The sequence below is a fragment of the Takifugu flavidus genome, chromosome 12 (genome assembly GCF_003711565.1).
Source record: "Takifugu flavidus isolate HTHZ2018 chromosome 12, ASM371156v2, whole genome shotgun sequence".
NCBI classification, from domain to species: domain Eukaryota; kingdom Metazoa; phylum Chordata; class Actinopteri; order Tetraodontiformes; family Tetraodontidae; genus Takifugu; species Takifugu flavidus.
Window position 1 is genome coordinate 11,697,081 of NC_079531.1, and position 72,089 is coordinate 11,769,169.

General features: G+C 41.9%; 2 long non-coding RNA genes across 4 annotated transcripts in view; one reads left to right on the plus strand and one right to left on the minus strand.

The window, feature by feature from the left end:
• LOC130534923 (uncharacterized) overlaps positions 1–6,975 on the plus strand; it is a 17,438-nt gene extending 10,463 nt beyond the window's left edge. The window contains exons 2-5 of one of the 3 annotated variants that reach the window (XR_008952996.1): positions 1,546–1,651; positions 5,790–5,911; positions 6,110–6,224; positions 6,806–6,975. This is a non-coding gene — a long non-coding RNA (uncharacterized LOC130534923). Of the gene's footprint in view, positions 1–1,545; positions 1,652–5,789; positions 6,225–6,805 lie in introns of all 3 variants that reach the window. The other 2 variants (XR_008952997.1, XR_008952995.1) reach the window with 2 other exon arrangements.
• A 9,030-nt stretch (positions 6,976–16,005) lies between these two features.
• LOC130534924 (uncharacterized) lies at positions 16,006–33,346 on the minus strand. The gene is made up of 4 exons (XR_008952998.1): positions 33,066–33,346; positions 16,844–16,953; positions 16,709–16,759; positions 16,006–16,596 (listed from the first exon to the last, which is right to left on the minus strand). It is a non-coding gene; the product is annotated as an uncharacterized LOC130534924 (long non-coding RNA).
• Positions 33,347–72,089: the final 38,743 nt, after the last annotated feature.

Here is a 72,089-nt window from a genome sequence, read left to right on the forward strand (position 1 = left end):
CAGTCCTGTACATTATTTCATATCTTTCACTGTAGCTTATTAGCCGTGTGATTCCTTATGCTGTTTGGAGAGTCTCTCTGATAGAACATTCGTTTGTGGGTTGGGCCACAAATCACTTTGCCCTGTGGCGTCACCTGGACCCAGGAGTTACCAGAGGATAAATCTTCCTTCTTTCTGTCTTTCTCTCTCTCACACACACACTCTCACTCTGCAGAAATCTCCCCTCAGATGTGGTCTCGGTACCCTTTTGTGTTTCCTTCACCTTTTACACACACACACATGCGCTCACACACACACACACACACACACACACACACCACACACACACACACACACGCACACACAGAATGGCTCATCCATCCTTCCACTACTGATTTCCTGACATTCACATCTCATGGCCGCGCTTGCTTATTGCCTGTTTTTGTTAAAATAAATATTTATAGCTGATTTAATGCCTTTTGTTTGCCACGGCACCAAGCTGGTTGTGTCCTCAGTACATCGCAACAGCCAGTTATTTACGTTTGATATATTTCAGCACAGTTTATGAAATGATGTATTTATTCAGCCTGATCTTATGCGATATAATATCAAAACAGAAAGAGCAGATGCTAATTTTAGTAAACATTTTTGTGAAATGTATTGAATTTTAAAGAAAATTCAGCGGCAGCACTTAAATGTTGTCTGTTTGACGCAATAGAGCAAAACAGAAGAAAAAAAATCAATGACTGAATTTCTCAGTTGGCTAAACCAGCTTTGATTAATGCAGAAATACCCTCCAATATGGACACATTAAAGCTTGGCTAAGAATGCATCTGTAGATTCCTCATCTTGTTTACTTAATGAGCAAAAAAAAAAAAAAAAAAAAAACTAAAAAGAAATCAATCTTTCAGAGGCATCAAAGACACGCTGAACACATACTGTAAAACTAAACAAATGCCACTTTTTGGCACGCAAACATAATGCTTTCACCACTTCCTGTAGAGGAATCCAAGTATTTGAGACAAAAATATGACATTATTGTCAAACCAAGCAGATTAAAAACAAATCCATTGGCACAATATGACCAGAAGCAAAACATACATCAACATTTTCAGTGTAAAGGACCGTGTTAAGATTTCAAACAGTACTCAAACACAGATGAAGGTCCAACTACAGTATAATTAGTGTCATAAACACAAGAAAACCACCTGAGAAATAATGCAAGAACTAAACTCTAGAAATCTGCGTGAGAGAAGACAATCTGTCAAAGGCCCACGGTGGGTTTAAATAGCTGACAGAAGCAGCGGAAACAGTTAGACACAAGTGGAGGACACGAGGGTAATCAGGTCAGGTAGAGTGAGGTATGGTAGAGGGGAGAGAGAGCACACTGAGAGAAACCAACACAAAGATATACTGAGCACAAATCTGTCAGACCATTATGGTCCGGTAAGTTTCTCATTGTAGACTGACTCAGGTTCATTATTTTTATTGACATGATTTCTAGGTACAGCCAGGGGCCGAAAGGGATTCTGGTTCAGGAACTAATGGTTTTCATCACTTCCGCAGATATTGTCACCTTGCTGGCTCCTTCGGGAGGGGACGTACAGCACTCACAGGGGCTGGTAGCCGAGTATGGAGCAGCTGGGATGAGTCCAGGGCCACAATGGATCAGGTGAGAGCTCCTGCCTCAAGTGGAGTTTAAGTACCTTGGGGTCTTGTTCACCAGTGAGGCAAGGATGGAGCATGAGGCCTTGGAATCCTCCCTGAAATGCTCGAGAAAGTGTCCAGAGAGAGGGAAGTCTTGGTGTCCCTGCTTAGACTGCTGCCCCCACCATCTGGGGGCCAGATAAGCTTACGGAGATGATGGATGGGTTTTCATTGACACAATTTTTAAACACTATGCACGTATTATGCGTCAAACTCTTTAGCTACTTCTCTTCTCACTCAAAATGTCAAAATATGAATGATGCGATGTATAGCTTTAGAGATATTTATGTTTGGCACAACTCTGTTAATGATTTAGTTTCTTAGAGGGAAAGCACCATTTATATTGGTAGCAGTTGATATCATCCATCCATCCATCCATCCATCCTCTACCGCTTATCCGGGGTCGGGTCGCGGGGGCAGCAGCCTAAGAAGAGAAGCCCAGACTTCCCTCTCCCCAGCTACTTCTTCCAGCTCATTCGGAAGGATCCCCAGGCGTTCCCAGACCACTCGAGAGACATAGTCTCTCCAACGTGTCCTGGGTCTTCCCGGGGGTCTCCTACTGGAGGGACATGCCCTGAACACCGCACCAGGGAGGCGTCCAGGGGCATCCTAACTAGATGCCCAAGCCACCTCATCTGGCTCCTCTCAACGCGGAGGAGCAGCGGCTCTACTCCGAGCTCCTCCCGGATGGCAGAGCTTCTCACCCTATCTCTAAGGGAGAGCCCAGCCACCCTACGGAGGAAGCTCATTTCGGCCGCTTGTACCCGTGATCTTGTTCTTTTGGTCATTACCCAAAGCTCATGACCATAGGTGAGGGTAGGAACGAAGATCGACCGGTAAATTGAGACCTTTCGGCTCAGCTCTCTCTTCACCACAACGGACCGGTGCAGAGTCCGCATTACTGCGGATGCCGATCCGCCTGTCGATCTCCTGCTCCTCCTTGACCCGGAGAAGGCACTCCACCTTTTTCCGGTTGAGAACCATGGCCTCGGATTTGGAGGTGCTGATTTTCATCCCAGCCGCTTCACATGCGGCGGTGAACCGATATCAGTGTCGGAAAATTAAAAGTTGAACAATATCAGTATATCTGGAAAAAAAAGCCAATATTGAACATCAGTATTTTTTTTAGCCTTATCAACTTCTTTTTGACCTTTTCTTCTTGTCTCTCATGTTTTAAACTTCACTGAAAATACATTCAGGACTTAGATAGTGAGATCATTGATAATAGTAAGTGATTAATAACAGCATAAAAGTCCATTATAGTCCACAAAAGTAGAACTATCTGATGAGGTTTCATGATACTTCTCAAGGAAGCATCTTGTGTGTGGGGAAGCATCTTCATTTCTTTGGCAAGTGGGATTTCAGGGCTTTCAACATCGGGATGGCTACAGATCCTGCCGGGCCTTGTCTATACTGCTCGAACAGCTCCCAAAATTGGACAAGATTCCTCTCGTGGGCTTCTTCCGTGTGATCTTTCCATGTCAAAGTAGTTTGGTGGAATCTGAGAACATGATCAAGTCTGGTCTAGTGTGAATGATGTGATCAGGGACCGTCAGCTGTTTTCCGAGTCTGGAGCGGAGTTTCTCACTGGTCAGAAAGAAGGGGACGATGTCCTCCCTGGCTCAACCAGTCAATACAAGAATGATCATTAAACAAAGTTTAGGAAACAAAAGTTAGGCAGAAGGTGTGGTGGCAGCTTGTCTGGCTGCAAGGATGGAGGCAGGCCATTTAAAGCTTCATAGGTAGTTTTACAGGGCAGGCTGATAATCCTGAAACCGGAAGACATATTGAGTACACGCCATGCATGCTCTTCCTGGGTTTAATGGAGTGAATTGCTGTGGGTACAATTTCAGCAGCTGCCTTGAGCAGCCAAAACTTTGGGGTAGTTGAGGAGATTGCTGCAGCGAGCCTCTTCAAGTGGATCAGGCAGGCAGATTTCTTAGAAGACAGAAGTACGCCATCGAAACATCTCAGATATGTGCAAACCAAATTGCCTATGTGTCCAACACAAAGAATTAAAAGGTAAGGGTGTCTCAGACTTGCCATAAGTAAGGACGTTTGTTGGAAGGGTCGTAGACAGCTTGGACCAGAATGCTAACATGTTAGCTGCCAGCTGACCAGAGATCTCTCCAAGGGATCTTCTGCTGCAGTGTGTCTCCCACCTCATCCAAGCTCCTTGCTGAGTCCCACCATCTTGCTAATGCCTACCTCCCTCATGCCAGCAGGCACGTCTTCCTGGAGACATTTAGAATATAACTGAATAGCAAACTTGGCTGTCTCAGCAACCTGATTCCATACAGCTACATTTGCTCCTATTTAATGTACATTAGGTGAGAGTTATGTGAGTTATTTTTGTTCTCCTATAGAAACAGCAAAAATGTTGTTTCTATAGGAAATCATATAGATTTGATGGTTTACCAAACTAAAAGGTGCTGATGTTCCATTCTATACATATGATAAGCATATATAATCTGAGCAGAACTGTATATGTGCCCATTATATACATGCAAGTTTGTTAACTTGCTGATGTTGAAAATAACTCCGATGGAGAGCTCTGACTAGAAATCTTGGCGTGGCTTCTTTGGCAAATGTTTGGGTAAATAAGTCACTCAAATGCTGGAAATAATGAAAATGCAAGGGATGAATGCATTCAGTTTGGTTCAAACATATGACAAACAATGGAGTTGACGAGAAAGGCTTATTGAAGCGCACAATAGAAGAGTGGATGCATGAAAGAAACTGGGCTCTTTCTGCTAAAGACTGAATGAAGGACAGGCTAAAAAAGAAGCGGGAGGGGGAAACTGAAAGCACAGCAAAACAAGCAACAAAAGAAACAAGCAGATACAATAAGACAAAAGAGAAGCAGCAACAACAGAGAGGAAATGCTTTCAGATATATTTTGCATATTTATGGAGTATTTTCTAAAATCCAAGCATGGAAGTGTCCAAACTTGCCAAATGACAATTACTAAATTTACCCAGATGCTTTATTTAGAGAAATATGTAAGAGGCAGGCATATATTCAATTCCTACCATCATAAAAAGGACCATTTTCAGCACCTCTTCATAATTAATACAGTATGCTAATGTACAACGATATTACACAACTGCACACATTCAAAAAGACCCTTTATGATGTCAGTCATTGTTGGGACATTTATAGCTTGTTCTACTTATTAAAATATAATTTAAATTACAATTCTTATAGATATTGGAATATTGTCACTTGTCTCCATCTAAGTCTGTCCTCTTTATCTTCATCTCTCACATTAACTAACTTCATGTCCTTTTTCCCCTCCATCCATTAATCTCCTTCTAGCATAATCTTACTGATACAGTCATTGTCCCTCCTCTGGACATGTCCAAACCATCTCAGTCTAGCCATTCCTTGCTTTTTTTTTATACCCCAAATCCTCCTGTGTTCCTCTGATGGACTCATTCCTGATCCTATCATCCACATCACTCCCAAAGAGCCCCTCAACATGTTCATCTCTGCGACCTCCAGCTCCACTTCCTGTCCCAGTCCACCTGTGCACTCCTACCACCTCTCTCAAATGTCAGCTTATGTTCTTGTCGCTTCTGAAAGAAATTATTCAGCCATCTGTGCTTCATCTTTCCTTCTCCTGGATAGGAAGCCTTCCCATCACTTCCTGCGTGCACTAACATGTCCATGGAAATCTGCCAGCGAACATAATGGCAAGCCTGTCCACATTTAGGCTGGTTAATAACCAATCATGAGACCCGTTGTGCCTATAAACAACAGAATGATTCTTATTCACTTAGATATTAACTGTATTGAACATCCAAGGATATAGACAAATGTTCTTTTCAAAGCAATGGAGCATTAGAGCAAACACTACAATTGTAGTAGATGGACAATGCCAATCTGTTTGAAGGTCAGTCTGTGAGCTCTGCTTCCCTTCAGGTTGCTCTTCAGCAATCAATGTATAGTTATTTTTTCTGTTACAAACAATAAGAAAAATGGTTGTCATTATTGTTTAAATAAAACAGTAAAAGCATTTGTGACATTCATGTTTTTACCTGAGTTGCTGATGAAAAGCCTGAATATTTTCTAACCACCAGTCTCGAATCCATCTTCTACAGCTTTATCCCTGGACAGTGTCTCAGAGCTAATGTATAGACACAAACACCCATTCACATTTATATGTAAGGTCATTTAAGAGGCACCAACTCATCCACCCCAAATGCATTTGTGACTTGTCAAGGTAAAATCATTCAATTATATTTACTATTATTATTTTTATTATTATCATTGTTGTTGTTATTATTGCTTTCTTTGGTTCTTGTTTTGCTTTTTAATAAAAAATTACAAAAAATGAAAAGGCGAAGAAATGATTAACCTTAATTAAGTCCTATTGTCACAACAACAAACTTGTCCTTCCTTTTTTATTCCATGTTTTGAGACTTTATTTTCCCCCGCCAATGTTCCAAGACCCTGTTTCGTCTCCAAGGATGCGCTCTCGTCCTCACAGTTATCAAGTCACAGCAATCTGTCTCTGTCCATGGTCCTGAACCCTGGTGAGCTAGTCTTCTGGAACACAAATGTGATTTGTTACAAAACATAAGCTTTATATACATTATCTCTCTTCCATCTCTACTTTTAAGATTAGACTTAAAGCCTACCTCTTTGGAAAAGCTTATTATCACTAATTCTGTAGTTCCAGTTATTATCCTAGACAGACAAATTATCATACTTAGGGGGTCGTCTAATTATTAGGTTAACATCTTAGTTATGCTGATATAGGCCGAGGCTGCCTGGGTCCAGAAACATGATCACCTGACAGGCCTCTCCTCTCCTCTCCTCTCCTCTCCTCTCCTCTCCTCTCCTCTCCTCTCCTCTCCTCTCCTCTCCTCTCTTCTCCTCTCCTCCTCACCAAGTAGACTAGTGATGTTATTTCTTGTGTAGTTTTTCTGCCCCCCCTTCTGTATTCATCTACAGGTATCGCCACCTTCAGAGCTGCATACTGACCTCCGACCCCACTGACCCACCCAACCCGACTCTACCGGTAGCTTATTTTAATTAATATAATGTATTTCTATGTTCTACTTATTCTCTCCTCTACCTGTTCTCCCCCTTCTCCTCCCTCTCTACCCAGCAGCCATCAGCAGGAGGGTTCAAGTCCTGCTCAAGGTTTCTTCCTGTTAAAGGGGAGTTTTTCCTTGCCACTGTTGCTTGTTGGGGGTCTGGCCCTGGGATTCTGTGAAGCGCCTAGAAACAAATTTGATTGTAACAGATGCTAAATAAATAAAGATTAATTGATTGATTGATTATCATGTTTTATCTGTTATAGCTTACATATACGTACAATAAATGAATCAGATGGCTTTTTTTAAACGGGAGCTTCATTTTTCTTCCACCTCCGTATGGTGAAAAAAGTAAAACAGAGGGGTGTGAGAAAATGACAAAAGTGAAGAACAAGACTATCCCCTGCTGCCCATTGGTTATTTATGCCTTCCCTGCTCCACGAGGAGCACTGTCACATTTATGCCTAAGAAGGCAAATGCTCCCGCAGCTCCTGCTCTCCTGGGTCTCTCAACCTCATCGCTCCCTTTGAAGATTCTTTTTATTTCTTTTGCAGCATCTGCTTTTTCCCCCACCCCCCCTCCTTGTGCTACATTGCCTTCACTCCTCTTTTCACACTTTGATTGCGTGTATCTCTCACCGGACTCCTTTGGCTAATTGCATCATTCTAATGGTCTTTTTCATAATTGTACACTGTGGCGAGTTGATGTTTCATGCAGCTAATTAATTAGCATTGGTGGCGAATGGGACCAAAAAGTGAACAGAAATAGTGCTGATCAGTAGTTTGAGTGTAGCGTTGGTGTTTGTCTTGGTTTGGGGCACTGTGCCCGCGAGCGGATCTAGAAATGGATCCAAAAAGTTTACATCATTCTGTGGCTAAAGCCGTAATTTTAATTCCACCACAACACTACCCCGCAATGGCTAATCACTCAATGTTCATATCAGTAAACAGCCAAGTGGAGTGGTGCTCTGATGTCTATTGACATTTTATCTCTCTTGGCTGGAGCTGCTATCAGCAGCATCCACACAGCAACAAGACTTGGCCTGTGAGTGGAGTGAGTAGGTGTCTGTACAGACACACACACACACACAAATGTGTGCGGTGGCAGCGGGGCTGGTAGAAGTCTCCTCCTTTAGCTGGAGGCTTACCTCTCCCTCTCTCCTCCTTCTCGGTCTCAGTCACTCCGAGATGCTGCCACGTCAGTGCAATTTAACAGTTCTTTGATCCATGTCCTGAGAGTGAATTGCAACAAATTAAGCAAATTATTTGAACCACCCACGGGCCTAAGGCTGATAGAGGTGGAGGGAGGAGGGATGCCACAGTTGTTAAGGAGGGTCGAGTGTGACTGCCAGAACGTTGATGGAGGGAGTCGAAAAATTGAGTAAATAGAATGTGTATTTAAATGTGTGTGGTAACCAGGGAATGACCTGATTGGGAGAGCTGTGTTCTGCCTCTGTGTTCTGTTCCCACCAGCTGGTGTAGAAGGCTGAATCAGGTTATTTACCTTGGATCCATCATTTTCTTCTTGTAGCGGATTATCAGAAAACATCAGCCCCTCATCTTAATTAAAATAATTCCTCTAACTTTACATTTCAGAGATGAGATAAATCTTTCTTTCTGTCCCCTCACTGTCTTGTAGAGCAGCAGTATTGCTGAATTACAGGATAAATGACGTGGTAAATTCATCCATGAAGCTTGAGTTTTCAACTGACAGAGATTCATATTATGAGGGTAAAATCGTACATATAGTTTGAGCTTTTCCGGCATTTCTGTGCATTGCACCAATATTTATCTGAGGCAGATGATGCAATATAATATCGTTTATCTTCAAATGAAAAGATGTTTCTCATAAATTTAAAAAATAAATCCACCACCGCTCTGCGCCTGGGCTCTCACTCCTGAAATAACTGTGCTCCGCGTGATTCATGATCCTCGCCGTCATGAGTGTCGCTCTCAGCCTCCAATCTCTCAGAGCTTTGTGCCCCACATCCCTCAACTCAGCTGTCAGAATTCACGTTGTACTCATCTATGTCCTCTACTTCAAGAGTTAAGGGGAGGAACTTGGTGGAAAGGATCCCTGGCATCTCTGGCCATAATGGAATTTCAGAGCTCATTACAGTCATGGGAGCATTCCCTTCAGACGGTCTGAAGCTAGCTTGGTGTTAGCCATCTTGCCTTACCTGGCAGATCTGGGTCGTACAGTATTTGCAGAACTTTGTTAGTTCTTCCCTGTCGACTGTCTAAATGTTGCTAAAACCGTAGGAAAAGAGCTAAAACCCGACTAATTAAATTTTAAATAATGGGGTTTGTTTCTGAGGTTTGCTGCTGGCTCTATGCTGCCATAGGCAAACTCACATTATCTCCCCAAATCATCCTGGATTTCAGTAGGAAATCTATCCTTTTTGCTGCTCCGCTTATTAAAATACATTTTGCTCTTGTCTGACAGTATACCTGGCAATCCAAAATGGTAAGCTAATTAATGCTTAATGTTACATCTTATTGTAATGAGCCTTAATGAAGCATTTTCCTCAAGCTATTAAGAAGGACTGAGATGGATTCAGCACACAGGTGTGCTAAGATTTATCTTGAAATCAATGCGTTCCCATCGCTGGAGCTGTAATTAGTCTGTCAGGGTCTGATAGGGGTCATGCCACCACCCGGTTGTGTGTGCTCAGCAACTGCTTACATGGGTAGCTGCATGCATGGCTGCATGGCTCTACATCATGGCTACCCCAGCTCAACCACAGGCCTCAAATAACCTTGTGAGATGAAGAGCCCATTTTAATTTTAGGGAATCACTTTTTCGACTGTACGATAATAGAAAGCTGTCTGTGTAACGGAATGAGACGAGGTGATTGGATGGCTGCAGCTGGTGTATGGTTCCAGAGGACCAGTGACCTCTATGTTCAATGTGCCGCAAGAGAGAAAATTGCAAATTACGGTTGATGGACCTGCGGATCTATTGACAGTGCTTGATTGAGCACTGTGGCAACCAAATGCAGACACTTACTCGGCTGGTGTCAACTTCCTGTTAATGCTGTTGCTCCCAGAGCAACCAGATATCAGATCATGATCATGAATAGGCTGGAAAGTTTGGGAACAAAATCTCGACACTATCAGACAGGACGCTGTGGACATTGGGCCTTGTTTGATCCACACGGGGGCTGTTTCTCTCAAAGCAATCACCAAATGAAAAGGGCAGACAGAGCCAAAAGAGCAGATTAGTTCGATGACGATAACAGTGCCCCTATAAATGTCGAGGAAATTATAAATGCAAAAGTGTTTAGAAAATACAAATAAATAAATGCTCAGGGGTTGGAGTCTATAAACAAAGACTGCATCCAGGAGGTACAAGAAACCTTTGAGATTCTAATGGGGTGAGCTGGTTTGCACTTGAACTCAAAGTTTTTCCCCAATTCTGGAAATCAATTTATGATTATCTCTGCACTCATTCAGCACCCCCCCCCCCCCCCATCCTAAACTCACAGCACAGGGGCCATTTGCTAAGCCAGTATCTCAGGTATGTGATTCAATATTCCCCTCAGGAACTAATCTTGTTAATGCTGTTTTGTACTCTAATGAGCAAGGAGGTCAGTTAAATAAAATGGATGTAGACTGAATTGGTTTCCATTATAAAAAACAAAAAAACCAAACACAAATTGCATCTCAGCACAGTTTTTACGACGCGCTATCTATACCGAGATAAAAAAATGTGACATCTCCAATGAGAAAAACAGAAAACAGATTCCTCACTGAAGGAAAGAGGGACCCACATGTTTTTTCATCAGGAGTTTATTTCCAGTCCATAAACTTTCTGGAGGTTCAGCGAAGGCTCATAAAATAGCCGCATTACCACGGGCAGACTTGGAGCTCATTGAAGTGAAAAGCCAGGAAAAAAAAAAGAAGAAAAAAAAACATAACTCCGCTCTCTTTTGCAGCGGAGCCTTTTATTTTTTTTATTATTTTGGAGAAGTCTAATAACACAGCAGCGCGCTCGCAAGTAAACTACAAAATATGAACACTTGCATTACTTAGTGATCAAAGCATTTAAAGGAATTTTGAACCATTCTATTAATTTGTTTTGGTTGAGGGCAAAACTAATCCAAGCCTTCCGTGCTCCTCCTCCTCCTCACCTCTTCTCACTGAAGCTTAGTCAAGCATCATGGGTAAATGCAGTAATTACATGCAGCCATAATGAAAGTATTGTAAAATATTCATGGGATGCTTTAGAACCACGCTTGTACTCCAGGCAGCAACACACCCATTTCCACACAGAGTTAACCAGCGTGGTTTTGTCTCATGACTGACAGTGGCCACAGGTACAGATGCCTCATGCCTGTGAGGGGGTTCTTGAGTCACAAAGCATTTCTAATTGGTCATGACAGGAGCTTCTGGTTGCCAGATTTGATCTATACAAGCCCCCGGAATATTTGTTGTTCAGCATCTCTCCACAGAGTTCTAAGTTATGCATTATTGAAGGTAGTTGCGGTCTCAACCAGAGGCAGCCGGGGTTCCGTAACAACAGACAAGGGAAGAAAAACAAATAAATGCAACACCAGAAAATGTGTCAATATGTTTGATTTGAAGGGAACAGAGGATGAGTGCTCCTCATCACCGTACCAATGCATGATTGGAAAGATTGGGACTGCTTTGCCGCCATTTTTTGTTTTCCTTGCACATCTTGTCACACTTGATGTTGCTGTTATGCAGTGAAATACAACTGCTGATGCATTTGGTCTTCAATAACAGTAAGAAAAGTAACATCCACAAGAAGCTAAGGAGGTTTGGAAGTATTTCTTCCATTTGGATTTCAACACAAACCCTTTAGAGACATAAATTCAGTGATAACATCTGAAGTCTCACAGACGCTGATACAATGTCCATTAAACGGGTGTCTTTGATGGGGAAGCTGGATGGTCATTATGTGTCCCACCCAGTTAGCTGCAGAGCTAACATTTGGAACATAATAGTCCTTTGAGCTAAAAGTTCGAAACTGTGTTCAATATTAGCATCACTGATGATTTAATGTCACATTTGAAATTCAGATCTTATCCTGAATAATTAGAATATCAATGGTTACGGCAGTTGATGAATAACAATAACTTATGACATCTGGTCCCTCTCTAATTAGTCCTCACACACTATTAGCATGTAAAATTCAAACTAAACACTGACGTTTGAACATGGAAATGTGACATTAGATCACAGAAAAGGTGGCATTTGGAGTCGACAAGACCTGAATGGGAAGTTGGTTCATTAGGCCAGTCAAAGAAAGGGCTGCGTGCAAAAAAAAGCCCTTTTTTGGGGTTGGACGAGTCAGCTCAGCTCACATAATGGGGTGTCAGGGAATCCAAATCATCAGCGGTAAAGTGGTAATTCCCCATCCCCTTTCGTTTCTATCATAGTTTGAATGGCAGAAATGATGTTATATTGGGAGCAAAGTCCTGTTCTCGGTTCACCGCATAGATTCCAGCCTGGAGTTTAATACACTGTGGTATTATAGTTTTTGAGGGACATATTTCAAACTTATTTAATGTTTTTGTGACAGATTTGCATATAGAATACGCATGTGTATAACGTCCATGCACCAGAGAAATCAGACTAAGACATTCCAGTTCATTTGCCTGATGTAAGCATTTTTCCATCTGTGGTGCCCCAGGCATTGCCATGCACACCCAAAGCAAAGATAGGAAATAGCCTCTATCAATTCCCAGGGTGCACTGGGGCAAGGCAGTTTCCAAAGGATGAGCATTCACAAATTGATGACTAGTGAAGATCACTGACGACTTCAAAGCTGTTTGGATCCAGGTTGCTTATGAGAGGGTTTATGCATGAATGTGTCCTGATTAAAGAAGACCTTGCTCTGATCCACAACCACTCACTCAGTCGCCCACCCACCCACCAACATATAATCCATTAAATCATCATGCAGTCATAAACACAGCAACCTGACTAATATTTTACTTGGCAAATATGTACAGCTCAGGCATTTTAGCTATTTTTTTTCCCCTGCTAAGGTTATAATGTAGTTACGATGATTCTTGGCAGGATCTTCACATCAACAGAATCCCGGAGTGTTTTTCTTTTTTCTTTGCCCCCACTTTTTATCTATTATTTTATTGCCTGGAACAAACCAGTGGGGGCACCCCACGTTACATATCAACACTGATCAATGCTAATTCCCGAATATCATTCTATAGCTCCGCCTGCATCTCCCCTTAAGATGATTTTGTTCTCATTCTCATATTGCATCACCAGTGTTTCCTTATTTTAGCGTTAGCATTGATGCAATGTTTTTATTTCAAACACACATGTCAAGCGACTCAAGTCAATTTGAAGTCACTCACACTTTGAAAAAGGACTGTATCAACTGTAAAGGTGGCGCTGTGTCAGTAAAATCAGCTTAACAGAACTTGTAATTGGGATATCTCAGAAAATAATACTGACTTTTGCACTGACTCATCAGGTACTCTCTGCTGCATAGTTTAATTGGTAGTTGTGATTAATTATCATTACAGACACTTGTGTGCAGTAGAGTTTGAAAGTGTGAAGTTTAAAGGTTTGTTTCTTATTTGAGTGGTATAATCAACGAACTCAGCAGGCTCCGCCACGCATGCGTGTCCACCAAATATTAAAGAACTCATCATTAAGTGCGCTCCCATGTCCAAAGACAAGTTGATCTTCAGTAAATTCCCAGCATTTTCTTCTGCCACAACCACTTTATTTTGCATGGGAACAAGTTTATTTTTACTTACTCACTTTAGTCAGTGTTTGGCCTTGAAGCTTTCCAAATGACTTTTCAAAAGATTTTCAGTCATTTATTGTTTGTTAACTGGCACTTTATTGCAATCATGGTTGCAGTGAGTCCCAGCAGTCACCATGGAAGGGTTACCAGGCTGTCCAAGGACACAATCTGCAGCCAATAAGGAGCAAGTGTCAACTCCACGTAGAAGAATCTAACAACTACAAGACTTCAGAATTCTGAAATAAATACTCGGCAAAGCACCAGCAAACACTAATGAAAGCTTCCTTTACGTATGTGCAGCGTTCAGTGACGACTGTTGGCTGGATTAAATCATACTCTCTTCCAGTTATTGCACATGATTGTAGTTTCCAATCCAGGTGAGCAGGAGGGAGCTTCTTTGATTAAAGAGTGGAGGTTATTAAAGAAAAAGAGTTCAGAAACTACAAAACATGCATAAAACAGCATATTGACTTTATTTTTAGATGTAAAATATGAAAACTAAGGAAACAACTACTGACAGAGATCATGCCACACGTTGCGAGAGCTATAACATTTTATACCAACTGTGCAAAAGGGGAGAAAAAGAAAAGGTTTCATTTTCTGTCACATTCAAATTCTTTCTATCCTTCAGAAGACACTTTAATTGTAGTTCAATGGTGGTTTTTAATCGTTCAAGCCTCATTTTGGTTTGTCATTTCTATATTTATTCAGGGCTGAGGGCTTGTCTTGGTAAACCAAAGTAACAAGCTGACACTGGGCTGCCGGGGTGATGCCAAGCCATCTGCTGCTCAGGGGCTTCCAAGCAGGAGGGATATATGAGCAGGACGGATGATGGAGAGCAAGAAATCCCAAGAATAGCTCTGAAAATAGTCTTACTATACAAATAAATAAAGGCAGCATTGGAATAACTGAGGAATTCAGATCATGCTTAGCATGCGACATCTCGAATAATGTGTCTTATTAAAAAAAAATAAAGTAAGGAAAGATTTTTTTAAAAAAACTGGTCAGGGCTCATCCATTTAGTGACATTAGCACGGGAGAAGTTGGCTGTTTGCCGACAGAGGTCTGTTGATCTCTCTCTGTGCCAGAATGCTTTCATTCAGCACAACACGCAAGAGCATTCACCAAAATTCACTGGAAATGAACAATCAGGTCAAAGTTAACTTATTTCCATCTATTTCAATTTGAGCTAGCTAAAGGAGTTTTCAGGTAAAATAATAAACTAGATAGTGAGTAAACATGCTCAGACTCAGCAAACATAAAAAAGACCTTAGAACTTTTTCAATTGTAAATACTTTTGGCAAAGAAAACTTCACCGAGGAACAGCATACTTGCTTTTTCCACAGATACAGAGTTGCTGTTGTTGTTCTATTTCGGTTGCCTTCTTAATGTTTACAAAGACTTACATTTTCTTTCCCTTAATGTTGTCAAAGTTTCCGTCCCCGGCAGTCTAAACCGGGTATCAATTATTTCCCTTGCATTGTTGCAATCGTTCCTTCCTTTCAGTTCTCTGCTGCTCAGGAGGAACAAACAGTGACTTCCAGACTTCTGACATCTTGCTTCACTGATGGAGTGGATTGCACACAAAAACAGGTACAAGACAAATGCAACTGAGTAGAACAATAGCAGACTGGAGCACAGAGAGGAACTTTTCCATAATAATCCTCTGTTCCGCATGCACTCAAGGGGAACTCCCTTGGGAGTTCGTTTATATAAAACGTGGTAAATTTAGCAGCTTCTCAGATTTACATCTGTGTTTTTGAGATTAAAACATGCTGCTAAACACGCCAGAGACCTTCTTTCTATTGGACCTGACTCACTGCAGCTCAAAAGTTAAGGGGTAGATTCTATATTTTCTCTTCTATATTTATTTTTCATCTGACCCAAGTGACCCACAGACCCCTAGGCTTTATTAACACATTTAGGTCAGAACCAGAGACCTTTCTGTAGTCTGTCACCGCCACATTTATCAACCGGCTTCTGCAGATGTAGCAGCATGAATGTGTTAGGGAATCAATAATGTCTTTATTTAGGAGACATCAGTTGCAGCCGACGTTGTGTGAACTTGTCCGATCTATCAGGTATTTGGACTCTGAGACGTGTCCCAATTATAGAAACGTCAATAAATATGTCAGGGGGAAAGAAGAAAGACTTGTGATAGCGAAATTAAACATGTCAACAGAGAAACATCCCACAACTTATTATTCCTGATGATTTGCCATTACGCACATTGTTCTGCAAATTGAGAGAAATATTGAGAGAAACAACAGAGACACGAGTGTTTAAAGTGTAGAAACATGCTAATTGTACAATATGAATGGGCAGATAACGTCAATATTTCAGGAAAGATATATATTTTTTTATATTAGTAATAAGGACGTGACCTTGACCACTTGTGGCATTTGTACTTATTGACATTTTTGTAATTAAAGGTAAGTAAACGAGGGTAAGCTAAAGTCTAAGGAGTACCCCAGTCTCACCCCATGACAGTCTCATCTCCAAACTGTTGAGCTTATGCCAGAAAGTACAATCCATCCACACCCCAATGCAGACCATAACGATGAAGAGTTTTTCTTTCAAGGGATTTATTAACCAATTCTAGTCCAGCAGAGGAGACAAGGCTGAGCGCGGCAGACCAAGCACAGAAGCCTCAATAATGAATTCCTAGAGTACAGGAGGGAGAGCTGGAGTTAAGGAATGCCGGCCTTGATGAGCCAGTGAGGAAGGAGCAGATCAGGAATGACAAACGAAGATGTCTCCAGTGTGTGGAGGGCAGTCCAGAGGTTTCTGGGCAGAGGGTTGGGGTCATAGCTGTGACACTGAAAGCTCTGTTTCCAAATATTCTGCACCTTCAGGATGACAAATTGCTGCACATGCCTGTTCTTCTCCTCTCTCTGCCTCCCCCCATCTGAGCCTGGTGCTGCTTGAGGTTTCATCATGGAAAACAGGGAGCTGTTGGTAGCTGAGCAGGAGGATCTTATGGATTTTAAGTGATACGCAAGTTGACTTGATGCCAGTGAAGGTTGATGAGGGTTTGGGGAAATGTCCAGCCAGGATCAGAGATTTAGCGCTTTTGCCCAGTTTGGGGTTTCCTCTCCCAGACGTGTAACATCCAGGAATTCTGAAAGCAAAGTTAGATTGGAAAAGACATTTTGCATGAGGTTTCTAATAAGACATCCTACAATAAATTCAGTTACTGTATGTTTTTAGAAAGTGGCATCAAGCATACTGACCTAAACATTAAATTCCAATTATGTGCTCAGTATCTTCAACACATTCTTCTTCTGAGGAAATATAATTTATGGGGTATTGTAGATAAACACAAATGCTGTTCATGCATTGTGTACTCACCCCACCCACCCACATACCTCCATTTTCTCTCAGTCTGTCTCACACAATCCAAACACATTCCAATCCAACTTTGCTTTTAAGTCCTCTGGCTTGACACAAAAGGGAACAGTCCTTCCCCACACATCATCTGGAAAGAGAGAAAATCAAAAAGACTCAGAAAGCCGTCTCACTATGCAGCGGGGAGAAAACTCATTCTGTCACTGCTGCCATTCTGAGTGAGATTACAGCGGGGACCCACGGCCCATCTCGCCTTTGGATCTTCCTTGCATCCAATCATTGATGGGTTTATGTGGTTGCATAATGAATGCACTTCTGTCAGCGGGATCTGCAGAGTTTGTATTACGTCTTGTGCCTATAGACACTGCTGGTTACTGACTGCTGGCTGCTGATGGGGACATGATGAAGTCTTAGCTTTGAGGGCGTACAGAATGTTTCAACTGGTGTTTATGAAAGTTCAGTAAACCTTCAGTCTTAATGATGTTCCTCAGTTGGTGTAAAGCATCGCCAGGAAAGTAGAATGCAAACGTTTTCTCGTGTTCTGGTACATCCTTAAATCAAACTACTCAAAGTCTGGGAATAAAGTTGATGATGAAGTTGCAGTTTTATGGTACATTTTCCTGAGTGAAATAGTTAATTGGTATTCTCCTGAGACAAGTAAAGGTGCCCTAAGCGTTCACACGGACTGTCCAGGTCTGTACAGGGTTTCCAATTGCCCGAGTTGGCTCAAGCACAAAAGAAACACCGTATGACCTCAGAAATGATCAAACACAAGATACAGAATATAAGAGAAGATGGCTGGAAAGATGACCACAAAGAGAGGAGGAAGCAGGTTATTCAACCAGAGGTGGAAAACACTGGGCTAATGAGGCAGGAGTGTCAGGGAAATGTTACCTACAGGAAAAGCAATGAAAGATCAGACAGGATAAAAAAAGATGGAAACTTACCAGGTAAATATATACATAAAAATAGAAAAATAATACATGCAAACTCATGCTACACCTAAAAATAGACAGGAAGAGGATAGACTGATCCTGACAGGTGACAAAAATGACCAGTGAGCTCATACTAGATACGTAATTTGGGCTCTGTCTTTTCTTCTTCCTCTTCGACTTGAAGTTATTAATATTTGAAGGAAATGGAGACTCAATAAGTGACGTTTCCTTCATTTCTCTTGGGTCTTTCATACATCGCACTCACACCTTCCGTATTGAAGTCTTGTTTATCTGTGATATGGAAAAGCCAGTAGCACATTCTATCACGTGCTAATGAGATACATGGTGACAAGACGCAAGATCAAATTGAAGCAGATGAAGCACCTCTATAGAGGTGTGCAACAATGCAGCACTTCATGCCAAAATGAAAACAACCTGATCACAGCAATCAGCGAGTGCATAACAGCAATCAGATATCTGTTGGTCAGAAATGTCTGCATGGTTTCTGTTATTGTCTAACAGGTCACAAATTTCTGTGACACAAGCTATAAACTGTTCTTGTGAGCTGACAAGAAAAAGTCAGAAAAAAGAGGAATGGAAAGAAAACTTTCCCAATTGATTGACATAAGCCAAAACATAATTATAGTCTAATTTTCAACTGTTTGAAAGCTAAACTGATGCATTATATTCCTGTACTTGAGATTCATCAACCTTGCATGGGACCAAATATGTGAAATAAACTATGTAAAATATGTTTTGTGTCAAAATAAATAGAAAAGATAATCCTATGAAAAGCTTTCAGATAAATACTGAACGTGTGACTCAAATAATTTGGTTTAATTTTTCTCTCATAATTGTCTTTGATCCCTGGTCTGCTTTAATGAGACACATCTGTTATCGACCATTTTCTTCTCTTTGACCTTAAGAAGCTGTCAGATATGCCCTGTACATCCCCCTCCATATTTATAGTTGTATTGCAACCCAACTCCAAATATGTTGTTTTATCCTCCCTTTAATTTTTCCTGCAACCTAATAACACACTGCAAGTGGTAGACTGTGAAAATGAGACAATGGGTTTGGTGAGTGTCTCTGATCACCACAGCCGCAGTGACACAAAGCTTTGGACAGAGGAAGTGCATTTAAGGCTGATATCCACACGTTAGCACAGCAATAACACCTTCCCTGTCTATTGTAGCATTAATGTTGGTGGAGTGTAATCCATTTATAAGCCTGTTTACATGTTACACATACCCACCACAATATTGCACTGCTGAAAATGTAGGAAAAGTAATTTCCCAGTGAAATCCTTGACCAGAAACTGAGCAAGGGGATTCACTTTCTAATCCTCTTTCAAAATGCCCATAAATGCTTTGGCTGTGCTGACTGAGGTCATGTATGTCTAATCTATATAAACCTGCTGTGTTTTACAGGGCCGGCCGTCTACACAGCAATGCTTGTGCTCAAGTATTCCGACCGGAGCAGGTTAACCGGTAGTCAGGGCTCAAGGTGGGCCATGTCACACTTACCAATCCTGATCCATGTGACTGGAAGTCTGCCACTTACTTTAGCGTACCAGGAAAAAAGGCATCACATCTCTGCAACATTCACCGACGCTTCTGGAATAATTACACTTCTGTCATCCGATGAATGATGGAACCACTGTTTCTTATCAAATAGCCCAGATGGACGGGTTCCAACACACTAATGGACACTGTCGGTGACATAAAGTGGTGGCTGAAGAACTTTCTTCACTGGAACGACAGCAGAACGGAAGATATTTTCTTTGGCACCTCATCGGTGCTGAATGCTGCTGTAACAGACTTCTCTCGCCTCCTTTCTGAAACCGGAGGATCAGAATCTTGGAGTAATGTTTGACAATGGTTCAAAATTTAATAAGCAGATCAGCTCTGTTGCCGAAAAGAGCTTCTACCAGCTGCGCCTGCCGGCCAAAATCAAGCCTTACTTAAACCGGGAGGACCTTGAGAAGGAAATTCCGGCATTGATCACTTTGTGGTTGGACTATAAAATGCTGTCTTTGTCAGCCTCCTCTAGGCGGCCCTCGCTGGTCTTTGACTTCTACAGGATGCTGCTGCAGTTTCTCCTTTTCCAACAAATGCCCTCAGATGTTTGCCTTTGTCTTATCATCACTCCACTGGCTCTCAGTTTATTTCAGAATTCATTTCAAACTCTTGCCGATTGTTTTTAAAGCTATTAACAACCTGGCTCCTCTCTATTTATATCTATCCATGGCCAGCTTCTTCATTTTGTTAAGAAAAATCTAATTTGTTGTATCTGGTCTGCAGCAGCCTTGTTTGTTTGTTAACTTTGATCATATTATCCATAAGATGCTTATCAGCAGAATGTGAAAGTTGAAGTGAAAATTTAATTGTTATAATGAAATATATTTCATCTCTGACCCACAAAAATACACACACACACACACACAGTTGCACTCCTACTACACATCTGTTAATTTGGGTCACTTTGTCACCTCAGTGGAGACCAAGGCCCTCATTACTGCAGTGATATGAGCTAATGCATCACTGTCTACATACACCACAGGGAAAATACCCTCACACACACACACTGTATATATATATAGATAAATATATATAGTGTGTGCATGTGTGTGTGTGTGTGTGCGCGCGCGTAAGTTTAACCTGGACGGTAGAGCAGAATTGACATATTTTATGACTTTCATTTTGCCTCAGAATTTGACACACAGGAGAAGAGGAAGGCTGTTCTTTGACGTAGTGAGAAGCACCGTCAATGATTTTCATTTCACAGCCCAGTAGGCACATTTACTGTGGTCTTGATAAGGAGACTGGAAAGGGTCAGCTTCACCTCAGGCACCCGATAAGATGATGCTTATCATCAGGTCTGAGCCATTGACCAGTTTTGTCGTTGTGTTAACAATTGCCATTGTGGGATGATTGATTGTTAAGGAGATGAAAAGAATCAATTAATGCTCATCACCATACTGTCAATTCAGTGAACCTTGAATAAATGCTTTGAATATAAGGTGAACATGAAATAGTGTATGTAAAGAGCCATAAGTTCATAATGGAACAGCAAGTACTGGATATCTACAATCTAGTGTTCACAAACACCTGAATCGATTAGGGTTCTCCTACAACCAGGTTCTAAGCTGAGGCTAGGCTTTTATTATACACTGTTTTTTAATCTCACAAGGCTTAATGATAAGATATTTCAAATACAAATAGACATTTTATACCAACCACAGTCTTGTTATAGATAGATGCATCTGAGGATTACACAGCAGAGCCCATTTCAGTAGCAGTCAGCTAATTGACGACCACACTTTAAATATCTCGCAGCCAACCATCAACATGCTGACGGAGATTTAAACTAATAGTAATCATTTTGTAATAATATGGACCATTTTAAATGAAAGGTTTTGGGCGGTTGTGGACCACTTGCTACCATTGAAGATGACCTCGTGCTGAGTTCTGATCTCTCACAACTGACAGACATTATCAGTTTCAGAGGACTATAAATCATTTTTGTTGCATGAGGTGAAATAGTTCTTAAATAGTTTATAATATTTGCCTGTGTATTGCTGCTGTTGGCACATGTCATCCTCCAAAATCAGACACTGTCTGTTGCGTCACTGCAGTAAACACATTCCAATCTTGAAAATCTCAGCCTCAATCATTCATGTTTATGTCAAACTATATCCAAACTGGCTTTGTAAGAGCTGTGGACCAGGCCACAGCTCCATGAATGTGCTTGAATTCAACCAAGTTCATCCAACCTAAATGAGCTCAGGTGAGCTAAACACAGTGGGGGGTCCACAATTGCAAGTGTGCAGGCTTTCCAGACAGAGGGGTGTTTGGAAATGTTCTGCAGCCTGTGAAGTGAAGATTGCTGTGCTGGTGATTTCCTGAAGCCTGTTAACCTTTCTGCACACATGTTGTACGGTTCTGCTGTCAATTATCCACCTCTGATAAGGACAGCAGTGTTCTAACCAGCCACAGTCCAAGGATCATGTCTAGGTCCTTGCAAATCTGTGCCTCGTCCATTTTTCTATGATGTCCACCTCCGTCTTAATTCCCTACCTTTTCACCATTGTTTTCATTGTGTCTGAATCAGTGTGACATTGTTACTGTAACACAAACACCATCCCTATTAGTACAATCTCTTCATAACTTGCTTCCCTCAGGTCAGAAAAGTTAAAAGAAACCAATGTAAAGATAATAAATAAACCACATAAAGATATGACAAAGTAATAAAAAGAAAACAAAGGGTAGATAAATGCTATACTTGGGTGGTATAGCTATGCTCTGTTGCATTTGTGCTCCCACCAGGATCCACTTATCTGGTGTTTACCCTGCCTAATTAACCAAAGTCCCCAGACTTTCTCTCCTCACCAGCCACCTGCACAACACACCTAAGAACAGACGCAAATTATGGTAGCCAGTCTCGAGAGCCGCCCGAATCAGCAGCCTGGAATGCCTCCTCATCTGGGACGCACTGATATTTGCAGTGAAGTTGAGTCAAAAATAACAGGAATGTCAAACCTCATGCAGCGTTGAAATATATATACTGTATGAAAGAGGGAGAGAAAGAAAAATATTCCACTCAAACATGCAAACTATGGACAGCTTTTTACTTTACCTTTTAATAGACATTCAAGTACAAGCACAACTGGCAACAATATGGATAGTATCTATGAAAATAAGTTATACGCTAGCACATGTTGTGTGAGGGATAAGTCGTCCCTGTACTTTCAGAGCTGCAGAGCAACAACAAACATCTGCAACCACAGATTTTTTTTAATTAAAGATAGGGATATAAATAAATAGCAGGCATGGAAGAGTGGCAAACATGTGATAGATAATGCAGCGCTTAGTGCTTGGAAGAGAGGTTGGTGCTCTAATTTAGGAAGATTACTATCTTGTTTATTTGATTTTCCTTACCCTATAAACTGGGGGGAGGCAGAAGCAGATTAAAGAGCAGCTAAGCAGCCTGCACCACATGTCAAGAAGTCCATTAACTGTCACGGAAAAAAGGAGAGCGTGGATATGACGGAGACCATAACCAAAATAACTAAATATTTACTGCCTTCCAATGAATCTATTCACATTAAAGAAGCCATGGTTATGTACATTTTTAACAAGTGAACAAATCTCAAGGCTGATTCTCAAAAACAGCCTCAAGTGCAAATAACCAATTCTTTACTGCGCTAGAAGGAGCAAAATAAACGTCTTTTACCAGCCAGGCCTTTATGGAATTATTGGAGTTAAGTACCATGTGCCGAAATAATTACACATGAAGGGAAAGTCATCATTTAACTGATTATAATTAACTCCTTGCACTTGAAATGCTAAGAGTAGAAGACAAATTAATTGTCCGAAATAGACACTTTTCAAACATGCCTACAGAACCGTTTTAAAGTCATGATTTAAAGATATGTTGATGGACGACAACACCATTATTCTCAAATGCCACCATAATTTCAGGAGCTTTAATTGACTTTTGAAATTGTGTGATTTCAGAAGTTGTATTAATCCCTACAATTTGTTTTGAATCATTACAGTTATTAAATGATAACATTTATCCCTGTGAATACATATTTCTGATTTCATGCTCTAAATTTGAGCGTTCCATCCACCCATTGACCCCTGACCTGATTGTTATCTGACATTGAGTCAAGTACGCACGTTTGTGTAAATGTTTTTCCATGTCTTTGTGTCATTTTCCATTTCTTGATCTGGCCTGTGCAGTGTAGCATGAAATTCAGAAAATTGCTTGCCGTGCCAGAGCGAGCCTAGCAAAATTTAATTTGCTGCCTTTAAATGACCATGCAAATAATATTTTCTCAGAACTCATCATTGCATGTTTTGGCCTACTCTAACAGTACTTCCTGCTCTCTGAATGAACGATCACCTTTAACCTTTCCGGATGTTGGTGGGTATATTTATTTGAAAGATTTGCTCTTAGTGTGGTTAATATGACTACCTGCACTGGTGCATTTATTTTCACACCAATGATCCAGTGCATATAAATCTATTCTCGGATTAACCCTGGGACAGATCTTCTTATATTTCGGGTCAGGGTTAGTTTTTCCCAACAATAATTAATGTTCCCCATCATTTCTTCCCAGTCAAAGTCCTGTGCCCACAGTTTGATGTATTTTCCTCCCATCAGACCTTGGCAGTAAACCCTGAACAGGGGACAGAGCAGAGTTACAGCCAACTGCTGGCCTAACGATGCAGGCAGAGTTTGTCTGGTACAGACCACATACAACAAGTGCCAGCAAGACATTTGTTCCTTTTGCCATCTAATCAATGGTCCCTGAGCCAAAAACAAAACTCTGGGTTCCTCACAAAAAGGTCATAAAAGTCTTTTCAGGATGAATTTAGTGTGCAAACCTATTTTTCAAACATGAAGTACATGGAATGTGCCTGTAAAACATGAACATTCACAGAATATAAATTCAATCTTTTCAGCAAAAGGTTTAATAATGATTAGGAAATTATTGATAGATGGTTGCAAATGTGCTGTCAGTGTATAAATGCATATAGACCCACCTTGATGTGCAGAATTATGTAGTATTATATGGTATTATGTGTAAATGTCAAACAAGGTTTTCTTGCAAACTTGCCTCTGAGGTGATGCATTGATATCTGACTGTACGCAGCAGGAAGAGAAGACAGTAAAACATGATTTTGCAGACGGTATTTCTCACAGCAAAGACTTGTCTTTTGTAGATTTGTCTAGAGCGTAATTAGATGTAATGACCTTGTTCTCTGTATGTAGATGTATAAGATATGAGGGGTCGTTAATGCGGCACTGAAAATCATCCACTTTTTAACAACTATAACATATGAGGGTATTCTAAAAGTCTGGGATCAGAAGGATACCAGCTTTGGAACATTGCTTCATTATCACTAACTCTACCCCACATGATTGTCTTCAGAGACAAACTGGGCAACGGAGATGTCCATCTGATGTTGGACGGATTTACCAAGCTCTTACGATCTGGGTGCTTCGTTATATCATCCATTTAGTCGCTCCTAGCATTGCATTTGCTAATGTGCAGAATCTCTTTTGACCTTATAACATTGTTTAAATTAAATAAAGGTGTCACCTGCAATTAGCATTTGTCAACATAATATTCGTCACAAATCACAAAGAATCTATTACGATATAGAGATTGTTAATTCCCCCTCTGGAAAAAAGGTCTGTGGTTGGGCACGATGGCATTCACCTGGCGGTCAGATCCGTACACTGGGAGCCATTTGGGTTACAAGAAATGAGGTTGGTCTTCCTCTACCAGGCTTCCAGATAAGCTTCCTGAAGCTAGCTCTGGGGACATGGAATGTCACTTCTCTGGTACAGAAAATGCCTGAGCTGGTTCCCAAGGCCAAAAGGATTTTGGACTGGTTCTGCCGCACAGATAGTTTGAGAAGCTCAGCCATCCGGGAGGGACTAAGAGTAGAGCCGCTACTCTTTTAGATCAGGAGGAGCCATGTGAGGTGGTCTGAGCATCTAAGAAGGATACCTCCTAGACACCTCTCTGTGAGGTCTGTGAGACCACATGAAGGAAGCCCTGGGGAACAGTCCTGGACGGACTATGCCTCTCACCTGACCTAGGAGTGCAGCATTGACACCCCACCCCCCCCACCCCCAGAAATCCTGCACAAAGTGACCAGGGAGGGGAAAACTGGGCCTTTATTTAGGCTCCTGCGACCGGACTCTTGATAGGCAGTAGAAGATGGATGGATGGAGATCCTTACTTTATTAATGATCTGTCAGCCTGTAATAGATTACTTGTTATATGATGTTGACTGCTGAAGCAATTGTTATTTTCAGTTCATGATCAATCCCAACGTTCAGAGTGATCCTAACGGCTGGGATGGAGCCAGTAGACCAACACTGGGTCCCGGCACATTTAGGGCAGCTGTGCCTGTTGGGTGATTACTGACAATCTCTAGACGCTAATGCTGGAATCAATATTTAGAAAGACCTATAGATTGTTTCTGCTCCCCAGGCTGAATGGTCATCCAAGACGTGTTTTTGCCTTATTGACCGCCGATGCACAGTTTGAATTGATTTCTTCTTCCCGATTGCTTGTCTCGGAATGTGATGCTATTTTTGTGAGTCCTTCCCTCCAGGACTTTGCAATGTTAGAATCACAATAGTCAAGTCTGAGAAAGAAATATATCTATCTTGCACAATTCATCAGGGCACACATGAATAAGAGGTCACGTCAGTCAAATAGGTTACTCTAAGCAATGAAATAGGAGGAACTTGGAGCAATATGGTGGAACATGAACCTGGCAGGAGAACAGTCCAGACCTTATTTTAAGAGTTTGGGCACTCCAAAAGTTCAGTTCCTCCTCTTCTCTCTTCTTGTCTTCTAAACTACCGTTCTAAGTCACGGGCGAGGCTACACAATGGGCGAAGGCAGGGTCCACACCTAAATGAGTCGCCAGTTCATCGCAAGGCCCTATATGAGCATTTGTGAGGTCCGTGCCTTGCTCAAGGGTACTATGGGCAGTGCTCTGAAGGGGTTCTGGAACCTTTCCCTACTACCAGAACACGTTCCATGTTCGGTCTGCACTGGGGTTCAAACCAAGAACCCTCTGCTTCTTAGACCAGTTCTCAACAGAATGAGCTACCACCACCCATGTTCAGCTCCTTTGTGCAGGTACGTAATCTCCAACTCTTCCCAATGTCATTATAACGCAACGTGGAAAACTCGACGAAAACAGCATGCAAAGATCAGATCTGAGAGGGACCTCCCAACAGAACAATTAGAAATAAGGCGTCCATCAAACACAGCTCTTGAGGTGCAATTAGTCAGAGTAATGAAAGGTGAGTTCTGGGACAATAAGCACTAATAGAAGAATCCATCTTTTAAATGGCATCTAATTTTTCTGCTGCCTCTCATTTTTGTGATCCTCTCACCAGCAAAGCTAAATGTAATCTCCCACACCCGTGTGGATGTGGGGAGTAAATCAGCACAGCTGGATCACCGGAATCAATCTCTGCCCACCCTCATGATGGGCTACTTGTAAGCCCACAGGGAGGCATTTCCTCTTCATTTCAGGAGAAAGACAAATGTTGCAGGGAGAAAATGGCCCCGGTGCAGTGATGGGCCGAGCAGGGAGCGAGGGGACGGTGGCGGCGGCGGCGGCGGCGGCACCGGGCAGGCAGCACAGGTGTAAGATTGGCAGAGTCTGTAAGTGCTGACGAGCGCTGAAAGGCGACATGTGGGAGCAATGAGCAGTCGGCGCTAAAATCTTTAATTGCAAAGTGATGAAGAAAGTGTCATTGGAGTGAGAAGTGATTTTCAGGTTTAAGCTCCAAGATTTAAGTGACTGGAAATCAGCTCTCAGTTTAGAACACAGAAACTGAAAAGTGTTTCCTGTGGCTAAGGAGGGAGAGGGAGCATGTTTCCAATGTGAAATGGGTATACTTTAAATAAAGGTCTCGAACCATGAGAGAGTTTGTGTTTTTCAATCTAATTTGATTCGCTATTTTATCTTTTAAGGCTTCTGCTCTGGAACTACAAAACACTTCTACTCAAAATGTTTATTTTTATCAGTGCACCTCATCCTTGTCTGTTTGGCTCTGATGGTTAGACCTGGGATTTGATTGGTGACCTGCTGAGAAAACATACTGTATCAACCAACCTGCAGTATTTCTCACATATTTTTAGTCTTCTTGATTACTCACATTGCTGGCAGACTGCAGACTCAGAACAAGCTGCTGTCAGCAGGGCTGAGCTAAATAACCTGCTCCTCTCCTGAATTCTGCACCTATGGAGATTTAGAAAAGGGAATAACGCATAAACATATGCTACAATTTAATGCGTCCAATCGTTCTTGTTCATTTTAAACTGCAGTTGCAATGAATATATTTAAAGAAATTACCAGAATGTTGGATATAATCTGATAATTATTGCTTGATTGGTTTCCGTGTGCTTATTTGTTTCATGCCTTATTACAGTTGCTGTTGATTTCTGCAGCCTCAAAAGTTCTCATCTAGGGGAAGATGAGGTGTGAGCCAGTGGGAGTTCCTTCTAAAAAACTTTATTTGCAAAAACATTTGGGGATTTGCCAACATCTGCACAGTTGATAAAAGAATTATAGGATGCTAAATCTAATTTATTCTTTGCACAGTTGTCCAAACATTTGGGTCATGGATTATTTCTGTTATTAGGTTATGGAAGCTCTGCTTTTATTTCCCAGTTGACTTCTCAAAATGAGTCCATATTCCAAGTTTCATATTTAGTATATGCAATATTATTTTCATACAAATCAAATTTGTGTTCCTATATAGAACTACAAATAATATACTGGTTGTGTTTCTGTCCTCATTAAAGGGCTCAAGTCCTCGTATCACACGGCCTGGGTTTCAGCCTGGCCCTTTTGTCTCTCGACTGGTTCCAATAAAGGCTAAAACTGTGAAAGCAGCAAATGCAACAAAAAAGCAAAAATGGAGCAAGAATCATATTTCAAGGATAATTCACAGACAAAAAGAAACACGTGAGCATGAATTCCCAACAATGTCCACCTGTATTCAGTCACATCAGCGTACCAGTGAGAGGAGCTGCATCCAGGACAAAACATGATGTGACTAGTTCAGAACTGCCTTTCAATCCACTTTTCCTTTTGGACCATTTTTTAATGGAAAATATAAGTTGCAGTACTTCTGGTGGAATGTAAAAATAAACTAATCACTTTTTAACTTGAATATGTATATATTATATATGTGTACTAGAATTCTTTTTTTTGCAAATCCCAGAATAAGCAGCTGTGGGGGCCCTGATGATGTAAATCTACAGATTTATTTATTCCTCATAGAGTGTGTTCGAGATTTTCACAGGGACATCTCTCACTCCTCTGGACTTTTTGTGAACAAGTTCCTTTTGTGCAGTTTAGACAAACCCCAGAAGAACCGGTACGGTCAGAACGAGGATGTGTTGACAAATCCCAGCATGCATCTACCTGGATGGCAGCAATTAGGCTTCACACACTGAGCAGACACCAGAAGCCTCACAGGAAGTAGAAATGTTATTTTTCACTTTTTTCATTTTGGTGTATTGGGAGACTAATGAGAGAATATTTGATTTCCCCTCCTTTTTATGAATGTTTTTGAACGAAAAAAGGGGGCAAGGCTCTGAAAATGTTGCAGCTCTATTTAGTAACTTTAGTTACTAGTTTAATTCTACATGACTCACATCATTCGAGATTGTCGATAGGAGAAATAAAGGCAGTGTTGTCAGGAACTCAATTACAATTCATGTAGCAAAATTTGTGCTGGATGTTTTGTGAGTTTTTCCAGTATAAAAGCGTACATGTGGATTGGGCATCATGTGACAAAAGCCCTCAAGGATGGAACGGCAACTAGGATGCTGCAGGCTGTACAACAGTGCCTTCATCAGCAGGTGTTATCTATGAATGAGGGCTGATCTTTCTCTTCATAATAAGAAACATCAGCACTTCAGGGTTCTCTCAGTTTTCCTCACTAGACCCTCCTTAAAACCAGATAAAACATTACTCTTTAGGAGAGATATTAAGATATGTCAAGCAATTATTTTCTAGCGATGCTGTCGACACGCCCTGCACACACCCACGTACCCACAAATATGGTGGTGGAGGTTGTTAGATTGCCTGACTTTACACGGGAACCTTTGCATCGGATACAACAGCTGTGGAATGAGCAGTTCCCTTCATTAGCAGTCCTACCAAAGAGTCCCAGCAGCTTCTCACCAAAAGCCAAGAGCTGCGGTGGAAAAGGCTCTAATCTTACAGCTAGGAATGATGGGAGGGAGAAAGAAAACAGAAGATTTGGAAAGGATTTAGGCACCGAATAGATTAGATTCCCATATCGGCCTTATCGTGCAGCCTCCACACTGGGGAGTTGAATGAAGCAGCTGTCAAATTTGAAACATACAATAGTGGTAATCCTACAGTAAACAGATTGCTAGGTTTTAAATACAGCAAAATTCAGGGAGAGGAAGCACATGAAACACTACCAGAGAGAGACAGAGGAGAGAAGTGCATCTGAGCAGCATGAGCGAGAGCGAGAGAAAGCGGTGCTGCTGAAGTGGCAGGAAGGGGAGGAAGTAAAGGTGAGACACTGGTGCACAGTGCTCGCTGTTGGTATCTCTTTGGAAAGGAGGAGGGTCCTCGCTCAGGTAGACAATACCAGCCAAACAGTGAAGATCTGGTTCTGGGTTTCGTCTGCAGTGCACAGAGGAATTAGTCTGTCATTTCTGCTGCCTCCGTATTTTATCAGCCACACTGGATTCAAACAAAAAAATCACATAATCTCACCGGAGGGGCAGATGGGGCAGATATGACCACCTGTGGTACACTGGATGACCATTGAGCTACTGTCACCTATGTATAACTCCTGACTCAGCAGAAATATTAAACATACTTTAGAATCAATCAATATTAAACAGTGAACACTCATAAATACAGCCATGTGGACAAGGGTAAGCAAGACTTCCATCTTTCAGCATGGATCACACTTTGGGAAGCTTTCTTTCAGTTGTAGCATCGCATTTGCAGTGGAAACTAAAGCCTGTTGCCATCGACCCATTACTTTGATGGTGCTTGATTCCAGCGTTATTTCATGATCTCCTCAACACACAAACACACGCACACACATGGGCTGCATGATTAAACTGATAATTTCCTGATAAAATAAAGTGTCTTTTTTGGCTTTAATTTATAAACTTGTCTTAAAAAAGCATTTAAATTACATTAAATATGAATAAAATAAAATAATTAAATTTCTGAAAAAAAATAGTAACTTATATTCCTCTGCTTCTTTTTAGATTTAGATTGATGAAGTTTAACCTGTCAAATGTCTGTTGCCCTGTTCCCTTGGAAATGTGTAGGTGTATGTGATGTTTGTGTGTGCATTGTATGACCATTTGTCCATGTGAATGTGTGTTTGTGGCTCCATTTCTAAGGTAGTCACTCATCTTTAACACCTACATTTGTTATTAAACCTTTCCTATGCACCCAGGGTCATATTCTGCTATGTCTGAACAAAGCTGGAACTTTCCAGACTATTTAGAATTAATAGATAGAAAGTATGGAGTGATCCATGCTCCAAAAACCCTCCAAAAAGTGCATCCATAACGACAGGAGGACATTCTCAGTTGTCCTCTAGTAGTTATGGATGATAAATTCTGATTCTGTGTGGTTGCTGTTGGTAGTCACCAGTGATAGGGGAGCCTGGCAAACTCTACCTTTGGTCAGGCACTAGTCACTGGTGCTCTCCAACTCCCTGAGGATATCCTGCTTCCAGGAGGGGAGCACTCGGGACCACAGTCCCATGTGTTTGGAGCAGATGAAGCCTTTCCCCTCCACAGGGACCTCATGAGGTTTATTCCAAGAGTCAGGCTCCTTCCAACAGAAAGGGATCTTCAACGACAGGCAGACAGGGTGAGAATGATAGTTGAGAAGGCCCTAAAAGAGTTCCATCTCCTACTGGGAACTGGGAACAACTCACGCAATGTGACCGTCTCCCCCTCTGCATAAAGCCACAGCCTGTCAGCAAAAAAATGGTGAATTAGCCTGTACTTTGCACTTGTGGCTTACAATGTACAAGATATCCCCACAAATTTCAACACCTTCTTCAGGAACTGTATTTCATTTTAGCGTCTACATAGAAAATGACCCAAATCATACCGTTCTGAAATACTGGAGACTGCACATATTATCTTTTCTTTCATTTTCTTCCTTTTTTTCAATTTTTCCACACTATTCCAGATCGACCCACAACTCGCCAGTTAAGACACTCAAATCGTGCTGTCCACTGCTGCTGTCAACCATCCACCTGAGCATTTATTTAAAATAAATGGCATCTGGTTGCCATGGTCACCAAAATGTCGTGACATCGTTTGTCTGAGCATGTTTGGAGGGAGAATGCTGCGGTGCTGGATGGCAGCTTTGTTTTCTGAATTGGCCGTCAGCAGCTGCCAGCGAAGAGCTTTGTTATGATCAGGCACGAGTTAAAGTCTGCAGAAAAAATAAAGAAAGAACACCCTGTTTTTCCTTGTCTTATAGCACCTAAAATGAAGCATTTAGCTCCCATCTGTGTCAAATGAAAGCCCACAACAATTCGGTACAGCAAGTTCTAATATCGGAGAACGTCAGTCCTACATTTTGGATGTTAAAGAGGAGAAGCTGGATAATTATTCCTGTTGTTGATACATTAATAAGACTTGCTTGCTTACAGAAGTCTTACAGATGCAAGCTCAGAGGGCGTCCTGTCCTGTTGTACCAGTCAGGGAGGACAAGAACTTTTATTTTCACATTTTATCTTCAGCAGTGTAAATCTCATTTTATCCATCTTTGTTTCCTGGCTTATTTGAATCACAATAATGCACAGTGATACAGCACTAATAGTGCTGTATCATGCATCAGTTGTGTAGTACTTTTCACGATGCATTATGGGATACATCAAGTGCATTAATTAGGGTCAAGCGATCCCCACTTAACAGTCCAACAGCAATAAAAGATGGCATGCATCCCAGTTAATGCATAATATGAGCAATAGCTGTTGATTTTGGACACAGGGCCTGTCTTTTCCTGTCCCCTCTCACTGCCTCTGACTGTCTGACCCCTGATCCCCCCACATGTGTCTCACCTGGCACTAATGATCTCTTATATTTAAACCTTCTTCACCTTCCCTCCTGGCCTAGACAGGCATTTGTAAAAGCATCAAGCTCACTCCTCGTGTCTCCTCTTCTTCGCCATGTTGAATGCCAATAATTTAGATTACTTTGACCTGATTCCCATTCTGCCATTCCAGATCTGTCTGCCTGTTTGGTTGGACCACTGTTAATAAACTATTGGCAGCTGCTGGTGTTTCAACGAGGGGAAGCTCCTTTCAGCTTCATATATTATTATATAGCTATATAAACATATATTTTATCTAAAGATGAAACATGCCAGCATCATTATAGCTACAAGCTTTACTTCAGATAGTCTTTAGCATCTAAACCAAGTCTAATACGAGCACAACCACTTTTCAGCTACTTTGAACATTTCCACAGGTAAAATATAAAGGAGTAAGAACATTTGGTGACCCTCTGAAGAAACAAAGCATACCTTATGTTTTTCTAGAAATAATACATACAACGTATATTTACTTTGCATGGGTACTAACATGGCTTCAAACCACCAATTCGGAGACTATGTGGGACTAATGGGGCCGAAGCCCAGCTGTGTCAAAACAGCCCCTAGGAAAACTGCCTTTATGTGTTGTTCATGATTACTGAGCAGGTCACTTTTATATGCATACTCACCAGCATGTTTGATACGTCTTTCAACTCCTTTGACCGCTTTTCTCTTTTAAAGAAGCCTGATGCTGTTTTGTATGCAGCCCACACAGGCTCCGCTTCAGGGCATCATCAGTGGAGGCTGGAGTCTGATGAGGTAAAACAGTGGGTGAACGGAGAGGGATTATTTACAGTGCACGATAAAAGTCAGTGCATTTCCAAAAGACACGCATGTTCTCAATTCAATGTTTGCGTTTGATGCACAGAACTCGTAACTCCTGCTATTATCCCATTTCCTGCCAGTGAGGGCAAAGTAAGGTGCCATCAAACTTTGTGGCCATTAAGTGACTTCTGGGCACCATAATTCTTTGTTTAGTAAGCCTTCACCGCAGTGAGCTTGCTGCCTTAAAATTAGTACCTTGCTGCCTATATCCTTGCTAACTTCTTCTATATCTCCTCTGGGAAATGAAGCGAGTTGATTTGCCGTTCCATAGCCAAGGCCTTAATTACGCACTAAGTCATGCCTGGCACAGAATTCTCATCTCCTTCTGCTGTATTTGGCTGACTCTGGAGCTCTGCGTACAGAATAAAGATTGGTGCTGGACGGGGTGCTGCTAACACTTGTTTTTTGATGGTTTGATTCTCCCCTACAGTCCTCATGAAAAAAAAATTGGGGTCACAGTGTAAATCCATCTATATAGCTTACAGTACAAGAAGAAATGCACAGCTCAAAGGTTATGCATGTGTAATAACAGACTGAGCCACTAAAGACAGGTTGATCATTTTGTAAATCTCAGTTGTGCGATTGCAGAATTAAGAGTGCTTTAAAGTGGAATAATGATTAAAAAAAAGGGATTGGAAAAAAAGAATGGGATTGCCTGACGTTGCCAAAAGATTTCCAAAAATCCTTTCTTCCTCTCTCTTGCCTTTCTCTCTCTGAGCTTATTGGTATCTTCTTAGATATGTCTCTGCCATACAGAGTTATTGTACTGGGAGTCTATTCATGGCTAAAATCCCAGCAAAGCCTATACTAATCTGTCATCTGAGGGAGATGCCCCCATAGAAGGTCTTCCAAATCCACACAGATCAATAGCAGACTGGCTGACCGGTTATTCAGCCCCCGTCTGATGGTCCATGCAGTGACAGCAGCTTCCTTTGTGGCTTCCACTCTGTCGCCAATCATTCTCAAAGCCCCAGAAGGCTGCCAGGAGGTTAATGAGTGGGATAATGGAGCCATATTACAGTCAATATCTGACCTTTGGATATGTGTCAATGAGAGCAAAAGAAAACGGTGCACCATAACCAGTCAGCATCACTCCACCTAATAGGACCTTCATGGAACACAGACTTTCCTTTTTCTGTGCTTTAGCGCACATTTGTCCTCCAGGTGACGCTTGCTTAGATTCAGAGATGTAACCGTTCATTTTTTAAGTGGAAAATGCTTTTTTGGGCTGGTGAATTAGCATGAGTAGTAAACAAACCACAAATGATGTCTGTCTGGGGTTCCTTTTCTTAAAGATAAGCAAGAAACTCTTTACCCTCTACATCTGCTCTGTATCTGCCCGACTCTCTCGTAACATTCCCCACAGCTCTGGGGCATCAGACACATACTGTGGGCTATAAAGGAAGGACTTCCAGGACAATGAATTACAGTGATTTGATTCATTATTTTGGTTGAGATCGCTGCTGGATTATAAACTCTGACAACGGGCTGGCGTTTGAGAGACAGGGGGGCATTTGAATTTGGCCCTAACATGGCTATCTCTGGGAATGTCCAAGTCAATCACGGCTCTAATGAGGGAGACAGAAGTGAGGAGCAGTGCAGGATATTGTTCCTTCAGGCTGCTGAAGCTGCTTCATAAATCAGTGGCTTGGTGAGTGAAGACACATGTCAACTGCTTACAATGCTGCTGTTGAAATAAAGGATATACTTTATGACACAGCTCATATTTTACTTCTTGGACAACACAAAGAAGAGAAGAGTTGCTGCAGTTTTGCCTTTTCAAATATTTGACAACGGTGGAGTTTACTCATTTTTTACATCAGAGAACTGAACTGGTGTATCACTCACTAGCTGGAGACAAAAACCATCCAACAATCTTTCTGTCGTTGTTTTAGGGCCATTGTCAATTTTTTTTTAACCTATATTAACAACAACCTGCTGCACTCATGTATAAAGTGTCCCTATGAAAATGTAATTTTGAGCCTATTAAAATGTGTCATTTCTACACATCTTGGTTCGCCAAAAAAGGCCTCAGAATGAAAGAAATCATTAAATGTGATTGATCTCGCTGGCAAATGAGCAAAAGCTTCAAATTCAGGCAAAGGGATCCGGTGGTAGAAGCTTTACTTGTACGGATATCGTAAAGAATTAAAACAAGCTAACAGGTAGACAGAATCCAGAGCTGGTGCACCATTCATGAAAGATCCATGAAATTTAGATTTCGTCATAAAGGAACAAAAAAAAGAAATTGGCTCGAGAAACTAATGTTGAAATAAAGTTGGTCTGATTATTCATAACAACAGTATTTTGCACACAGTCATGCTGCCATTGTATTAGCTGCACATCGATAGTAAAGCATCAGCTAGTCCGCAGTTTTAGACCAAAAAATATGTTTGAACAAATACTTTCTGCACTGGGCAAACAGGCTACTTTAATTAGGCTTCTGGCAAGCCCGTGTTTTCTTCCTGACTTGTGTGCATGTACATTTGTAGCAAATTTTGAGATATACATATTTCATTATTGGCTAGAGGCTCTGGATTTATATGCAAGCTGCGCTGCTGATTATTTTGGAATAATCACCCCATTACATTACATGTCTCTGAGGCACCGTCTGTGTAGTTCCTCTTCAAGATAAATATATTTTTCTCAAAGCAATGGTTGTTTCATCTGAGAGTGAAATAAAAATTCTCTTTCAACACTGGAAAACGAAAGTTATTTAAATGATTGGGGTTAACAGTGGAGCTGTTTGCAATAGAATTAAAACCAACACTGTTGGAATTTGTTTTCTTTCACAGTGAGGAACCTTAGTTTAACCTAACCTTTAAGTGTATAGGTAAGAATAAATAACTCTCTAAACAAATATGACTTCAGAGGTAATAAGAAACAACACTAAACATAGTCACATAATTACCCAAGGGTGTCTTATTTATGATAATCTCAACCTGTCTGTTTACTATTTCCCTTTATAGGCAGCACATTGTCAGTTGAGAAGCAGAACACACAGTGAAAATGATCCAGCTGCATATATTTTTGTGGAAAATAGCTGATATTTGGTGTTTAACAAGCCCAGGGAAACTTCAAGTCTCTGTAAGCTGGTAACTGAAGCGCATAACCTCAAGTTATCAGCCTTTAGTTCAACAAAAGTCCAGTTGTTGGGCCTAAAAATGTTTTTCCCAAATGCATCACTTAATCTCTCATCCTTATTTTCCTCATAACTATTTGTATAATAGCAATGTGTTACTTGACTATGCATAAAGGTTTTAATCTATATCCAAGGCCTGACAGTCATACTCACACACGTCCACCCAAGGACTGTTTATGAGGAAACTGTTTGAGGCCATTTTAGGTAACTGCACAGTTGAAAAAATGTTTAAATGAAAGATACAGCATTTATTTATCAACCTGGGAGGTAGAGACTTTAGACCTTCAGCCTTCAAGTAAACCTAGAAAAAAAGTCAATAATTTCTGAGTGGCTTCAGCATTCATTGGACCTTCTGTGCTGCACAGCAACATAATAATGAACAGTTGGAAGCTGGTGTTGCACATCACGTTAGTATGGATGCAAAGACGAATGACTGTGAGTAGAATAAATACAATAAAAGCTTGTGTTGGTCAAGGCATCATTAGAGGAAGAGGCTAAAGTGCTTGTACATAAAGCAAATATAAAAGAAAAAAACAGGTTTATAAATACGCTTGCAAAAGACAAAGGACGCTGAGGTGACAGCGCCTGTGACTTTAGAGGTGTTGAGGCTAAGGCAGCTGGTCTTGGCACTGAGAAGCTGTGCCAAAAAACGACTAAAGGACACCTGGACCTGCATGTTAAATGTCTTAGTAAAACCAGAACTTCAAGAGGAAATCCAAAAGGATTTAAGCTTCTACACGACAATCTTTTGACTTTTTAAAATGTGTGCGGGTTGAATTGGCAACAGTCATTAATCTGAAGCTGCTAAACTCAGTTTGTAATAATTCCCCAGCTCCATTAATCTTATCACTAACAATACTCTGAATCCAACAGAATAGAGTCCCTCCTCCCCCAGGGGAGAAGTTGGGGGGAAAAGAAATAAGTGCAATCCCTTGCAAAGAAACTTTGGGTGATCCAGTTTTGGCTGTGAGTAAAATAGTTTACTTCAGCATGTTTGACGGACGGAATAGCTAGCGGACTAGCGGTAGCTTGTAGACTACAGCAAAGCTTGACATTGGTCCTGGTCAGGCAGACTTTTTTATTTGGTTAAAGACGGGGAAGCCGTGATTGGGTAAACAGCCATGCAGGAAGTCAGATTCTTGAGGTTTCCACAAAAGACATCTTAACTTCAGTCATTAGCGGCACAACGTGGCAGCTATCCTATTCAAAACACCTTCACTTGAACAATGAAATGACTGAGTTTATACAGAGTTCTGCAGTCAATACCAGAGGGGAACAAGCACAAACAAAACATTTCCCTACTCATGAATTTAAAATGATCCCTCTGATTCTTTGCCCCACATCGAAGGCTAGATGATGAATTGGCCTTGTGTGAGCTCGCGACAGGAACTGCATTGTTCACGGACAATCAATCCTCACAGAGAAGTTTCAGGCAATGATGTGTTAGAATATTCTCCTGAGATGAGTCACCCTGATGCCTTCTGACAGCCCTCATTCCACTAGCGAGGAAGCCTAACCAGGAGTGCAACTTCACCCCAAACACATGCTGCAGGGCATGCTCCATCTGGCCCAAATGGGACCGGGGAAAGGAGAGGTTAAAAATAACCATCAGGGAAGGTACGGCAGAAAGTCAAATGGGACTGAGATGAAAGCGCGCACGTATGCGCATGCAGCAGTAGACCGCCGCCGCTGTGGTGGCGCTGTACAGCAGCCTCAGATCCCTACAGTATAGAGCAGGGGTGGGCAAATCCAGTCCTCGAGGGCCGGATTCAAGCCAGACTTTCTGTCCTACAGGTAAAAACTTTCACCTGGGTTTCCATTTACCTTGGTGAAAGCGGTTTCTCCCTGGTAGGATGCAAAACCCGCCTTAAATTCAACCCTCAAGGAATGGATTTGACTTCCTCTAATGGGCAAGTTCAATCCACGAAGGCTGGAATCCAGCCAGGTTTCGCATCCTACCAGGGAGAAACCGCTTTCACCAAGGTAAACAGAACCCCAGGTGAAAGTGCAGTATTTACCTGTGGGACAGAAAGTCTGGCTTGAATCTGGCCCTCGAGGACTGGATTTGCCCACCCCTTTTATAGGGAATATACTTGTAAAAGCTAGGCTGATCCACTTGTTAAAGCGGACACACAGTGCTGCACGTTTGACTTTTCACTGTTTGTTTTTTTCCTGTTCCAGTCAGGCGATATCACACTGTCAGATGGACGCATGACTGACATTTTCATAAGCAAACCCAGCGTCGTATCCAATCCTTCACTGAGAGGGGAATAAAAGATGGTGTCACTGCAATGGATGTCGGTGCTTTAAATATCGCTGATAGCTGACAGTCTTCCAGGAAGAACATTTTGCTTGAAAAGGGAGATATATCAGGAGATATAACCACCCCCACCACCTAAGATAAGCTGTTTATTAAATGTTCAATGATATACGTGGGCTTCCAGTTTCACAGATGAAAACAAACACATAACTCCTCATCATACATAAGTAAATTCTATAAATCTTTTTTGCTCGATATCAGCATTTTCTTATCATTTTGCGCCTGCGCATGCAGAACGCATATCCAGACTCTCCGCTTGAAGGAGAAATTCTATCTGTCCATTTGTTGTATGCAGGAGGAAACAGCTTGGCTAAGACGTGTGGTCCTGTGCCTCAAGCCTGGCATTGCCCACATGCAGCTCCCTCCTTTGGCCCCGTGCCTTTCTTCCACATTCTGGTATCTTTGTAGATGTTTAGTGGGGCCTGGGTTGGGTGGGTAGTGGGGGTAAGAGGGTTGGCTAAGGATAAACTGACAGGTTATTAGTGGCTTTGTGGGGGATTAGTCCATAAAAGCCCCTCAGCTGATGGCCAGCAGGACCAGAACCCCGGCACATAAGATAAAATAATCTCTGTTCAAATGAGGGAGAGTCAGGCTGACAAAAATAGAGAGAGAGAGAGAGAGAGATACCCAAATATCCCAGCTTTCTAAAAAAAAGAGAATATGCTCCAATCTGTCCTAATTTTTTTTTTTCACAAACCCATGCCTGGGGATACAGTATGTCAGCTGGAATGAGATTAAACTCCCACAGTATAGCGATGGGAAACCAGAGTGGAACACATCTAAAACGCTCAGAGCTCCTGTTTGGTGAATCTGCGCTCTCCTCTGGTTCGATGAGGATCTGACTCATGTGGGCTGTTGCATAAGCAGGTGCAATCATTACCAGGGACCTAGTTCGGTTGGAGGAGTGTGACCCCCCAGTTCAGAGTTTAAACTCAACTTCTCTGAGAAGATAATCTCTCTCTGGCTCCTCACCGGTCACGTAGATCAGGGTAGTCGAGGCTGAGATTGATTGATCTGGGTGATAATATTCTATGCAGCATTTTAAAGATGTAACGATACAGCAGGAATAAAGAGGGATGATTAGCAGCGTAAGCTAATATGCTAAAATTGCATTTTGTTAGTTTTTTTGTCCAAAATGTTTGAATTAGTTCATTGCTGATAGTGGATATAGACGATACCCTGTGTAAAATATAGGATTTCAATTTCCATTTAAATTACAAGATGGGCATTATTACAAACCAATACCACCATTAATGCGATGGTAGTTTTTGGATGGTGATAATGTATGAAATTCTTATCCTTTATCCAATGAATTAATATAAATTAATGTAACTCATATTAATATTTGGCTCTAGTCATGAGGTATATTATAAATCTCCTACAATCGTTTGTTTAATTAGCACTGTTTCTTAGAAAAGAAGATAATTAAATGGCCTCAAGGAGAGCTTGTCTTTACAGGTACACATCATTATTACAAGTCATTAATTTAGCTCGTCGTATCATTAAATATCATATTTCCTGGCCAACTGAAACCAACTGCTCCTGTCTTCCTCACGGTTCATTTTAAGAATTCAAATTTACCAATTTTTTAACTGGATTATTGGACACATGAAACATAATCGATCACAGGAAAGGGGACATTTTTATTTCCTTACATAATATAAGCAATGACAATGTCTGTGGCAGTCCAATTTTTAGTAAATATGCAATTTTCATGTTATTTTATGAAGATCCAACTGCTTAGTTTTAACACGGAGCCGTGGTGTATTTGCATATTTGCTTGTAAATTGTTTAAAAAGACCCAAATGAACATCAGGATGGAGGTAGGCCTCAGAGGCCCAGCTCCATCCTACCTGGAGGAGCTAGTGATACCTTACCAGCCCAATAGACCGCTCCGCTCTCAGAATGTTGGTCTACTTGTGGTTCCCAGAGTTTCTAGGAGTAGAATGGGGGGCCGAGCATGAAATGAAATGAAATGAGTATAAATGTGTTTCCCCACCAGAATCTCAACTCTTGGTCTTGGTTGTTGTGGATAATTTGAATTCATGGTTCCAAGGCCAGTTCTGAGAAAAAGGGTCTGGATTAAACTCAACATACTCTGCAACTTTCGCGCAAACAGTGTTTCAGAATTATTCTGACAAAAGAAATAATGACAGAACAGTGCAGCAAATCACACCTGACTCCCATACAGGTGGTCCACAGCAACAGTTGCAGCCCTGCAATCGACAGTTATCAGCTTGTTAAATTCCAGCCTGTCAATTAAGGACAGACGGGAATGTAATGACAGCGTAGCAGGAAATGAAAAGTGCAGGCAGTTATTTTGAGCCTTTCCTTTCACCTTGAGGACTTACATTAACAAAGTTACCATTTCATTTATTTTCAGACACATTGATGTTCAAAAAAGGCCACTGAAGCATCCTGATGTGCTGTCAGTCTGCACAGACGAGACGACAGACTCTTTATTTTAGACATGTGCATCGCCATTAGAGAACATATATTCCTTACATTACAGTTAAAATGAATTGCTTATTTTGATCAAGTGTCTGTACACAACCAGCAAAATACTTTAAAAATTAGATGATTAAAAGATGTGAAGGGGGGAATCATCCTAAGCTTCAAATTGATTCCTTCAGAGTTTGTGTTCTTTGGAACAAACTTTCTGTATTGTAACATAACCTAAAAAGGTTAATATGATAGTCAAACCAATCCTTCTGCCAGAACTGTGTATAGTTAGCCAGAACTGTGTATAGTTATCCTGAACTGTGTATAGTTATCCTGAACTGTGTATAGTTAGCCAGAGCTGTGTATAGTCAGCCAGAGCTGTGTATAGTTAGCCAGAACTGTGTTTAGTTAGCCTGAACGGTGTATAGTTAGCCTGAACGGTGTATAGTTAGCCTGAACTGTGTATAGTTAGCCTGAACTGTGTAAAGTTAGCCTGAACTGTGTACAGTTATTTGCCTGATGTCCTCAGAAAGGGCCTTGTTAATAACCATTTGAATAGGTGAATAAAACAACAAAGAACAAACTGCCCTTATATTATTAAATCCTGGTGATCAAACCGCAGCAACAGACAAGCAACAATGAATTAGATGTGCTCATGATTGATTGATTAGCATTAAAGCAACTTGAGTTCTGTTCCCTGAAGACTGGTGAGCTCTTTTATGACAAGATTTATGTCACCATAATATTCCCACACAGGCGTGTACAGTCTCCTCCATCACACCTGTCTCCCATTGTCACTTTATCCTTACACAATATCAGCTTCCTTACACAATATCAGCTTCACTCCTGCTACACTTCCTACTACCTGCTACCACCTTCATCTTTGGTTTCTTGTGTTTTTAAATGACAGTAGTTTAATGAGCATTTTCTTATGTCACTGGATTCTTATCACATCATTAGAGGATAAAAATAAAACATGAATAGCGCAACTCCTGACACACTCATGGAAACGTATCCACCAACCAAATGAATGATGCTGGTCTGTTTTGGTGTAAACACACGCGTGTGAACATCTACAACCCGTTAATATCTGAAGTAGAATCCGAGTCCAGTTCAACCCATCAGCACAAAGGACATTAAGTCAGCCAAAAAAAGCCAAAACCTTTTTCTGCTGCTGGAGTCAACTAATAAAACTGGGTTATTTAAAGGTAGCACCTCTGTTAACAACACTAAGCATTTCCGATTTGTTGCCATGTGGTTTTCTCCTGCTCTCCAGAATTTTTGATGAGTGCACTAAATTGAGCACAAACAACCCCCCCAACGGCCCAGCATAGCTCCCAGGGCTAGCGCCCTCTCTGCCTGCTCTGTCTTTCCACAGCATTCTCAGCTTTGTTACCTTAATTGGCTCGCCTCCCATCAGCAAGATACCCCAACCTTTTTTTTTTTTAATTGGCTACTTTTAGCTACACCACCAATGTTATTGTGCAGGTGCACAGTTTGTCGCCATGGATGCAGACATCAGTCACACATGAATTCTGGGACAAAAGGCCCACAGGCTGTTTTTCAGCCTGTTTCCTCAACCACAACATTAGCCCTTCTTTTTGTAAGATAGATGGATAAAAGTCCCTTTTGAGGCAATGGTGCCTCAGCGTCCCCTATAGTAAAAGGTAATTTATTCATCCTCCGGAGCGGCTCAGCAGGATTCAAGACATCACGCCAGCAGCTGTGCCTGCGCCGATGTCCTGTGGGTTTAGATTCACCCGTTGTGATGTTTACGTGCCAAGATCATAATGCTCGACTCAAACTGCCAATCAAAGTGCAGTGGCAAAAGTGATGTAATGACTTAGAAACACATGAGCATGCATCATGTATGTGTGTGTGTGTTAGTAGTTTGGTTTGGTAGTCTGGTGTGTATTTCTCTCCGTGTCCCCGTGGGTCTCCTGCCGCTGCAGCCAGAAAGGCTTCAGAGCTGTTGGAGTTTCAGAGCCAGTTGGACCTTCCGACAGACACAACGTCAACTTTTAAATGTCTTGAGGTTGAAGGTAAAGTAGAAGAAAATGTCACCATAATAAGCCTGACATTGTCTACTGTTTATTTCTATGCTGTTTACATTCCTCAAGTGGAAAAGTATAAAAAAGCAGCTCCAGTAGGTAGCTAGAAAAGACCATTAGAGCGTCGAGACCATCCGAAGAGTGAGGCTAAATCTGGGTCTATTTGAGACAGGTCGTCAGTACTACCTTGATGAGTACCACTTTAGACCCGGCTGTGTCTGTTCCCTGTCACTGTGTAATGAGCCCCAATGAGGGTGAACTCCCTGTTCCCCTGTGCCCCAGCCTGTCTCTGCTAATAAGCTTCTGAATAAATCAGGGTTAGTTCCAGCATCTCTTGTCTTCTGGTCCACATCCTGTTGTGGATCACTTATTTCCCACCCCCTCACCTTTCTGAACTCATACCCTTGACCTTGGTGCATCATCCTTCCTCATAATGAACCCTCAATACTGGCTTACATCCTCTCCCTAGCAAAGGTTGAGGACTAATTGTGTTTGTTGTGGGACAATCTGCCTCTGCCATGTCTGACTTTGATATCCGGATCCCTGGATGTGGGATTCTCACTCTTGCGGCTGCCTGAAGCTGTTTGAAAAACTTAATGAGAATTTCTAGCTCTTTACTTCTCCCAGTCTCATCAGCGGGCCTTTTCATAGGGTTATAAATAAAGGAAAAAAAAGCTTCACTCCTACATGCACCATTTGTCTGCTCCTAATTTGGTTCCTTTAGGAGTACGGGGGAGTGAAGATCTGTATTTGGTATCTACTGGAGAGACATAGACATACAGTATGCTGCATTAGGAGAGCTGATGATGAATGCTGCGAGTGATGGATCATTGGACCAGGAAGCGGCCCACTCTGTCCCAGAAATAGTCTGAAACAGTTGGACTCTGAATGGCCGGGGCTGCGTGTGAAACATCCCTTGGTTGTTTTCACATGCAGAGCCAGTTAAAGTAGGCCACAGCTTCTGGTTTTGGTGATGAAGTCATCCCTGGCTGACTGACTCCTAAAAAAAAATGAAAACACAGGAATTCAATTTAGAATCTGGAAATACGGTCGATGTGCAGCGTTTGTTTCTAAACCCTTATTTCAGCAACGGGCAATGATTTGCCAGTAAAAATCAGGCCACAGCTAAAACCAGTTAACGCTAGCTTACTGGTGCGAAGAAGAACATAAAGTTGGATTTTCACAAACATCCCATCTAGTCACAATCTGCCTTTCCAAACGTTCTGCCTTCCAAATATTCAGTCATGGTGTCGGTTTCCATGCGCCTGCTTTCCATTTACCTCAGCTTATCAAACTCTTCAGATCACTTACGCTAGAAAAATAACACTTTGATGGAATCAATTATGGGTGAACTATTTGAAACCAGCGTCGGACCTGTGCATCTCTTGTGTGCGATGCGTGTAAACCCCCAGCTGTGATCGAGGGCCCCTCTCCGTGTCACCCCTTCGTATCTTTGATTCGCTCTCAGCGGCCGCCTCACTGTTTCATCGCCTCATGCCTTTCAATAAGAACCTTGCAGAGTATTGATGTTAGGAGTGCCACAGCTTTTTTTCTTCCTCTTTCTGGAGTTTCTAGCAAATAAAGTTGCCCCCCAAAGGTGAACGGCGAAAATCAATTCATGTAAAAGACACAAATATTAGTTTCAGGGTAGAGAAACAGAATAATAACTTTGTAAATAAGATGTTGTGTTTCCTTGCTGCTACTTAGCATCTCTCAGGCTGTTGCTCTTCCCCTTTTATGTTGTACCACCTGGCTGCATGCAGGAAGATCAGCATTGTGTTGTGGTTGAATTAGTTCCGCTCATGCGCCTTTATTATCAATCAATCAATCAATCAATCAATCAATCAATCAATCAATCAATCAATCAATCAATCAATCAATCAATCAATCAATCAATCAGTCAGTCAGTGTTTATTTATATAGCGTCTTTTACCATCAAAATTGTTTCTAGGAGATTCACAGAATCCCAGGGCCTGACCCCCAACAAGCAACAGTGGCAAGGAAAAACTCCCCTTTAACAGGAAGAAACCTTGAGCAGGACCAGGCTCATGTAGTGGAACCCTCCTGCTGATGGCTGCTGGGTAGAGAGAGAGGAGAAGGGGGGAGGACAGGTAGAGGAGAGGTAGAGGAGAGAATAAGTAGGAGAGGAGAGGAAATGAGAGGAGAGGAAAGGAAAGGAGAGGAAGCCATGACCCAGTGGGGTGACAGAGGCCTGTCAGGTGACCATGTTTCTGGACCCCGGCAGCCTCGGCCTATAGCAGCATAACTAAGATGTGAACCTAATGATTAAGTATGATAATTTGTCTGTCTATGGTAGTAACTGGAACTACAGAATTAGTGACAATAGGCTTTTTCAAAGAGGAAGGTTTTCAGTCTACTCTTAAAAGTAGAGATGGAGTCAGCCTCCCGTACCTGGACAGGGAGCTGGTTCCACAGCAGGGGGGCCTGGTAGCTAAATGCTCAGCCCCCCATTCTACCTCAAATTAGTCCAGACTTATAGGCAGAGAGGTCTTGGGTTAAAAATACTAAAACAACAACAGCTGCTTTAGATTCTACAGGGTGTTGTCCTCATCCACGTGGAGACCAGTTTAAAACAGACCATTATGCCAGAAGCAACACAGAGTGAAACACAATCATGTTGCACAGATCTGCCATCGTAACTCAGACGCTGCACCGAAGTGGGATTCCTATAAAACTCCTACACTAAATCCACTCACTGGACATCAAGGACAGTAAAACCCACACAAGGACATGAACTTTTACCAGAAACAGTCCAGCTTAGATCATGTTTGATTGAAGAATACACCAGTTTGCTTTCCTGTCTGTCTTTGTGCCTCTATTTACCTAAAAAAACATAATTTGCTGTAATGATTTGAACAAACTTGGCTGGGAGTCACACATACATCACAGCCTGCGTTATTTAAATAAAGACTTCTGGGGTTTAGGCAATGATCTGTTACAGTTATTAAAGTCATGTCTTTTCACACATTTTCATAAACGCCACAGTGCATGATTAATTCACAAGGGGGAATTAGTCATTTGCTTAATTTCATCCTTCTAAACTTTCCATGTCGGTGTTCTCTGAACTGTTAATGCGTGAGTTGGTGCAAACTGGGCTGTTTTCCTGTTGGTGTGAACAGAAGCCGCAGTGGAAATTGGCGAGTCCTGAAGACAAATTAGATGCCCGAACCCTTAAAAATATGGATGGGTACTCCAATCCTTCTTCTTCTGCACATGTAAGTAACGATTTTCATTTCATAACATAAACAAAGTTAAAACTTTGCTTTCTTTTCACTTAGGAGCAATAATTGAGCATCCGACTTTACAACTGTATTGGTTTGCTGCTGCTAATCAGTGTGTGTGTGTGTGTGTGTGTGTGTTTGGGGGAATAACCTGCTTCTGTTTATCCTCAGTGGGCAATTAGTCGGCAGGTAAATTAATCACCTGTATTTTAGAGTCACTACAGAGTGTCTCCTAATGGACCGAGTCTCCTTTTAGAGAAATTAACCAAAGATGTTCATTAAAACCAACAGGGAAGTGAGGAGGAGTTGGTTTTAGTCAGACTTGCATCATGCAAATCACTAAAAATCATTTTGTCCTCCCTCTTTTTCCTCTTAATTAGCATTTCTATTCAAGGCACAGGAGAAGTGGCTGCTCCAGCGGCTCTACGCTGGGTTTCCTTATATTCCATCAATTCAGAGAGTCTGGACTGCCGACGTCTTCAAGTACCCAGGAAAAGCTGCTTTTCACCAACTTTATTTCCATAAACTGAGTCTTTATTTCTTTTATTATCAGCGGCGTTTCATGTTGTTCCTTTGCACTCAAGCTCAGAGATCAGGTGTCACAGGTGGGTCCAGGACACCAGCAGGATGTTATTCCTTTTTTTTTTTTTAATGATATGAAAAATAAAGTCATAACAAGCTTTTCCTGGCTGGAAGAAGTGTCTTTTTCATGCAACTTTTTCGCGAAAGGCCACAAAATAACTATTGGGTTTAATTCTGCCTTCATATCTTGTTGGTTAGTTTACTTTTCAGAGGAGACAGAGTCCATTTTTAAACAGAGGACATTCAGATCTTTAGAGAAAATGTGGCCCCAATTCAACCAGAACTGGCAGTGAGAATGCAGCTTATGAACCGATGCTTTAAGCCATTTTTATCCAACAACCAGAGGGAGACCCTCTTTTAAAAGACTTTTATTTTTTGAGTTTTCCGTCTCAGTGGGGGCCACAGACATCATGACAGATTAAGCCTCCGTTAGAGTCCCCATCCTCTTGTTTTTTTTCCTGATGAATAGAAAATTGTTTGCAGAACTGTAAAATGCTGATGGTCTGGATATTTGTTCTGGGAAAAGATGAAATAGCAAACGGCCGACATGTCACGTGAGCGAGCAGATGGAGGATTCTTGCTGAGGGTGACTCTCCTCCGCCGCTGCTCTTTTTAAGCCTGCTTCTGCCGTCCCTTCTTACTGCTGCCGCCGCCACCGCCAACACTGCTGCTGCCACCTTTCAGATTGCTATATTTGTGACTGTGTCCACTGAGGTGGAAAAAGCTATCATCTGGGCCAGTAGATTTGGAAATAGAGTACTCGTTGAGGTCAGCCAGAGACAATCCCTGTTCCTGGGGATCTCACCCAGCCAAGGGTGCAGGGGGCAATGAGTTCCAATCGGTGATGTCGAGGTCTCTGTTGGCCACTTTCTCTACATTCACTCTGGAGAGTGTAGCGCTTGGAAGCAAAGACAACACTTCCTTTAGGTCCATTGGCACCGCTCTTGCCTGAGCCGTGCTCAGCATATTAAGCGCTGGTTTGTACTTGAATTTGAATTTGTAAATGATTTGGTTTAGCTGAAACTGCAGGCTTAAATCAATACAGCTGGAGAGATGGACGCCAGCCCAGGCAATTAGCCCGCTAGAGGTTTGACACACACCGTTCTGAATTAACAGCAATTCTCTACATTCTGAATTTCTTACACATTTAGAAATGACATGACTTTAAGAAACTGTGCCAGAATATTGAACAGTGGGAGCAAGTGTAAGTACATGAAGCGTTCATTAAGGCTTCAATGAAATGAATAACAGTAAGTGATGCCTTTCCTTCTAGATAGGAAACAAACACATGGAAAATGTCTTGATTAGTTTCATCAGCATTAATGTGTGCTTTTCCCTGGACCATAAAATTTAATCCAAGTCTCATAATTGCAGGTATTTACTGACCCAAGAGATTCATGTGATCGCTGTTCTTATTACTTGCAGGGGTGAGCTAACCTCTCACCTTCATCCCACTCTAAAATAGCCCTTAGGTCTATATGGTATTATAGTTAATGGACTGTGCTTGCATGAATTATTAACGACGCTTATGTTCCCCTTATACTCGCCACCGTATCCGTGTTCAACCCTGAGCAGAATCATGTGGGCGAACTTTCTCACATTGCCCTTTCCACATTGACTCTTGAATGTGAATAAATAATGTTGAATAAAACATCTGCATTGGACTAAAATATGGCAGAAAAACATGCTGGTTTCATTTTCTGTCAACAGAACCCGGTTGAACCCGTTGGGGAACCCCGGGTAAGGAGAAATCGGGGGAATACTTTGCACATGTTGTCAATGCTAAGGCCCATGATGAAGCACCGCTTCGCAGTTTAAGCTCTAAGAACTTCTGACTTTCAGGGACACCTTGAGGTGTAAAATATTAAAGCATACCTGGATTTATAACATCATCTTCCAGGGGAAGTAATCTAAGAGGTAAAATCGATAGTCCCTCCACCCTTCGCTATCTGCACCACCAAACAAGCGGCATCTACAAACTATAAACCAGCTCCCCACTTGCAAAAGTGCCAGTAAAGCCTTTTCTTTTAAAAAAAAACAATCACTCCCAAACTCGGCAGGAGGGCTGAGGGCAGGAAAACATTAAGGGGGTGTGGGGGTAGGGACAAGCAAACCTTCCTGAAATCATATCGGGGACGTAAGGAGCTTGTTACATTAACTTTGCCTCCTGATGTGGAGGATCTGTGACTAAATTGTCCCCAAGGCAACGCACAACACCCTGGAATTAAATTCAGGAAGTATGTTGCCAGGGGTTAATCACTGCTATTGATTATGACTACATGTGTTGATGTTGTTGAAGTCTACAGATGCAGAGACTCTCATTTGTGCAGGCAAATGAGGAAGATGCCCTTCAGTCATTTCAAGCAGTCATCCAGGGAACAGTTGTGAATTAGACCTTGCCTACATGAAGATCATTTCATTGGGATCTGGCACCAATAGAATATGTGAATCTCTGCAAAGCCAAAAAGAATCTTGCTTCAGAGACATGAGGACCAGAGCAGAACCAGAGACGCCACAGCAGTAACAGGTCAATCTGCATGAGCGGTGTGTTAAATGAGGGAAACCTCTTTTCATTGCAGATTCTCATTCTTCCTTTTCACCTTATTACCAACCTTGTCTCCTGTCAGTCAATGTTTTCTTTCTTCCTTGGCAGGTATGCCACCCGGAGGGCAGTGAGCGTGCGGGGCCCCAGCCTCCTCAGCCTCTCTGTTTTCCCGTCTGAGTCTAAAACCAGCTGTTAATAGACTTCCTGATCTTATACATCTCATTATGCGCAGGGACGACAGTGGGCCTTCTTAATGTGAGATTCCTTAGCTTCCATAACCCCACCTGCACATTTGTAAAGCCTGATGATTGTTTGTCAGGCACTCTAAACAATTAATTTTATCTAAAAGCCCAGAAAAAAGGATTGAAACACCCACTTCAATGTAATAGTTCGTATTGCTGTACGCTCTTATATTTACAATCATTTGTGGACTCTGAGGCCAAAAGGATCAAATGCTTCACACTTCTGTGTATTTGCTGACTTGCACTCTTTTTTCTCAGCAGTAGCTTGGATTTTTTTAAGAACTACAGTACCACAAAACATGCACTATTGGACCTGCTGTACATTTATGGTTTTTAAAAAAGAAAAAAAAATAGAAGAGCAGCCTGAAAAATATCTGGCCGTTAATCAAAGTGATTCTAACATTTATTTTTTTCTCTCTTTAATTAAAGTCTCTCACAGTAGAATTGTGTTTGTAGAACTTTGCTGCTTAAATAACTGCACCAAATAAATGTTAATGTGATGCATGCTGGGAAAATGCATCGAGCTGCTATTAAAATAATTTGCATTGAAGACCCATTAAAACAGAATATATGATTATTTTTTTTAGTTAGTAAGATGATGAGGAGACACTTTGTGGCTGTAAATTTCATTCATGCATAAAAAATGTTTTCATGGTTTTATTTAAAAAAAAAGAAAAAGAAAGTATGGACTTCCAAATCTCAAGAGTGCAAATGAGGTTTGAGGCTATTCTTAACTCTGAACCTAGAAGAGCAAATTTATACTATTTCTGGTCTTATGGTAATTTAGCCATAATGAAAAGTCACAACCTCACAGAACAGCAAGCCCATATCAATGTGCCCTCACAATAAAAATGTCAATTTTCTGGAGAAGAAGAGAGAGAAAAAAAACACTAATGAATGTATAATTTATTACTTTATTTATTTTGACATTTAGCGTATTTGACAAGAATATTATGTTGTCTATTTCAGGAATTGGATATGAAAATGTGGACAAGGGTTATAATGCCATTTTTAATAGATGTATTATTTCTGTGTTTGTATTAATGTACACAAAAGCCTTAGAGTCATACAATTACACTGTAATAAAGGGTAATAAAGGCTCACTGTTGCCTGATCACTACCATCTGCAGATGCTGCATCAAGGACTATGAAGACATGGGCGAAGGTACAGTCCAGCTTGTACTGCAGATTGTCTCCTTGAGACCCGGTTCAAAGGATCTCTGGAGCTCTGCTTTAGATGCTCCACTGTCATCCCAGAGCTCAAGAGGTCCTCCAGAGAATCAGATGGCTACATGCCTGTTGTCTTTGTTCATATTGTCCTTTGAGATCCTGCTAGACCATGTGGATAGGATAGATTCAAATTTATTCTGAAAGATATATATATATATATATATATATATATATATATATATATATATATATATATATGTGTGTGTGTGTGTGTGTGTGTGTGTGTGTGTGCTGTTCTGCCCATCCGTCAAGGACCTGTGTTTGAATCATTTTCAAAGGCTGCACACATTGTCTCAATCTGAAAATGACCTTTCAGCATCTCTCCCGAGGTGGATCGGATATTTATCATTGACTGAAGCAGCGGTGGTGCTATTTTTTGCTCCCCTTTCAAATGTTACATAACTGAAACACACTTCAAATAAATTGAATATCAAACTGCTTTAAATATATCCATGCGCATGGATTTCACACCTTGACATCTGTGCTTTCAAATTTGCTTCAACAGCCAGCTGATGGAGCGGAGCTGGGTTCATGTTTGCATCGTTGCCAATATTACATGAGGCAAAATGACCGATCCAAGTCAAAGAGATACCGGACAATTTTCATTTGGCCGTTTTCATTTACTATTATTTCAGATATTCACGTTTTCATTGCTTTGTGGTGAAAAAGACATTCAATAGGATGACCATATTTTCTAGGATTGAAACTGTCCATTTCCCTGTGGCGCCTGTTTCCTGTCAAAACAATCCATCTTCTGTATTAATTTTGCAAAGCCGTCCATGCTGACTTTTTGGATTGTTTTGTCCAGCTCTTTGGACTTGCCTTTTAGATAAATCATTGGAAATTCTTATTTAAATTGTTAGAGGTCAGCCTGTTCTGCTCATCTGTGTTTGTGGGGATATGAAAATGTCATCATTTAGATGCAATGTGAAATTATTCTACCTTTTTTTGCACATTACTTGGAATATTCTGTTGTGTCCTGGAACAAAAAAACCTCTTTGCCAGCTAGAAAAATCCATTGTGACGCAGTAATGACACCCCATTATCAAAGGTCTCCTGCCTCCATCACGTAATGTGTGTCCAGATATTATTCAACATCATTATGTATTCATTCCAGTAAGTTCCGAAATCAGCATATTCCTTTATTTATCACATCCTCTGTGTTTGCCGTTTACTGCACAATTGCCTGTAGCTGCTGGTGGGCATATAGAAAATTGAGTGTGCTGTGAAAATAGTGAAAGGTTAATTCATTACTGAAAATTTCTGCCCCTGAAACCATTTGCTGAAATAGTACATTTGTATATGCTCCTGACATTTCCCATTGGTTTAGTTAATTACATCATATTGTCTTCAAGCACAAAATGCAAAGAATTTTTAATATCACGGAGTCAATAGTAAATTTTAAGTGCTAAAGTTTAGATAGATAGATAGATAGATAGATAGATAGATAGATAGATAGATAGATAGATAGATAGATAGATAGATAGATAGATATTGGGGGGCCGAGCATTTAGCTACCAGGCCCCCCTGCTGTGGAACCAGCTCCCTGTCCAGGTATGGGAGGCTGACTCTCTACTTTTAAAATTAGGCTTAAAACCTACCTCTTTGAAAAAGCTTATTATCACTAATTCTGAAATTCTAGTTATTATCCTAGACAGACAAACTATACTTAGAGGGTCGTCTAATCATTAGGTTCACATCTTAGTTATGCTGCCAAGGCTGCCAGGGTCTAGAAACATGATCAACTGACAGGCCTCTGTCACCCCACTGGTTCATGCTCTGCTCTCCTCTCCTCTCCTCCTCTCCTCTCCTCTCTCTCCTCTCCTCTCCTCCTCTCCTCTCCTCTCCTCTCCTCTCCTCTCCTCTCCTCTCCTCTCCTCTGCAAGTAGATCAGTGATGTTAATTCTTGTGTAGTCCTCCCCTGTATGCATCTACAGGTATTGCCGCCTCCATAGTTGTATGCTGACCTACTGACCTCCAACCCCGCTGACCCACTCAACTTGACTCTACCGCCAGCTTATTTTAATTAATATAATGTATTTCTGTGTGCTCTACCTATTCTCTCCTCTCCTCTCCTCTCCTCTCCTCTCCTCTCCTCCCTCTCTACCCAGCAGCCATCAGCAGGAGGGTCCCCTACATGAGCCTGGTCCTGCTCAAGGTTTCTTCCTGTTAAAGGGGAGTTTTTCCTTGCCACTGTTGCTTGTTGGGGGTCAGGCCCTGGGATTCTGTGAAGCTCCTAGAAACAATTTTGATTATAACAGACGCTATCTAAATGAAGATAGATAGATAGATAGATAGATAGATAGATAGATAGATAGATAGATAGATAGATAGATAGATAGATAGATAGATAGATAGATAGATAGATAGATAGATAGATAGATAGATAGATAGATAGATAGATAGATAGATAGATAGATAGATAGATAATGCACGAACATCCTCTGATCTCTCAGTGGTGAATATAAATATCACAACGTAGTCAGAAAAACTCCCGGTCCAGTTCATCGTCGATCCATTCGTGAAACTCAATGGGTTAATTAATCAGTACCCCCTACTAAAGTATTACCTGCAAATTTAAATTATATTTACGTTAAGAACTTGGCTCCTTTAGTACCTCTGTAATGACCACAGTTAGAGTAATTGCCAGGCTATTTTTAACCATTCCCTGAAAATACCGATTGGAGGGTCTACTGGGTCTCTTAAGAGTTCCTGTCATTTCCAGAGATTAAGAGGTGTGCTTGAAACACAGCAAAACCCCAAAGTTTGTAACATTTTGCACAACTTCATCCACAAGTCTCACAGTAATGCTGAAAAGAATTAAACTGAAGGAAATTGCTGCTGTAAGCGTAGCTGCCGCTGCCAAATGGCGGCAGGGGGATGGAAAAATGGTAGTGAAGAGCCTCGGGTCACGATTAGGCAGACTCTGCTGCGAATGCATGTTGCATAGTGATCAACGAATACACAGCAGCTCAGGAAGCACCTGTTCCCCACTAAAAGGCTTGAGAATAGCGCTGATATCAGTATCTGTGATATAATCCAGCATCCGGAGACACGACCCATGACCTTTGAGTTAATGCTGTCTGATTGTCTCTTTACAAGTGAGACAAAGCTTTAAAGCTGCAGCGATGTGCACTCGTTAGCATTATGTTGTTTAAAGCTGTTATCTTGAGTTGAAGCGGGGAACAAAAAAATCCAGGAGGTGCAGTCATATAATCAAGGCCCTCAGGAGAAAACTGCTGATTAATACATAGCACATTTATGACAGGGCGCTAAAAACAACCAAGTCCTTGTGTTACAACCTGTCCCTGTTTGTATGTGCACAGACAACCGGGTGACTGCTGCTCACGGTCTCCGCCCACTCCCTGCCCTCCGTACCCGCATCAGCTCCCGGAGGAGGTAATCGGACATGCCTGTTTCCCGGAGATAAAGGGATGCTCCACACGTCCCCGGTGCTGGTAGAAGCTGGCACCGAGCACTCTGGCAAATGTAACAGACAGTGTCCATGACACAGAGGGCGAGGCTGAGGGTGAGGGTGAGGATGAGGGGAGGATGGAGAGGGCTCAGCGATGAGGAATCTACCAAAATCATCCTCGATGCTCAACACTGCACCAAATCCTCACTGATATTTATCTCCAATAGATATGCATGCTTGAACAAAAAATACATTTTTAAAAATCATCCAAGTACGCAGCCCAGAGTTGTCGATTACCCGTTTACTGGTGCTACTATTATAGCAGTTCATTTCACAAGAGCATGGGTGGAGAGTCAACATTGAACCTACGCTCTTAACTGGAACTGGGACTTATAAAAACAAATCAGCCTGTTGCATAAGGCTTCTGACCCAATCCAGTACAGTAACCACGTCTGACCCTGACCCTTGTTTTACACATATGCAGCAAACACAGAGAAGAGCCATAAGATAAATAGGCAAACATAAATTCTTCAGTGTGTAATTTATTCAGGTTTTCATGCAAACTTTATTTGGATTTTCGCCAGAATTCAGGGTTGTGATTTCAAGGTGAACTGTAATTTCTTTAAATTACTTTCCCATCTGGCTTTTCCAACTAGAACCTGCTACACTATACTTAAAATCTTGAGAATATGGACTCATTTATAATTTAGTGCAAAATAAACATTCCAGCCAGGAGGCAGATTACCAGCATGGACAGGTAATGTGCCATGGTACTGTAGACAATTTGATTGAGGTGGTTGAGACGTGCTAATATTGCAGTATGGAGCTGTATGTACAATGTGAAGAACAGGGTAGGGCAGTCACCTTCTAGTCGATGTTTTCTTCTCAGAATTATTCTAAGAGTATTTGTCTGTGAGCTGTGGGTGACAGCTGAACATTCTACCAAACACTGAATTAATCCTGTATTTTGCCAAATTTAATGTTAAGTGTTTGGCTTCAGGCAGCAGGAGAATGTAGACTTTTTCATAATTGTCATAGAAATTGTTAATAAGCCATTAACCTTCAGCATTTGGACTGTGGCTGCTGTGATGTTCAGGGATTTGCTTTGAAAGTCAGGCATCTGGAAGAAGCAGAAAAGGTCACGACTAGATATGCTCAGCACATCCTCAATATGGCAACAACAGTTTCTTAATTCTCATTTGGGAATTAACTGTTTGAAGTAGCAGACACAAAGTGAACCACAAAAAGCAGACACACAAGGAACTGAGTAGATTTGACCAGAACGGACTTTACTGAAAATGCGGCAGTAGAATCCCACAAAGAACCAAAGCTAGAAAACCCTCCGTCGGAGCAGGCTGGGGGACACAAACAGACATCTGAATGAGCAATCACAGAGGATTGAAACAACAAATTGGCAAGGATGGAACTGGGAGCAGTCCTTTGAACAGCAGGCAGGTGTGTAGATCACATGATGGGCGTGAACCAGGAAGTGTCCCCCCTTCAGCCTGGAAACAGACAAGGGAAACACAGACAAGGAACAGAAGGGGAGGGAGAGAGAGTACTGGGGAAAACTAACAATAACTGTGCTGTAGTTGAACAGAATTGCTCACTTTGAGATAAAGACGCCATTTTATGCACCAGACAGTGCGGAACACCTCAGGACTGTTGTCATCGTGCAGAACTGGAAAAGCTCATTTTAGGTCAACACAGGTGAGTCCGGATATCAAACAAGTGCCAGCAGACACTGGCGAACCTCTGTTCCCGCTTCCTCGTTAGTCTACGATTTGAACTTTGTGGAAGTAAAAAAATCTTTGATGCTTTTTTCAGAGATGGAACAATCATGACACAACATGACCTTACCTGGAAAAAAAAAAAAAAAAAACCAAAAAAACAACAATAATGAATAACAAATAAAATATGGCCCAGTGGATCAGATCATGTGTGGAGGACAGAGATCTTGTGCAGAATAAATGTAATGTGTTGTGTGAAGGTGCTTGAAGAGACTTTGAATGTTGACATCAGGAAACAAAGACTAATTGGAAATGAGTTCAAGGCGAAATTAAAAAAAAAAAAAAAAAAAACGAGCTGCTGGTGCTGCCTCACGACCTGCAAGTGTCAGTAAACACAACTCCAACTCCTGACGCACAAGGACAGTAAACATGTCTACAACACAAGCATATTTTACCTCTCACTGAAACTGAAGTAATATGGTTGTTAATTAGCTGTGCATTGTTCTGTTCTGTATTGATGCTGTAGAAATAATCAGCGAATAATCAATTTTGAACATTGTTGTTCAATGCTCAGCAGATAAAACCATCTCTGTGGAGCCTCTGATATAGAAAATACATCTGCCTGCTAATTATTGACTGCAGCCCCTTAGAAATTATGGTTTTCTGCATAGTGGTGATGACAGGCAGGGCACTCTTCAGTGGGTGGTCATGCTTGCTCCCTTTTAATCGGCCATGTTGTGTTCAGGTTTTTAATTTGCTTCTTTTTTTTTTATCCCCGTTAAGGGGCTACGCCAAAGCGTAGCCGTGCTGCCCAACGGCGCCTCATTTGCCATGAAAAGCTCAGTTAACAAGTCCAAATCAATACTTCATTATGCTTTTATTCAAAGAATAATGAGCATGTGTAGATAACAGTGGCAGTCATATTATCTTTGCATCATGACCATTTATTTCTTCTAGACAAGACAAATTGATAACAGCTTCTAATTTGTGGGGTCCGATGTGCTTCTTTAATCCACCGTTAATCCATCGTTGGCCCCCAGTTTTCCAAAATAGGGAATAATATTAATAGATCATTGGACTGAAGGCAAGCTGCAGTTTTTGTGGGTCAACCCAACAAAAGTTTCTGAGCTTCAGTTTTAACATTTCTAGCTCCTCTTGCTCTGACGCTTCCCAAGCCCCTCTGGACAATGTCCCCCCAGGACCTTTGGGTCTGTCCCCACACAGAAACCCGGGCCTGGAATGCCTTCAAGGTGAGGTGCCCAGGGGTGCAGCTGTCACCGCCGGCGTGAAGAATCAGCAGTTTTTCATGCTGCAATCCCAACTGATTGATTTCCACAGTTTTTCCCCTCAACCGACTGTATCTGGACCGACCAGCTGCGTTGCTGCCTGTTGTTTTGGTGACATTGTGCTGTAGCGGTTGCTTCTCTCCTGCCCCGTCTGCACTCTCTCTCTCTCCCAGGGTTTCATCCTGTTATCTACCACCACAGTTTTGCCCTAAGTGAAAATCAGAGGACTCCTGCTGGTCTGTCTGGCTTCACCTTCAAGAAAAAACATCAAATGTAACGACTGAGACACACGTGAGTGATTTAATTAAGCAGTGACTGGTTTCACATGGACAATGTCGCGGTTGCTATGGTAATGTACATGCTGGACTTCATTGGGACACACATAGTGGTTTTGATAGTTCTTCTGAAATCTGACAACTAATCAGCTTACATCACATCAGATCCCATCCCAGCAGAAAATTAATCAAATTTCCTGTCAAAGCTGCTGCCAGTCTCTGAAGATCTGATCCCTTTCATTCTTCCACTCTCATGTCCTCCCTGCCTTATGGTCCCTGTCTGTCTTCAGGTCTGGGTTAATTAAAATGAAAACCAAAGGATTCACAGCCACTAATTCAAGTTACTGCTGAAGTTAATTAAGAGATCCCTGTAGTTGGAAGGAGAAATTCTAACTGATAGTGGAAAAAAAGACATCGAAAATATCTCAGAAGCCTCCTCAAACAGGAACATGGTCATGCGTTTCAACACCCAATGTAATGGACATTCTGTCTCTCTAGGTAATCCAAACCTCACAAAAGTTTTCCTGAAAACTAAATAAGATACAATCATAGGGTTCCATAAAATCTGGACATAACTTTAAACTCAACATGTTGACACTGACTTTAATACGGGGGAATCTTGCATGAAGCTTCGTGTATCTGAAATCTATACCATCATTCTGACAGCAAACAGGTCTTTTCATCAGGCGAAGCTTTCATCAGGGAAGAAAATTTCATTTTCATGTTAATCAATATGAATCATATTTCAAACACCCATGAAAGAGGAATTCTTTAGGGATGATCTTACTCCCACTGGGAGTTTATTGTTGAGGTCAGGTGTACATCATTGGCATTTTCTTTTATCAACATCGACAATACAAAAATATTATGAATCATTTTAACTGTATGTCATCTCCTAAAATATGTCTGAGTATTTATTTTTAATACTGCTTGAAAGGACATTTTTGTCTAACAGAACAAAACTGTCCATGGGACAAAGTGGTTGTGGCATGCACGTGCACGTGCGTGTGTTTTAAAATAAACAACTTTCATGGGAATAACTGTCACTTCCTATTTACATTATTAAAAGCATTTTTCTTTTCCAAAGTTGTTGGCTTGAATAAATAAAAGAACAACTTTTTGATGCAATTTTCAACAATAAAACAAACTATTGTGTGATTCTGTTTAACCTCAGCAGCACTTAAAATGGCATTTTCTCTACCTAAAAGATTGAAATTGACTGCAAAAATCACGATATCTAATTCTAATTATTTATCATGTCGTTCAATAAGTTCATTCATTTTGTCCCATCTCATGCCTGTCCACTTGTTACTGGGGAAACTGGGGCTTCATCATTGGTGAAGAAGCCCTATGAAGATCCAATTGTAAACAGACGGATAAACAGCGATACCAAAGCGGTATCCCCCCTACACACACACACAAACAGGGGTCAGTTAAAGAGCAGAAAGACAATCACACACACGAGTAACTGGGTTCGGTTTAAACAGACATAAGGGCGGGAAGGTAACGAGAAACGGGTGAAAGTCATTAACTGATGGAACCAAAGTAAAGTCTACTGTCCACACACAAACAGGAAACGGAGCTACCAAAATAAAACAGGCAACATATAATAACAAAATAAAATCTAGACTTGAGGTAAATGCATCGGCAGGTGTGATCGGGGCAGGTTTAAGTGCCCTCCCTGGTCTGTTTTTCAAAAAGGAGCTAATTAGAAAGAACAATTCATGTGATAACACTTGTGGTGAATATCAGATCAGTGACCAAAAACAGACTCACTTGTGTTGGTTAGACCCATTAACTACATTTTATTGGTGCCTTTTTTGACAGACATCATGAAAAAGAGGGGATAACTAAGGTTCTATGTGACATTTTCTACTGACGGTTAGCATAGCATTAGAAATGTAGGTTGCTTGTATTAATAGTCCAGGCTTTTAGATCATCCTCACACAGAATGGACCTAGTTTAGTTTATCTTCAGAATCCGATTCAGATCTGATTATTGTTATCAAACCTGACTGAGAGAAGTTTATTGCACTGTATCGCACCAATATCGTCTATTTTGTATATCCATGTACATAGGTTTTTTTAAAGGATTTATACAGACAAATATTTCCTCTCTGAACAGCTGACATGACTCAAAATAGCAAAGATGCCACTGTAAAAGACTGGCAGATGCATGAATGCATAATCACATTCAACATCCATTAAGATATTTGTGAGGAGTATATGTTCCAATTCAGTGATGCACTCAGCCCTCATTGAGACGCTAAAGGAGTTACTTGTGAGCACTGGCGGCCTTCATTAACAGTCAGGATGATTGTTTTGTGTTAACCTAGTCTATATTGGATCCAGTGAACAGCTGCCAAAGACAAGTACTTTGTTCAGAGCACACTCTCAAATCCCAGAACAGGAAGAGGGAGAGGCTTCCTGCCACCACGAGACTTCTAAACATTTACAGAAGTGCATATAGCTTCTAATAGAGTCTCCAGAGCAAATTGCGATTCATGACATGCTAATATGCGTAAGCATAGTGCACCTTGTGTAGGATCGGTACTTCTCCGTAGGCAGACATGAGTTAGTCTGACCTGAAGTGTTTGGACTGATGGAGAGTAGATTTTGACCAACATTCAGCAGCGAGTTTCTTCATCTCATCCATCACCAGGTCATGAATGCAGACAGATCTTGAGGTCTTCTATGTTGAAAATGGATCCAGAATAACTGCTGCTGCAAACATTATCATTAAGACTTTTTGTCAGGGGCTAATTCAAGGCTAAAGTCAGGAGAGCACATAAACTCTGGTTGCAGCCAAGTGAAAGCACTGGGAGCCAACAGGGAGCGGGTTCAAATACTCACATGCTGAGGCAAATGTTTTGAATTACATCCAAACTATTCTTTCAAGATTCACGTGATAGTAGCATCACTCTTGCGCTTAAAATAAAACTATACTGTACATCAATTCATGAACATTAGCAAATACTCATATCCACACCAACCTCAGCTCTACACACAACAATGAGTAAGGTTGCTTCCTCGTGGAAAATCTTGTGTGGAATTGCTCTAAGTGACCAAAAAAGTAGCAAAATAGTAATAATTTAGTTGTCTGTCAAGGTAACGTGTCTCCTTGGTCATTGCTGTTTCTCTTGAGCTGTAGAGGGCCCTGATGGAAGCCCAAATAATTTACATTTCCATGGCATCATAAAGATCTATCAATATTACTGCAGTCCAGTCATATTAATCCACCACCTGCCTTTATTGCAGGAGCTGCACTTATTGCCTCTCTATAGGAACTAATATGGGAATTTTCTCATTAGGCTTTGCGATCGTCAGACAGAGGCCAGAGCTGTGAGTGGAAAATGAAGATAAGGTGGTGCTGATCAGTGGCTTCCATTTCCAATAAGACTGCCCCCTTGGCAAATTGCATTGATCCAGAAAAGAAAAAGGAGGGAAATGAATGGATGCTGGGCTGCTGCGCTGCTGTTTCTGCCTAAGTAAATACCATCAGTCACTCCATGCAGGAAACACGACACCACACGCTGCGAGGCACAAAGTACCACAGAATGGTGATCATTTTAGACCTGGGATGTCGGACCCCAGTCCTCCAGGGCTACAATGCAACCGACTGGCCAGGTGGACAACTCTGGCACCTGGGTTCCCACTCACCTTGGTAAAAGCCTTTTTCTGCCTGGAAGGACACAGAACCCGGCTGGCTGTCGAGGACCCCTGTTTAAGGTCGTTTTGAAGTCTGAAATGTTGTCACACGTCGCTGCTTCTGGGTTTGTTTTTCTCACATTGAGTGTGTTTGTGCTAATGACAGACAGCAGAGAATCCTAAGCAATTTATCTTAAAGGTGAACTGGGACAGATTTAAGTCTGAATAGGGAGGTGTGCAACATGTGGGAGAATCTTGAGCTCTTGAGTGTTTCTTCACCCCAACAAAGAGAGTTCGGCCTGATGTTGCGGATCCAACTTTTACTCTGGAGCTAAATAAATCGCTACCCTACTCCTTGAATTCACTCTGAGGGTTGAAACTCTACAATAATGAAGGTGTTTGAATAATAATACGTTTATAGCTTTACAGGAACATTACAAAGCATGCTTTAAAGTGTTAACAGGCTCAGTTTAAGTTTAAATAATAAGAATGTAATCATTTTTTTATGGAGCACTTAAAATGGACACAAAAATTTATAAACTCAAGTTTTTTTCCATTGCACTGCTTGTTTGGTTATTCATACCTGTGATTATAGACAAAAAGTATTTTACTATTATGGTGAGTAAGAAAACCGTTTTGGCTCAAACAGCATTCTTCATTGGTGTGTGGGCAGGATTTTGTTTAATTGCTGCATCCAGGTAGGAAGCATTTATTAGCAAAATGGAAATACAGCTACAAGAACACCAAATCTAGTCTTAGATCCATGTTACTGGGGAGAAAAATAAAGGTGTCCCAAACAAAGCTTTTTTTAATAAGAGCTGAGGACATCCTGCGTCATTTAAATTCAGTGGAGATTTGGTTGACTGACCTTTAAAGTCACCCTGGTCTGCAGTTAATTACAGAGGTGGCAAATCCAGCCGGGCCAGTAAATCTCCACACGGGGGCACAGGTCATCTGCTTCACATCGTTCAGCCAGTGCATTCATCTTCATCAGAAATTTACACATCGCCCCTTCATCAGAACAGCAATATAGAGCGAGAGCGGAAAACCACAAACATCTCCTCAAAATCAAAATGGCTCCCGTTTAGTTTCTCATAGATGGAAAATGGCAGATATGTGTTGGTGCTTATTATTTTCTTCCCCAGCAAGTCTGGCTGGCCATCAGTTACAAATATTATTCCTAACAGTGTGGAGAAAGATGTTTCTTGCAGCCCAATGACCCGCTGTGACACCCTGATGGAAGTCAGAAAAATAAGAGCTCACTGTCTCCATCGCTGTTGTTACATATGAGTCTGTCTAACAGGACCCTATTAAAGCTTCAACGTTTGCCTCATAATGTCAGCTTTATTTATGTCTCCCTGTGTCATTTCAGACAGCCCAAAATGCATCTTTGCGACAAGAAAATCTCATACTCAGCCTCCCTGAAACTTTTGTGAAACGTTTGAGGGTCTCATTTTGCAGCTGGGTTGTAGTTGTTGGTGTATTACTGTCTCCAAAGTGCATAACTATGGTACACAGAAGTTATGGCCTCCTTTGGAAAACATGCTGCAGTGCAGTGCCATTAACAATGAGCATTATCTGAGCTCTGAGACACGATGGCTGGATATACCAACATCTCTCAGTGGTCATGTGTTTGGTTCATTTATGAAAGCCAATTCAGCCATTTAAGCCCCTGGGGAGAGGAATGTTTTAAAACCCCATGATGAATGAAACATTAATCATGAATTTTGCAGGGGAACAGGAAGCGTTGTCACTCTCCATTTGGGCCCAGTGCAAGTTGGATGGAAGAAGGAGACAGGCAAAGGAAATAAGGGTGACAGGTCCTGTGGTGGTGGAAGAACGTGATTTGGAAGTGTAAAGGAAGAGGAAGGCTGGCAGAAGGGGAAGCAAATGGAGATTACAAGGAAAGAGTCCTGAATTCAAATACGATGACGGTGCAGCAACATTTAACCATTTGTGCAGCTCAAGTCTCCTTTTCCACCTGTGTCACGAACAGATTCAGTCTTGTTCATTAGTCCTGACAAAGAACTGCAAATTTTGAATTTTAGCAGTCTAACTTCTACGAGACTGTCATCTGCTCTCATCCTTCCATCACCGGATGATCACTGCCGCTGAGGTACTTGATAACTACCTTGGTGACTTCGGCTTGGGTGATAGCAGAGTTCTCCTCATAGTCACCAGCCTCTACTTGTTCAGTGGAAAGCGTGACAATGAAGAGTTCCTTGAAATATTCCTTCCACCGTCCGACAATATCCCCAGTTGAGGTCAGAAGGTCCCTTGCCTGCACAATAGACAGTGTTGGCGCAGCACTGTTCCCCCCTTCTTAGGCGCCGAACGGTTTACCAGAATCTTTTCAAGGCCGATAGTCTTTCTCAATGGCTTTGCCAAACTCCTCCCAAACCCGAGTTTTTGTCTCCCGCTACAACCTGCTTGACCTGCCTCTACCCATCTACTGTTTGGGGTGTTCTATGGGCCAATATGGCCCAATAGAATTCCTTCTTCAGCTTGACGGCATCCCTTTCTTCCAGTGTTCAACACCGTGTCCGAGGCCTGCCACCACGACTTGCACCAGAGACCTTGTGTCCACAGCTTAAAGCCGCTGCATCAGAAATGGAGGCAGAGACATTAGCCACTCTGACTCAATGTCCAGAGCCTCCCTCGGGATCTGGGTGAAGCTCTTCTGTACGATGGAGTTGAAAATCGCCCTGGCAGAGGGCTCTGCCTGACATTGCCAACAAACTCACACAATACGTTTGCCAGGCCTATCCAGCCTTCTCCCAACCAGCCAATCCAACTCACCACTAGGTGGTGATCGGTTGACAGCTCAGCCTCTCTCTCCAACCGAGAGTCCAAAACATACGGCCAGAGGTCAGAGGTCAACAACAAAGCCGATCAACGACCCCTGGCCCAGCGTGTGCACTGACGGACACCCTTATGCATGAACATTTTGTTTGTTATGGACAAACTGTGATTAACACTGAAGTCCAATAACAAAACACCACTCGGGTTCAGGTCGGGAAGGCCACTCCTCCCAAGGAGCTTATTGCATCAGCATTTATCTTGAATGATTTATTTATTTTTTCGTTTCAGCATCAACAGTGAGTGTTTGGTTCTAACATAATCTGAAGTTATCTTGGCTGGGAATATGTCCACTAAAAACCAGCCTTGAGTTCCTGGAACAATCACCAGTGAGTACAGATCGTTTTTTTAGCTAAAGTACAGGAACAAAATCAATTTGTTTGTTTGAAGCTACAGAGTCAGACAAAGTTCTCCTTTATGCTTCTATTTTTGCAGAGCTGAAAGAAAATAAAGAACTAGGAACTCTAGATTGCTAGTTGTGGTAAAAATGCTTAAATAACATGCTTTTCAATTCACAGCCCTGACAAAACTGTCAGTCACTGAGGAGTAAGACTGCCTTGGGGAATATAAATTCTCCCTGTGAGCCTTCCTTCATCACTTTGGATCCAAAGTAGCCCATATCATAGGTATCTACAGCTCTGAAAGCATTTTAATCTGATCCCTGACCAGAGGAACATGCAAACAATGCTTTCACACATTCGGGTGTTTGAAATTAACCTCTGGAAATGTGCTGTTTTTACCCTGTTCCATCATCCAGATATGTAAAGCCCTGCTCTTGTAAATGAGAACAGAATAATAAGGCTCTCACTCTGTGTGTGACTGAGCTGGATGAGGAAGAGAACCTGTTGGGACACGGTGTGCAGGGATCTAAAGGTGATCTAATGGTCTTGGGTAGCAATCAGAAGGTGAAGATACCTTTTGGCAGAGCAGATGCATCGTGGGCTGTTGATATTGTGTGCCTGTTGACCTGTGACCTGCTAACAAAGAGGACAACTGGTCATCTTCTGAGTAGCAACAGCTAGGTTCATGCACTCATTCATTCATTTGTTTCTAAATCTCATTATCCTTATTAATGGGTGATAAATTAAAAATGAAAAAAAACAACAACATTTAAATGTCTCACGATCGACTGGTTTATCACAGTTGTTTGGGCACTGAAGATGTTGCTGATATCAAGAAAACCAGTCTAACCAGTTTGTTTTTCTATAGTCTTACCTTTTTGGCATGCTAAAGAGATAGAACCACAGAAATTTTCTTTGATTTGTGCTGCACACGCTAAGACTGAATCAGACTAGTTCACACTCTCACTAAATAGGAGTAACACAGATTTTCCTCATGTGCATCTAACATTTTAGAGCTTATTGCTCGTCATGTTTCGTCTTCTCCCACTTTATCCAGAACCAGGCCGTGGGGGCAGCAGCCTAAGCAGAGATGCCCAGACTTCCCTCTATACCAAGGCACTCCCAGGACTCCCAGGTCTCTTCAGCATGTCCTGGGTCTGTCTCAGGGCCTCCTCAAGGTGGGACATGCATAGAACAGCTCCCTAGGGAGGCATCGAGGATACACAGATGCCCGAGCCATCCCAGCTGACCTCTTTTGACACGAAAGAACAGCGGCTGTACTCTGAGCTCCCCCTGCGTGACTGAGCTTCTGAGCCACCCTGCAGAGGAAACTCATTTCAGCCATTTGTATCCAAAATCTTGTTCTTTCAGTCATCACCCAAAGTTCCTGACCATAGATGAGAAGACTGACTGGTAAATCGAGAACTTTGCCACAAGCTCTCTTCACCATTATGGCCCGGTACACTGACTGCATAACTGAAGAAGCTGCACCAATCAGCCTTTCAATCTCATGCTCCATCCTTCCCTCACTCCTGAACAAGACACCTGAGATACCTGAACTCCTCCACCTGAGGCAGAACTTCGCCACCAACCTGGAGTGGGCAAACCACCCTTTTCTGGTCCAGAACCATGGCCTCCGATTTGGAGGTGCTAATTTTTATCCCAACTGCTTCGCACTTGGCAGCAAACCGCCGCAGTACATGCTGGAGGTCCTGGTTTGAAGAGACCAACAGGTCATCATCTGCAAAAAGCAGGGACGAAATTATGTGGGTCCCAAACCGGACTCCAGTCCTTGGCGTTACCTAGAAATTCTGTCCATGAAGATTCTGAACAGAACAGTGATCTTTTCCAGATCAACACTTATTGATGGGTTGGGTAAACTCCCATGAACCCTCAAGCACCCTGCGGAGGGTATATAGTTAGTCCAGTGTTCCATGTCCAGGACAAAACCCACATTGTTCTTCTCGAATCCTGGGTTCAGCTAGTGGCCAAATTCTCCTCTTCAGTACTCTGGCATAAACCTTGCCAGACAGGCAGATCCCCCTATAGTTGGAACACACATTTTAAAAAGAGGTACCACCATCCCGGGCTGCCACTCCAGCGGCACTGTCCCTGACTGCCACGCAATGTTGCAGAGGCATTTCAGCCAGGACATCCCTACAAGATCCAGCGACTTGAGGTACTCGGGGCAGACGTCATCCGTCCCTGAAGCCCTGCCGCTGAGGTACTTGATAACTACCTTGGTGACTTCGGCTTGGGTGATAGCAGAGTTCTCCTCATAGTCACCAGCCTCTACTTGCTCAGTGGAAAGCGTGACAATGAAGAGTTCCTTGAAATATTCCTTCCACCGTCCGACAATATCCCCAGTTGAGGTCAGAAGGTCCCTGCCTGCACAATAGACAGTGTTGGCGCAGCACTGTTCCCCCCTTCTTAGGCGCCGAACGGTTTGCCAGAATCTTTTCAAGGCCGATAGTCTTTCTCAATGGCTTTGCCAAACTCCTCCCAAACCCGAGTTTTTGTCTCCCGCTACAACCTGCTTGACCTGCCTCTACCCATCTACTGTTTGGGGTGTTCTATGGGCCAATATGGCCCAATAGAATTCCTTCTTCAGCTTGACGGCATCCCTTTCTTCCAGTGTTCAACACCGTGTCCGAGGCCTGCCACCACGACTTGCACCAGAGACCTTGTGTCCACAGCTTAAAGCCGCTGCATCAGAAATGGAGGCAGAGACATTAGCCACTCTGACTCAATGTCCAGAGCCTCCCTCGGGATCTGGGTGAAGCTCTTCTATACGATGGAGTTGAAAATCGCCCTGGCAGAGGGCTCTGCCTGACATTGCCAACAAACTCACACAATACGTTTGCCAGGCCTATCCAGCCTTCTCCCAACCAGCCAATCCAACTCACCACTAGGTGGTGATCGGTTGACAGCTCAGTCTCTCTCTCCAACCGAGACTCCAAAACATACGACCAGAGGTCAGAGGTCAACAACAAAGCCGATCAACGACCCCTGGCCCAGAGTGTGCACTGACGGACACCCTTATGCATGAACATTTTGTTTGTTATGGACAAACTGTGATTAACACTGAAGTCCAATAACAAAACACCACTCGGGTTCAGGTCGGGAAGGCCACTCCTCCCAAGGAGCTTATTGCATCAGCATTTATCTTGAATGATTTATTTATTTTTTCGTTTCAGCATCAACAGTGAGTGTTTGGTTCTAACATAATCTGAAGTTATCTTGGCTGGGAATATGTCCACTAAAAACCAGCCTTGAGTTCCTGGAACAATCACCAGTGAGTACAGATCGTTTTTTTAGCTAAAGTACAGGAACAAAATCAATTTGTTTGTTTGAAGCTACAGAGTCAGACAAAGTTCTCCTTTATGCTTCTATTTTTGCAGAGCTGAAAGAAAATAAAGAACTAGGAACTCTAGATTGCTAGTTGTGGTAAAAATGCTTAAATAACATGCTTTTCAATTCACAGCCCTGACAAAACTGTCAGTCACTGAGTAGTAAGGCTGCCTTGAGGGAATATAAATTCTCCCTGTGAGCCTTCCTTCATCACTTTGGATCCAAAGTAGCCCATATCATAGGTATCTACAGCTCTGAAAGCATTTTAATCTGATCCCTGACCAGAGGAACATGCAAACAATGCTTTCACACATTCGGGTGTTTGAAATTAACCTCTGGAAATGTGCTGTTTTTACCCTGTTCCATCATCCAGATATGTAAAGCCCTGCTCTTGTAAATGAGAACAGAATAATAAGGCTCTCACTCTGTGTGTGACTGAGCTGGATGAGGAAGAGAACCTGTTGGGACACGGTGTGCAGGGATCTAAAGGTGATCTAATGGTCTTGGGTAGCAATCAGAAGGTGAAGATACCTTTTGGCAGAGCAGATGCATCGTGGGCTGTGAAGTTCTCCCCTCTGCATTTCTGCCCTCACTTGCCCTGCAGCCAAGGTACAAAGAGCCGGGAAATCAAGTCATATCCTCCCTCGGCACCAATTCAGCCCTTGGGCATCACTTGCATATGACACTGATCCCACATCTGTCAGGGTCCAAAACCTGCCCAGCCTTTGATGGCAAACATCTCAACCTCTTTGGCAGCCCCAAGACCACGGCTCTGACCATCTGGACCAATCATAGCGGAGCCGCATCAAAGCTGTGGCCAGATCACTCTCCTCCATCACAAAATGAATCATTATCAGCTGGCAGGAGGGCCCACTTCATTAAGATTTCATTTGGTTTAATGATGATGTCACGACTAAATGAGCAAGAAATGATAATCCACTCAAATCTGGAGATAGCCTGAACATTTATGCTCACATGCAAGTATATTCACACACACACACACACACAGACACACACTCTGGATTGTTCAAAAACTGAAAAGGTTTACCGTGTTCGGCAGCCAAGCCTCATTTGCACAACAGAGGCCACAATTTTCAATCTGGCATTGATTTCTTTTGATTTGTGCGGATCAGGCGGTGTGAGGAGTGCAGGAGCCGTGAGCCCGGCGCTCCGCTCGTCTTCTTTGTTTACGGTGACAGACGCGCGCATTGCGCCGAAACACGCAAGTTAATCAACTCAAGTGACTCTCCTGTGGAAATCAGGTCCATCAATATGAAACAAGAAGAAACCAAAACAGGAGGAATGTTCCTAAATAAACCAAGGGAAGTGGCGAAAAATGTAAGTCTCTGTTCAGTTGCCAGATTATTCTCAGAGGGGTGACGGAGATGCAGATTTTTCCCCTAGTGAGGAAAATGTGTGCCTCACTTAACTGCCCCTAATTTCTAATTGGGGTGGCGAGGGCTGCCGGAGTCCATGCTCTTGATTAAGAATGCAAACAATCTAGAAATATTTGCACAAAATTATAATTTTCAAATGCTCATTATTTGCTTCCACATTATTATGAGTCTCCCAGTGATGGCAGCATCAGCAGCTTTTATGCAAAAAAAGTCAAGGTCAGTGTTTTTTTTTTTTTTTAACCTTTCTTTTCCCCATCAGAATTTAATTGCTTGCTAAAATTAATCATGTGGATTTTTTTTAAATGAATTTGTTGAAGCAGGCTGGCTATTTTTGTTGAATGCATTTACTTGAGCACATATGTTGGTATTGCTAACGTGGTCCAACACGAATCAACCTCTGAAAATGCATTAATAGAATTGTTTGTTTTGTTGCCTGTGTTGTGGCAAATAGAAAGCATGTTTTTTTATCAGATGGGGACATATTTTTTTTAATCTACAACCCTCCAACTGTCTGATGCACAATGGTTCCATCCGCAGACAGCTATTCACATCATCAGAGGAAGCACTTTCTGCTCATTTTAGTCAACATTTGCTGAGTTTTGCATCCAGAACGTTTTTTAAAATAAATAAATAAATGTGAGCATGTGAAGAAGTGTGAAGGACGACACATTCAAGGGCGACTTTTTCAACAAATTAAAAAAAACCCCATATGCAGATTTTGTTCAACATGCCAATCACAATGGAAACGCGCGTTTATAAAGATCTGTTTGTTCTGAAATAAGAACGGGCTGTCGCCTGCGATTGTGCGCAGAAGAACATGGTGTTGGAGTCAGGGGTTGGGAGAAGAAGAAGAAGAAAAAGTGGATTGTGCTACTTCCACATCAGTTTCTCTTTTGCTCTTCGATTTTGTTCGCGTTCTGATTCCACTCTTGTTACGTGAGTGGGCGAGGAGAAGCTGTTGCAGGTCATGTATGATGGCTAATCACAATTTGAGCTAAGCAGTTGTTGTTTTCCTGGCAGGTCATGAAGGCTTTCCTTCTGATTGTCTTCCACCTACTCTCCTCCAGAACAGCAGCTGGACGCACTTAAGAGATCACACCTGGTAGCGGCACTGAGGGCGCTAAACATGACATGACGTGTTTCGTGCTTTGTAAATTCAGGGGTGATGCACCCATTGTGGATACCATATTCATTCCCTGTGTTGGTCACTGACCTGCAGTCTCAGAATATGTTGGAGAAGCTACAGATCACACATCAAGGTCATTGATTTGGACTGATGCTGTTGGAGCGAAGCTACTTTTTTAACAGCTGTGTGTTTTTAAGCATTGATTGAAAGGCTAACGTGTGTGGGTGGTCCGGCTGTCTGCTGAGAAATCAGGAAAAGCTGCAAAATATTCCTTTGATTAAGTAAGAAATTTAAATCGAAGTGTGATTTGCTGATAAGTTATTATCATGCAGGCACTGTTTCTCTTTTCATTTTCATTTTGTCTGCGTGCACCAAGGACGAAGGATGCTATACTTTCTCCTGTTCCTTTTCTTTTCTACATTGGGTTCATGAAGCTGGCGTCTGATATTTTCCATACAGAAGCACATAAATGAAACCAACTTTTAAAATCATAACTTCTCAGTGTTTCTTTAAAGCGCTACTCAATGCTTTGCTTCATCGCTGCTAGAGAATGAAGTAAATGTGATGGTCACTGATTTTCTTCTTTGTTTGTTGTCAGGGTGGGAAACCTCTCAGAGGGCAGAGGGCAGCCTGGACCCGCTGAGGAAGCAACAGCGCCACCATGTTGTTTCCAGCCTGGAGCTCTGTAGTTCTGCTGTCCACTGTTAACCTGGAGGTGCTGGGATCCACCCCGAGATTATTTAATATCTTTATCCAAGCACGCCAGCACCCCAGCTGCAGTTACTAAATTTCTCTGCACTGCTCAATATTTTAGTTTCCTGTCAATATATTCATTAACTTACTAAAAGAACATAATTTGACCATAAAATGTAAATTAAAAAGTAAAAAGACGAGACACGACAGAGAAACAGCCAGATAAGCTCCCAGGATGTTGGTAGAGGATATGGTCTTCTGTTGGAACACATGTTGGTTAAAAAAGCAAAACAACAGATAATGATGGAAATTTAAAAACTGGGAGTGAAGTCTCTTGCTTCCTCGCTTGAAAGGACGACAAAGAATGCTTCTTGGGCATCGCAACTCCCCCTTTTCATTTTCACAGCAGGTCTGGCTGCAGACTGAGGACCTAAGAGACTGTGAGGAGATCCTGCCACACCTCCCACCTCTCGTCTGACTGAAGCAGCAGATAGACAGGGCGCAGGTCTCAGGAGACCCTTAATAGCGGATCTTCTGAGTTCTGCTTGAAATATTGTATTGAAGGTGCTGTGATGATAACCGAAGGTGGATTAGTGAACATCATTATTAGAAAGATAGAGAGTTGTGATTTAAATGCAAATCAGTCTGATTTTAATTATCACGGTGCTGAATAACTTCAAGTGCAAGAGAGGGAAGTACTGTTGACGGTTGCAAATGAGATATGTCTGTGATGCATCCTGTTTGGGACTCACTGACAGCTTGTTCGAAATAATGTCTCAAAATCACTTCTCGCTGGATCAGACGGTCTTTTGGACTCTTACACAGCGAAAACAAGGCTTCTGAGATCATTTGGAGCTTGAAAGTTGCTTCCTTGGCAATGTCCCTGCATTCGTTTTCATTAACGAGGAGGGC